Source organism: Ixodes scapularis, unplaced genomic scaffold (genome assembly GCF_016920785.2).
Source record: "Ixodes scapularis isolate PalLabHiFi unplaced genomic scaffold, ASM1692078v2 PGA_scaffold1__304_contigs__length_218370807, whole genome shotgun sequence".
NCBI classification, from domain to species: domain Eukaryota; kingdom Metazoa; phylum Arthropoda; class Arachnida; order Ixodida; family Ixodidae; genus Ixodes; species Ixodes scapularis.
The window spans coordinates 133489210-133561298 of NW_024609846.1; the positions used below are offsets into that span (position 1 = coordinate 133489210).

The 72089-nt window shown below is 43.9% G+C and overlaps 2 protein-coding genes and 3 non-coding genes across 5 annotated transcripts; 3 read left to right on the forward strand and 2 right to left on the reverse strand.

Moving 5' to 3' along the window:
* Positions 1 to 2885: 2885 nt before the first annotated feature.
* On the reverse strand, positions 2886 to 12989 carry LOC120837623. The gene is made up of 5 exons (XM_040207128.1): positions 12782 to 12989; positions 11604 to 12668; positions 11183 to 11452; positions 9331 to 9591; positions 2886 to 3676 (listed from the first exon to the last, which is right to left on the reverse strand). The coding sequence occupies exons 1-5, from the start codon at positions 12987 to 12989 to the stop codon at positions 2886 to 2888; spliced, it is 2595 nt and encodes an 864-aa protein (XP_040063062.1).
* Positions 12990 to 29851: 16862 nt separating this feature from the next.
* On the forward strand, positions 29852 to 30772 carry LOC121835831 (skin secretory protein xP2-like; the record flags this gene model as incomplete). The annotated part of the gene is made up of 1 exon (XM_042290341.1): positions 29852 to 30772. A coding segment is annotated over one exon (921 nt), but the record flags the coding sequence as incomplete, so codon positions are not given.
* Positions 30773 to 36248: 5476 nt separating this feature from the next.
* Positions 36249 to 36321, forward strand: Trnaf-gaa. The gene has a single exon. It is a non-coding gene; the product is annotated as a tRNA-Phe (tRNA).
* A 1059-nt stretch (positions 36322 to 37380) lies between these two features.
* On the reverse strand, positions 37381 to 37453 carry Trnaf-aaa. Its single transcript has one exon. It is a non-coding gene; the product is annotated as a tRNA-Leu (tRNA).
* Positions 37454 to 59006: 21553 nt separating this feature from the next.
* Trnaf-gaa lies at positions 59007 to 59079 on the forward strand. Its single transcript has one exon. It is a non-coding gene; the product is annotated as a tRNA-Phe (tRNA).
* Positions 59080 to 72089: the final 13010 nt, after the last annotated feature.

Below are 72089 nucleotides of genomic sequence, written 5' to 3' on the forward strand. Positions count from 1 at the left end.
AAACGTTGTACCTTCAACCTTTTTACGCATTTAGCACACGGTTTCCTAGGCAGCATGGAATTCGAAACAGTAGCCTAACGCTGTGCCTTTGTCGTGCCGATCAATGTTGCATCAGAAACAGATTGGAAACAGTTAACTACACAACGTTGCGATTTTCACGTCTGTACTACACTGATACTACGTTGCTTAAGCAACATGTCGCGCGCTGCAGTCGCGCAACATTTAAATTATGCCACCTAGAAAACGTTGTACCTTCAACCTTTTTCCGACATTTAGCACACGGTTTCGTAGGCAGCATGGAATTCGAAACAGTAGCCTAACGCTGTGCCTTTGTCGTGCCGATCAGTGTTGCATCAGAAACAGATTGGAAACAGTTAACTACGCAACGTTGCGATTTTCACCTCTGTACTACACTGATACCACGTTGCTTAAGCAACATGTCGCGCGCTGCAGTCACGCAACATTTAAATTATGCCGTCTAGAAAACGTTGTACCTTCAACCTTTTCCCGACTTTTAGAAAACGGTTTCCTAGGCAGCGTGGAATTCGAAACAGTAGTCTAACGCTGCGCCTTTATCGTGCCAATCAATATTGCGTCAGAAACAGATTGGATACAGTTCACTACACAACGTTGCGATGTTTGCGTCTGTACAACAGTAATACCACCTTGCATAATAAACATATTGTGCGCTGTAGTTGCGCAACATTTAAATTATGCCGCCTAGCAAACGTTGTACCTTCAACCTTTTTTTACCTTTAGTACACGGTTTCCTAGGCAGCATGAAATTTGAAACAGTAGCCTAACGCTGTGCCTTGTTGTGCCGATCAATGTTGCTTCAGAAACATATTGGAAGCAGTTTACTACACAACGTTGCGATTTTCGCGTTTGTACTACACTGATACCACGTTGCTTAAGCAACATGTCGCGCGCTGCAGTTGCGCAACATTTAAATTATGCCGCCTAGCAAACGTTGTACCTTCAGCCTTTTCCGACTTTTAATACACAGTTCCCCAGGCAGCATGGCGTTCGAAACAGTAGCGTAACGCTGCGTGTTTGTCGTGCCAATCACTGTTGTGTGAGAAACATATTGGGGACTGTTGCGCAAAATAGCCCAACACTCCCACAACATTCGGAACATTCTCGCAACATATCTACAACATATCAATGTTACTTGGGATATGAGACAAATACATATGCGTACCATTAAATGATGTTCACATGAAAACAGATACGCACATCCTTTATCTTTATCAGTCAACGAACATGCATACCAGGGCCAAACATACATTTTTATTGGCATTATATTATCACTTTGAATTCACCACAATTTGAACATATGCACAACATATTTACAAAACTTAGAGCAACAAATTTTGTGTTCTTTGCTATCAAATAAGCATTTGTTTCGAAAATATGTGCTGTCGTATTGCCAGTGCAATATCAAACAACATAACAAGGGAAACAATTATATAATTCTGAGTAGATGTCACACTTAAAATAGATAAGTAATGAATACAACTGTGACTACATCACACAAAAAATGTGCAGCAATCTTATTTTGCACCGCATTGCCATGTCAAATTGTGCAGTTAACCCTTTCATTGGCAACTTTTCTGAAAACAATAGAAAAAAACTACTTTTTGCTTTCTGCTATACAAACATATTAAAAATCACTGAAAATTTAATACTTTTAGACAATATGTAAAAAACGTTCAAATGATTCTTTAAAAACGCAAAGACACAGCATCAGATTAAGAAATATTTTTCTAGAGCTAAGTATGGAAATGAAAACAAAAATACCGTGAAATATCAAACATCTGCCATTCCACAAGTGCCCACCCCTCTATCTTTAACATTTGGAAAATGCATAAAGGATATATCTTAACATATTCATAACCTAAGAAGTTTTCGAGAACATGATAGCGCTTTTGACAAGGACAAGAGGGAGGAACAGACAACGGAGCATGCAGACTTCAACTGTTTAATTTTCAGAAAACGACATCTATATAAGCTCTGTGCCAACGTGCCAAACAACTAATACCATACGCTGAAGCTGCTCTAAGGAATTGTATTTTGATAATTTGGAGAGGTTCCTGCAAGCAGTTTCGGCATATGGTATTGGTTGAGTGGCGCGTTGGCGCACAGCTTAGATAGATGTCGTTTTCTGAGAATTAAACAACTGAACTTTGTGGACTGTGTTGCCTGTTCTTCCCTCTTGCCCTCGTCGAAAGCGCTACCTTGTTCTCAAAGATTTATCAGCAACTCATCCAACAGTCAACACCGACCTAAGAAGTGCCCATCCCCCAGTTTTACCATGATTATCTCCAAATTCTGAGCAGGCACTTGCTCGGGATTTTTCAGTAGTTAATATTGCTCATTCTCCATGATATTGTACCAAGCAGAGGTTATTGCAGAAGTGCACGTCACTTCCCACTTGGATGAATAACAAAGAATTCTTGAACATGTTCATTATCGTAACATTTGTCATCGCCATTCAGTTTGAAAGTTGCACATATTTTCCAACCCCGCATGAACAGAAAATGGCAGATGTTAGCATCACAAAGTTTGCAGCTAAACATAAAAATGTTTGTGACAACATTCTGGTGGGAATTCCGTTTCCCTTGAGCTCGGTTAAAAATCAAGAAGTTATTTAGGTGGGAAGTATACTTCCAGCAGTCCAAGAAAGGGTTCAAAAATGCAAAATGCAGAAGAGAAAAAAAAATGTAGAGCATAACTTTATGGTTTATCCTCAATAACTAGTTACAACATGAACACACAAGAGGCCACTTTTGCTATGAACAGAAACATGACGCGTGGTCAAGAAAGATCTGGCCATTAGTCCACTTCATTACATTTGAACACACACACACAAAAAAAAAATTGTTCTAGTCTCGCTCCAGCGTGTTTGGGAGGTGGCAGACATACCTCTGTTCTCTACCAAAATCAATTAACAAACAAGCACCGCGCATGTCCTCGGGTAAGACGGCTACTACAGAGTGTCCTGGTCTGCTTGTCTTCACAATATAAAATGGGAAGACTGAGTTCTGCACTTTCAGCTCCTCAAGTGGCGTGCACAGGAGGATGCAGCGCTCCACGTTCACGTCATCTACATGGAGAGCCCTCAAAATCACTACAACACTGCCATCATGGCAAGAAATTACTGTAGAATTGCTTTTTTTTGCCCTCCTGTACTGCGTGGTCTCATACACCTGGGAGTTCACAATGAAGCGCTCGTGCTTCAACGCACCTGAAGGACAAAAGCCAACTCTGGCAGTCATTGCTGCAGTTTCTGCAGGGGAAAACCTTTGCACTGGCGTGCCCCTCCCCAGGAGACATACTCCTTTAACATGTGTGGCTCTCCTGAGGTGCTCGTATCCTAAGACGCGCTGACACTTTAGCCTTACCGCCGCCGGGAGAAAGTCTGCCGCCAGCAGGGTCTCCAATTCCTGCCGCATGACCACCCGCTCTACAATTTGTTCCGGCACTCCTTTTGCAGCAGTTACTTGCTTCAGCAAGCGGCCATTGCCGTCCTCAAACCGGAAGGCCGAGTTGGCCCACAAGGACCCCATGCGCCGCACTGTAGAGGAGAGGTGTGTCAACTGATGCACGTTGAACGTCATGGCAGTCTCCCCATACAGTCCGGGCATCTGGCCAACGAACTGTGTCAGCAAGGTCTCTGAAAATGTATGGTATGGAATGAAACATAAGAGAAACAAGCCCAACAACGATTGCTTATTTCCATTTTCACAACAGCTAGCTATAAACCCGATACGGTTGACTCCCGATAATTTAGGACAGACGGCAGTTTATGGCTTTTTATTGTTTCAAAGCAGCTGTGATAATACTGGCTCGTAAACACGTAATATAGAAGCAGTCTTGGGCAGTGAGTAGTTACTAGTAGCGCGTTACCGGTAACTAGTTATTTTTTAGTAACTTGTAACTGTAACTAGTTACTTTTCAGTTAGAGGAACTTGTAGCTGTAACACTTATTTTTTTGCACAGTAACTGTAACAGCAAATACCTTTTTTTTATATAAAAAAAATGTTGAACAGCAACACTCGTTAAGGTGATTTCTTGAAACTTTTTCTACGTCTTGAGGTTATTAGATTACGTACATGCACCGCAGTCAAACGAAGATAAAAAAAAGAAAGAAAAAGAAACTGGCGATCAGACCTCCGCCGTGGAGGGAGCTGGCCTACCCTCGTAAAAAAAGACCAACACAGAGGGGCATACCGAGAATGGGGCACCCATAGTGACATCGGGAAAGAAAGGAAGCTGGCACCCACAGTGGTTGAGTACAGAAACATGTCTTCTTCATCTATGCCGACTCACTCTCTACGCGTGGGTGAACATCTGGATTGTGCGGCAATCTGGGGTCTTCATGTGGAGTCTTTTACTCTTAGTCATGTCTCGTTTATCCCAAACTTTCTGCTTTCGTGTCTAGAAAAAAACTGTCTTGTTGACAACTTTCGTGTTGTACACTCCACACCCCAAATAGGTCTTCTCTTCTTGACGAAGGAAGTGCACGGCGCTGCCTTTTTTTTTTTTTTTCATTCAGAGGATTAGAGTTTCCTGTCCCCTTAATTTTCAGTGAAAGTCTCCATGTGGTGCAGAAAGCGAACAGTGTTTCAATTAATTTATTCATTTTTGTTGTGTTTTCTTCAGAATGATTGCCTTTTTTTTTACCCTGAGCCATTTTGACTACCCACATGCCTTCCTACGTTTCTATTGAATAAACTCTATCATTTGGTTTGTAATCTATTACTTACTGTTTTAGACAGTAATAGAAAAGTAAAAATGTTACTTTTTCACAGTAACTGTAACAGGTTACTTTTGGAAGCTCAGTAACTGTAAAAAGAGTTACTTTTTGGCAGAGGTAACTGCAACCCTAACAGTTACTTTTTTGGCTTAGGTAACTAAACTAACAGTTAATTTTTACTGGTAACGTGCCCATGACCGTATAGAAGTAACCATTGCACACATTATTTTCTTAAAAAGGTCGAGAATCTCAGACACGATCCTTTCATAATGATACTGCCATTTCTTCCAATAAATATTGCTCGTCAGAATGGGTTCAAGAATTGTTCAGTTGTGGCAAGAGTCCGAGACAAAGAAAGATGACTTATAGCCACCCTTTCCCTGAAAGAGTACTTGCAAGGACCAGTTGCAGAAATTACAAGAAGTCTGCTGCCTATGGTTAACTGCATAATCCAAGCTTTTTGAAACGAGGGCCGTATATGCGATGCTCCACGCAGGGCATGTTCACGTTTAACGAAAGACGAGCAGAACCAGCTTCTTCTTGCTGCTGTGACTGTTAATCCTTTTCAGTCACGCATGAAGTCCCAGAGACAGTGGGCATAACCGTCTCCGACCACGCGGTGAAGCACGGGTTTGCTGTATTGCCGATCCTCTGCCCAGAAGCAGCTTATCAACGAAAACAAAAAGCGCGCCCTCCTTTGCTTCGCAGTCGATCACAGAACGTGGACTGCGGACAGGTGATCTTGACCGACGCATCTATGTTTACGACTCGCTATAACCAGCAGCTTCTAGTGTGGCGAAGCGACTACCACCAGTAATAAACTAGTTCCTTTCAAGACCTCTATTTCTAGCTAAAACGGCACTAGATTTTATTGTTTCTTCAATTAATAAGTAGGCAATTTGGTCTTTTTACAGATACCACCCTCATCTTGTGTGGCAAGTCGCCCCTAGTGGCAGCAGTCAATGTCTGGGGTGCTATTTCTCGAGAGGGGCTTGGGACACTGTTTAATGTTTAGGATTGGGGGAATAATGACGTGTCACAGTTACTGTGACATAGTTGACTACGTCAAGATTCCCTACATGCTCGCGGACCCAATCCCCGACACGAACTTCATGCTTCAACACGATTTGTGTCCCGTTCACACGTCTCACAAAGTCCGCGACCTCCTGGAAGGTCGCTAAATCAACGTGCTCCCACTGCCCTTGAAGGGTGCCGACCTCAACATAAGTGAACTTGTTTGGAGGCGCATAAAGATAGCGATGGTGCGGTGTCCTCTTTACACGGCCACTGCCAACGAACTGTGGCGTGTTGTCCACGAGGAGTGGGAGAAGCTCCGGAACGAACCAGACTATTGGCAAGGTCTGATTCCTTAACATCACTGATAAGAGCAGTGGTCGATGACAATGGGGCGATGACACATTATTAGGGTTGCTGCCAAGATTTTAGCCGCCTTAATAGAATCATTATGTTAATGGATCACCCAAACTAAAAAGGTTAACCTGAACATATTTTCTTCCTCGAGAGCGAGCTTTATTTCTTACTTAAGATATTTCATTCGCAGGAAGTTGGAAATTCAAACACTCCATTAAGTTTTCTACATTATTTGAAGTGTTATTGGTTAGTTTGTGTACAATATATGACTTTCGTGAAAAAATGTGTTTGTATCGATGCTATCGTGCAAATATAATCGTTTCTAATGGTCCAGTTTTTGTATTAAATTCAATGAATACTTTTTTGTAACGACTCAGAGAAGGAGTTGTAAATAAATAAGTAAATGTTTCACCACAGACCATTAACAAATCTAGTCCTAAATGCTTAAAAGCCTTCAACATCTGTCTGTTTGGTTAATAAAAGTAATCTACCAGATATGTAACAACCATCGGCAACGATTTGCTTAGTTGGGTATGTTCCCCTCATTGGTTGTTTGACTGGTTCATTTCCGAGTCAGGGAATCTACGTGCTGAAAGAGGCACCCACAAAAGCTTGTAAAGCAAACATCAGCAAGTGCTGTTGCAGCATCTGCTTTGCACCTAGCAGATGACAGGGAAAGATTTAAATCACACTCTCCTACCCTCTGCAGCCTCACTGCACAGGGTGGGCGGGGGTAGGCGCAGCTTTTATGAGTGCACCTGCCATGTGGAGCTGGGGGTACAGAACGGCCATGGCTTCCATGTTATAGCTAACAGAGTCCGTGATAGTACAGCAATATACTAAACAGTAAAATGGATAGGTGGACTAGTTAGTACATATTTAACTTGTGGAGCGCCTAAAAAACGAGGACACGAGGAAGACGAGACAGGACCGAGTGCTAACTTACAACTGAGCGTTTATTGAAAAACACTATTTGTACACAAATTCAGGATCGCGACACAAAAAGGAAAACTCGTTCTCAGTTAAGTGTACTGACAGTGCACTCACGCAGCCTATCCTCACCCTTTAAAGGGGTACTCCGCCGATTTTTGAGCTACCTCAACTAACTATATTTTCTGACTCCCCGGCCTTTGCCCTTCCTGGTATGCTATTTTGTATCGGTAAATTCATAATAGTTATTTCGAAATCGGCAAATGAAAATGATGCAAAAAACAAACATTCAAATATACCCGCCCTTTTCAGGGCCGTGACGTCAGTGGAAGGTTAGCTTGCCAGTCGGGCGAGCAGTCTAAAAAATAGAATATGCCAATCATTTGTTCCGTGCTGGAGCGCGGGGACTGGAGCGAGCTTCCAAAGCATTCATTTGACACCATGAAACTGCTTCGAATCAGTTGGGAACGAATTCTACAGTCCAAAGAGTGAACCCCTGCACTTCCAATGACGCCACTTTTTCATTGTTGCCAGTAGAGACTTTCAGTTTGAAAAACACGGTGAGGACAAAAATTGTAAATTCAATAACTTCGTGAAAAAAAATTATTTTGACCTAATATTTGGGATACTATTTTGGCGATGTTGTTTGGCGAGTTTAGCAAAATTTCAAGCAAATCGGAGACCATGAAGAAATCGGCGGAGTACCCCTTCAATGCAGTAGACCCAAACAATTCTCTCTCCAGTTTGGTTTTCTAGTTTTCCAACTATTTTTGTTTTGTCAAGATTATGCGCACACGGACACCTATCACAGTGAATTGCTCGATTACCCGACGGGGAACGTCTAACAGATAGGGCGTGCTCGCGTGCCCTATCGTTCAAGCACCTCCCCGTTTGCCCTACATACACTTTTCCGCAAGTCATAGGTATTTCGTAAACAACTGACGTTGCGCAGGCGTGTTTCTTGGCGCAAGCCTCACTTTTCCCTTTTTTGTTGTTGACTCTTCAGCAGAAACTGGACAGTTTTGACGGCGCAGAAAACACCACAAGCACCTCGAAGTTTGCGGCAACTCTTTTTAGGCCGTGGGACAGCCCGTGGACGTAGGGGAATACCACGGGTCTTGTCTTTTTCCTCTGGTCGGCCGCTTCCCCTCCGTTTCTTTTTTTAAGCTTTGAAACCAGGGTTTCCGCAACTTCTCTCAAAAAGTGCTCTGGATGGCCCGCCGTTTTAAAACCACCAAAATATGGTGTCAAAACGGCTGCAGTTCTTGGATTTAAACTTGCACTTCGACAAGGACCACGTATGCTGGAAGCACCAGCCACGCTCGAAGAAAGGCATCTTGCCTTTTTCGTCTGCCTACTCCAAGTTAGTCAAACGAGAAATTGTGTCGTCGTTGATGAGAGCCTCTCTAGACAAGTCGTTCAAGCCTAACATGGGCGAAAGCCTTTTTGATCAGGTGCGACGCCTTAAAACGATGGGCTATCCAGAGCATTTCTTGAAAGAAGTTGCCGAAACCCTGGTTTCAAAGCTTAAAAAAAGAAACGGAGGGAAAGCGTCGGACCAGAGAAAAAAGGCAAGACCCGTGGTAATACCCTACGTCCACAGGCTGTCCCACGACCTAAAAAGAGTCGCGCACACTTCGAGGTGCTTGTGGTGTTTTCGGCGCCGTCAAAACTGTCCAGTCTCTGCTCAAGAGTCAACAAAAAAAAAGGAAAAAGTGAGGCTTGTGCCAAGAAACACGCCGCGCAGCACACTGAATGCGCAACGTCAGTTGTTTACGAAATGCCTATGACTTGCAGAAAAGCGTATATAGGGCAAACGGGGAGGTGCTTGAACGATAGGGCACGCGAGCACGCCCTATTTGTTAGAAGTTTCCCGTCAGGTAATCTAGCAATTCACTGTGATAGGTCTCTGTGTGCGCCTAATCTTGACAAAACAAAAATAGTTAGAAAACTAAAAAACAAAACAGAGAGATTTGTTTCAGGCCTACTGCATTAGAGTAAAGGGCGCATCAGTGCACTTAACTGAGGAAGAGTTTTCCTTTTTGTGTCGGGAGCCTGAATTTGTGTACAAATAGTGTTTTTCAATAAACGTTCTCGTCTTCCTTGTGTCCTCGTTTTTTAGGCACTTCACAAGTTAAGCATATACTAAACAGTTTGTTTTCCAGACATTGTAGTTTAAATAAAACAGGTAGCCAATAATCCCATGCCACTATTTGCTTGCATACGCTCCTTTCAGAACAGATAAACTAAACATTTAAAAATATATTTACCGGCACGTCGGATCTGTGATTCGTTGATCTCTGGCAGCAACAGCAGGAAAATGGCTTCCGCAAGCCGGCAGAGATGTCTCCAATACCTCGGAGGTAGGATGTCCAGCGTGCACAGCAGGACGTAGAAAAGGAGCCAGTGTCTCCACTCACTTGCCTTCCAGAAGGCGTGGTCCTGGAGGGACCTTGGCAATCGTGTGAAACAATGCGGTGGTTTGATGCAAAGCAGGCGCTCGTTGATTGCCGTCAGCTGGTGAGGTTTTCCTGAAAACAGGAATTGTCCAACATTTTTATTTACTATAATTGAAGATCACTCATTGCAATGAAAACATTCATATTTGAATTAGGCCAGCAAATGATATACAAGCAGAGTGGTTGTTTGGGCGAGTTGGTTTGACATCTTATGCAATCTTGTGCACAGCAAGGACAAGGACAAAAGGGGAGAACAAGGACACAATAAGGCGCCTTGTTGTGTCCTTGTTTTCCCCTTTTGTCCTCGTCTTTGCTGCACACAAGATTGCATAAGATATGCAAGTTTTTGGTGGTTAAGCGCAGTTCTTAATGTAGCGAGAAAAAACAAAATTAAAAGAGCCGCCTGCGTAGCAATGGTCTTTTCAACCAGGTGTGATGCTTGTGTCTTTTCTCCCAAGCACTTTATCCAGGTTATAATTTGAATTTCACTCACTAATACCTGATAATGTGCTTGGGAAGCACCTTGGATGTGGGATGGTTAGCAGTGTTGCTGTTATGTTTTGACGCTATTAGTGTGACATACAACAGTAGCAATAAAAGCTGGTTCGCACAGTTGCGACCGCCTACGAGTGCGACCACTTGTGACGGCTTACGAGATGCCGCTACCTAGCTTCAGCCCTTGAACTATACGAAGCACGGAAACATACCGCCATGTTTTTAAAGCGGTAGCTTTATAGGATGACCATGCTCAACGTTGTGTAATACCTTCACTCGTGAGTGAAATAACATTGCGCCCTGCACCTAATGTGTTCGGCGACTGTAATCAGTGGGCATATCCTCCCAAGTTCTCCATCCATTGCGCGGACTATAAAAGCTGGGGGAAGGGGGAGGGGGCTCATGCAACACCACCTCTAAGGAGGCAGGCAAAGTAAAGGCGGGAGAAAGCCGGAAAGGGACAGCGAAATCATGTGGCGTGCAGTCGGCCAGTGAGCGTACAGAGCTCGTCATGTTTTTCTCAGCAGGCCGAAAAATCTTTGCCACATGCCGACGTGACCAGAAGGCTCCTCGCACTGCCCCGGTCCTCCTCACAGTTGTTGACAGTGGTGTAATCAGCAGGTATAGAAAGAGCTCGATGGGTCAAGCAGCAGAGCATGCCGAGGGCAACAAATGCACGAACGGCACCAGCAACAGCAGCTTTTTGTTTTCATTAACAGTGTCTCTGTAAAGCTACCGCATTTCATCGGGTTTGGTCAAATATGCAACGGCGCCGTGTTGTTTGCAGACCGGTGGCGTCGCTGCGTTTCCATAGGAGCTAAGCCTTTCTCATTCTTTACTTTTTCCTCAGGTAAGTTTGCTCTTTGAAAATTTTACAAAAAAAATGCACCATCTGTGGGCAACGCTGCACAAAGTCGTAGCGCGATAGGTTAAGAAACCAAATTTTCCGGTCAATTTAAAGAGCCTGGCGTCTCCTTGTTTCACCCTGTAACATGGTGCTGGAAAAACAAATTTAGTAAATATATAGTGACATTTAATGGGTTCCAATGCCATAGTTACCTCAAAATTTATTTTTACCATGTCCTGAACCCCTTTAACATACTGCAGTGATTGCAAAAAATGCGGAAAGCAACAGAGAGGCATTTAAAATAGTGAGAATGATGCATACCAATGTAGAAAGCCATGGTGGAGTTCGACGATGCAATCAGGGTCTCTGTGACCTGCCTCGTCACACCCAGCAAGGCACAGTGCATGTAATCAACTGTGTATACCCAGACAGGATCGAAATTTGGGACAGTGGCCAGTGATGAAGGTCCCTTCACCCCTTGCACGGCAACCCTGAACTGCCCTGCCAGTTCTGTGTTTCTCAGCACCATGGCAGCTGTTCGTTCAGGAGCTGGTTCCTGATCGTCTTCGTCATGCGCATACCGAATACATCCTGCAAGGAAATACCATTCATGAACAATTTAATAGTAACCTCTGAAACCTTGCATAAGTATGAAATACTATTGCAAGTATGCAAATGTTACTTTACAAAGCACAACACTCATCCCGAAGACAGCCAACTCCTTTAGAAGTGACATACTGACCTCCTTCGTGTTTTCCCTTGATGAGGCACCAGGGGCAACCAAAGTAGCCAGCATAAGTCACGTGGTTCTGGACTGCAGCACGAGCAGGAGCGTCAGCTGTGCAGCCGATGATCTGCACCCTTGAGGAGTAGTCTTTACCCTCGTAGCTCCACTCAATGGGTGGCACAGATACTACACTTTCAGCAAACGTCGACATGAATACCGACATGTTCGGATGGTTCCTTCCGAACCACAGACCTGCTAATGTGGTGCTCGTAAATCTTCTTTGCGGTGGTAGCTCACTGATACCGAATTGGATTAGCCAAATCGACGAACGTGACGACTTGAGCAATGGGCTATCGTCCGTATTGACGATCAGTGTCAGGTCTCCCTTTTTGATCACGCCATCCTGTCTTAGGCACCTGTAGTTCGATGCAGTCGTCACATCCGTTACTTCTGGCAAAGACAAGGACTCTTCGATCTTCTCCATGTTTTCACTCAGCTCTTTCTTCTCCTTCGAAATGACGTGCTTGAGCTGCTCGCTAACGTCTAAAATCGTAAAGTATGATCCAGCCTTCAGGACCATCTCCTGATTATAAGAAAGGTTGCACGCAGCACAGGCCAACCCTGGAGCAGTAGCACTGCTTTCGAGCAGTCTGGTGCAGTTTTCGCAGTACAGGTACTTTCTGGCTACAGCAGACGTCCTCGAGCACCACAGCTTCCGGAACATGTACTTGCTCCGTGGCAGAACATGAGTCGTCGCTCCATACAGCATGTCAACGAACTCTAGGATATGCTCAAGCAGAGTCCAGGTAACTCTGTGGGCGCTTGCTATGGACAACAACATAGCGACGGCGGCCGCTTTGGTTGTTGTAGAGTGCGGCAGAGTGGCGCTGCCAAACTCCGCGAGGCAGCGTTGAAGAAGACCATCGTCATCCAGCAGAAATGAAGCGGAACGGGTGCCTTCTTTCGCGTTACCACTCTCCCCCTCAGTGCTCCCCTCGGTATCACTCACATCATTTACATCCGAAGGCGATTCGTGAGAGTCGCCGCTCAAGTCGGCGGCCCAGCTCGGTTCTTCAGGCTCTTCGTCAGATGCGAACCATACGATGAGCTCCTACTGGAGCTACTCGACGAAACAGGAGGCTCGTCACTCTGTCCGGGACCGGCAGGTAGCGGTGGTGGTTCACTGGAGCTACCCGAGGAAATGAGGGGCTCGTCACTGTGTTCGGGACTCGCAGGTAGCGGTGGTGATTCGCTAGCTGCCTGTCGATTCGACGCCGAGTTTTGCAACTCAGAGTCCCGCTTGTTTTTCTCATGCAGACATTGCGTCGATCGAGAAAGTACAAAGTCTTCATCACAATATAGGTACCGTTTTCTTCGTTTCGGAGTCCTAGGGCTCGCCATGTTCGCCGCCGGCGACCACGGGGGATAGAACCAAAACGATAAGACCCTCTGGTTTATTGTGGACACGTCAGTTGTAGAATAGGTAGTCGCAGAGCGCAACACGTGAATCCCTTCAGCCTTGGCTTCGCTCGGCTACAGATAGAATCGTAAATTAGGATTGTTATTTTCGCACATGAATTAGCTCTACCTAGATTCCTGTTCTAAATATTATTAAAACTAGTAGTCACATCTTGAGCCATGCAAATAATTGTTTCTTTTTCTTTTCTCCTTATTTCATATTAAAACCGAAACTAACAAAGTATTTACTTTTTTTTTTCGGGGTATAGAATTCTACAATTATTGTTTGCTTTATTTTTTTCTTAATAAACCTAAGTACATTTAAAGATAAATTAAAAAAACACTAATGTTGACCAGCCAACGTTGGTTTAGTGTCGGTTTCTATACTTGTTCTTTTATTATTTTTTTTAAGAGAATACTTTTTACTTGCGGGGTTGTTCAACTGTGTTCAGCCTACTGATTATAGTGATTATAAAATTGTGTCCACATTATTAATGTACTAATCGCAGCTTTTGGGTACATATAAAACCGGCTTAAAACCGACTCATTGCCCGAAGCCGTAGGCCCAGAGGCCTACCGCTTTGAGGCAGTTAGAAACCTCGGGATGTAATATTTCGACAACACACACATAGTTTCTAAGTGGAACACAATTGGCGGCCGTAGTTGACGCCTGTTACGCTAGTTCTGCTCAACACTCTCTGAAGTCCGGACTCCGCACTCACGTGCACAGTCCTAACGGCGACTTTGTCTAAGTACCGTGAAGAATTTCTCCAATGACCAAAAACAAGAAGAAAACATACGTATCGGGACACTATGGCCGGCTTGCTCAAAGCAGCGTCTCAGCTCAGACTGCAAGAAAGAAAGCACTGCCAAGACAATCGCGCAAGCTGAGAGGCGCTTCAAATTCAGACTCAAACGTTAGCCTTGGCAATGCTTTCTTTCACCAGTCTCAGCTGAGACGCTGCTGACGCTGCTTCGAGCAAGCCGGCCCAGGGAGTTACGACATTTCGTTGGCCCTCTCAATGCACAGCATAAAACAAATCAGCGAAACGAATGGATTCCAGCGGGGTTCAGCACACAAGTATATATGATGGTGGAAGCTTTTAAGAAAAGGTTATGGAAAGTTTAGTTCACCTGAGTAAAACAAGTAAAATGAAACATCCTAATGTGCTTTGCATGTAAGCCTAAATATTATTTGTGGTCTCTGTGGCGCTCGTTTCGGCCAAATTAGGTCAGTATTATATTAGCCAGTTTATTTCCTTTCCATTCCACCCGTTTTTCAGTCGTAATAAATGAGAGAGTGGCCAAGAATATTCTTGATGACGTCCAGAAAAAAAAAAAAGGCTTAGGAGAAATTTGTTCATAATCAAAAACGTTTGCATTTTTTTTTTTTACTTTTGGGTGTTTTATGTTTCATACTTTCAAATGATTAATCCACCAACTTGGGGCACCCCTGTAGTAAATGTCAGCGCGATACGTTGACGCTCCAAAGACAGTTAAATATCGTGAACACTTAAAATACCTGGTCGGCGGTTTTTTTTTTTTTTTTTTTTTTTTTTGCTTGCGTTAAAGATCCGGCGATTGACAAGGGCGGCGAGTGTTCGCGTTGGACTCAATCAACATGCACGCGATAGCCAATCGAGCACTGGCTCCACATTTTGGCTGATGTTAGGGATAGTTCGAGAGTTAGGCCTAATACTGAAATTCTCGACTCCTTGTTCTCCCGATTTTGAGGCGTTACACGATATTCTGTTGGACGCCAATAGTAATGTCTAATAGAGCGGTAATTAGTTAGGAATAATGCTGTAATACTTAGCTTCTAGTTCTCCCATTTTGGGTGTGCTACACAGGAAATCAATGGTTACAGCATTCAATGTTAGACGCTAACATGCAGTTATCGTATATCTGGTTGAGTGTCTTTCAACTGGTGATCTTTTTTTTTTGTGTGAATTTATTAATTATTAATTTTCTAAAATTTAGGGAATTTAGGGGTTTTTGTGAATTTAAAATGTTCGAAGGGGGGGGGGGGGGGGGTCTCTGCTCTAATGTTCCTGTTAACTGCTCGCCCCTGCACGTGCATATACTGTGGTGCACTCAACGTTACAAATGCACCAGGCTTTGGATGCCAGTGTTGGCATGTCGCGGTGGGGCTTGGTAACCCACAAGGCCTCCTGCGTGTACGCGTTTTCCTGCCGTGAAGCGTGTTTCACATGCAGCGTTTTTGGCCCTAGAGCGGCGCGATTTGTGCCGTTGCGGCGTTCTGGCCAGCACCAGCGGTTGAGCGGCACGAGCGCCGCGACGGCAGAAATCGCACCGCTCTAGGGTCAAAATCGCTGCATGTGAAACTTTCTCTATGTGTTCACGTGCAACATACGTTGCACTTCTAATCGATGTAAACTTTATCTGCAAGTGACCATCATTACCTCGTTACTAAAAAAAAAAAGAGGTGTTTGCGCAGTTTTGCAAAGAAAATGAGTGTGAGTGTGATGTAGTTAGCGAGATTATTGTTACAGATTGCTCAATACTTTATTATTAGGCTCTGCAAGATTGAGTTCTTCGACCCCCCCCCCCCCCCTCCCCCCCCCCCCCCCCCCCCCAACGTGCACAGTTTTCCTACCTATATTTTGAGAAAGGCATTGTAAAGTTTTGTACGCTCCAAAACGAAACTAGTGAATAGCCAGAATAGCCGACGAATCCAAATCCAAGTACAAGCCGGGCTGGTCACTCGTGGGATTGTTTGGATTGTTCCGTAGCTTCGTGAGTCCACGTGGGAGCACCTGCAAGTTGTGTGAACGAGGAAGAATGTACGCTTATATTAGATACGCGGACAAGCAGACGTCTATACTTCCCATCTCATTAATTCAGAGGTTCGAGCCAAAGCATTTAGAGGATTTCGACCCCAAGAAGTCGAAACTTGCCTTCTGGCAGGGCCCTGATGGCGGCGATGGAGGATACTATGACGCTAAGGTTATAATGTTGGGAGGTGAGTAAACAATTCTACCATTTGCTAGAACCACAAATATATATTCAACTTTGGGTTAGGTTTTGTCTCTATTATCTAAAAGAGAACGAGCATTTGGACCAAGAGAAAGGACTAGATGTCATTTCTTTGTTTCACGGCTATCGGGCTTAAATTGAGCGTTCGGAATGGCTCTTTGTGAGGAGAATATGCGATGTTTCTTGATGGAGTGTTAAAAAGAACTGAGTTCAAGCTGGACAAGCGTCCTTCCTCCTCGCTGTGCGAGGACTTTGTCTCGTCGATGGGTGCATGTGCGAAGCGTCGCGATCACAATACAGTTGGCGGTGCAAGGTTTTTCAGGTTCTACAGGTCGGTGCATGTAGGACAGTCATTGCTGTCGCAGGGCTATGAGCACTCACGGTGAAACGTCCCAGCGGATGAGACCTTTCACTTAATTTTCATAGACAAAGTAGGCATCGCAGAAAGGTGTGAATGTGGTACTAACGCTGGCTTCCACGCCAATTGCAACAACAAACCGATGCTGAAGTTTGAGGAGATTGCCTTTTGTGGATCAAAAGATAAAAAAGGAGCACAAAGTTTCTTTATGAGAGCGCGTCCAGTTAGCCCTATTATAATTTTTTTTTATGGTGCCTGTAAGCGAAGATATAAAAGGAAAAAAAAAAGAACTAGAAAAAAAACAATTTTTGGGGGAAATTTAAACAGCGCAAAAGACGAGGGACCAGACAAAGAAGTGACACGGATGCAGCGTTGACTTACAACTGAGTTTATCGATCGCAGTATACCGTGAAATACTGAGTAAGCGCTCACTCAAAATTCGAAGAAAATCGCAAGAATAGGGGATAGGCACCTGTGAGGTCATCAATTTTACATATATATATATACTGTACATATCTTTTCAGGTGTTTCAAATTTTGGAGGTGGGCGCTTAGTGTGGAATGGGCGGATGCACAATATTCTACGGTTTACATGCATTGTCGCGAACAAAGGGAAGAAAAAAGTTGAAGGAGGTAATCAGCTCACATCACCAATAAAAAAAAATAAAAAAAGAGAAGGCTCCTCTACAGAGCCATACAGAGCGTGTGGTAAAAAAAACAAGCGAGTCAAGGAACTAGAAAATTAATTTCTTTGCCAGACAGGGCCACCGAAGGACTGCTGACAGATGTAGTGCCCAACCTCGCTATCTCAACAGCCTCAAGAATTTTTCGTGTCAGCTAGTACCTGTTACGCTTAAAGGGATACTACAACAAAATTTCGGCGCTCATTTTTTGGTCTATATGTGTTCAAAAAAGCAGCATCAGATCGAATATATTAATATCTTGTTAAAAAAGTCACGAAAAGGAATTTTAAAACGAATTAAACGATTAGCAAAGAGCACCTGGTGGATATCGCTAACACCTCGCTTGTAATGCCCGTCTAGGAACCTTGACAGCTAGTGACGGAGGTTGTCTCGTCTCCGGCCACGACGAGAGAAGAGGGGCAGGAGGAACCCCCCTCTTCCCGAGAATGCCTTTTGTGTGTCGCAGAAGTCGCTATTGTCCCCCTACAAGACTATAGAAGATTAACCCGTCACTCAAAATTCGTACAAAAGCAGCCACTTCGGTGGCTGGAACGACTAGGCCATCCTCTCGACGTCAGCCTCGCCGTAGCTTTGCTCGTCTTGAGACGACCTACGTCACGATTGCGTCGGATGTCACGTGGTCTCCGCTGGGCCTTCTCCGAGCGCTTGCCAGAGTGGGCCGTTTATAACGAAAAATACAGCCACCAGGCTCAAAATACGAACGTGCGATTGTCATTTACGGATATTGTGGATCATATTCAACCTATTTTTGAACACGACGGGAATATTTCAAATCTCGTTGAAGTATCCCTTTAACAACCTCACACCGTTGGAAGTCGGGCAGGCAGCCACAGTTGCGGCAATGAATGCCAAGATGACCAGACACGGTAGTGGAGACACTGTAGGCGTGATCTCTTAACCTGTCATTCAGACAGCGACCCGTCTAACCATCATAACGCTTGCCACACGCCAGAGGGAAAGAATAAACCACTCCCTCTTAACACTTGACAAATCAATCTCAATGTCTCGTTTTGCCAGCCGTGGCCTTCCTAGAAAAGGGGTTAACTGCTCTGCACAACCTTGACAACTTGCCAGGAGGAGAGAACAACACGTCCACGTCACACCTGCCTGCGTTCCGTTTTAGGTTATGGGCCAAGCCGTGCATATAGGGAATGACAACAAAATTTCTTCTTTCTCTTCTCTTTTCATTATTGGCCTCTTTTGCGCTCGTCACAGACCTGCTCTTAATATCCTTGAGCAGGATCTCAGTGACTGCTGTTATCACGTGGGAGGGGAATCCGGCATGTGTGAGGTGTATAGCAAGTCCTAGCGGGCGCGAGGACTTGCTATACACATGCTCTGCGGAAGTCTTGTTATCACAACATTCAACTTGGCTCTTATAGGCAAACTGAATGCCTCCCAGATGCCAGACTCCCCTCCCACGTGTTAACAGCGGTCGCCGGGTTCCTGTTCAAAGATATTAAGAGCAGGCCTGTGACGAGCGCAAAGGGGCCAATAACGAAAAGGGAAGAGAAAGAAGAAATTTTGTTGTCATTCCTTATACGCACGGCTTGGCCCACAACCTAAAACGATTACGGGCAGGTGTGACATGGACGTGTTGTTCTCTGCTCCTGATAAATTGTCAAGGTTGTGAAGAGCTGTTAACCCCTCTTCTATGGAGGCTACGGCTGGCAAAACGAGACATTGAGATAGCTTTGTCGCGGGTTAAGAGGGAGTGGTTTATTCTTTCCCTCTGGCGTGTGGCAAGCCTTATGTTGGTCAGACGGGTCGCTGTCTGAATGACAGGTTAAGAGATCACGCCTGCAGTGTCTCCACTACCGTGTCTGGTCATCTTGGCATTCATTGCCGCAACTGTGGCTGCCTGCCCGACTTCCAACGGTGTGAGGCTGTTGAGATAGCGAAGTTGAGCGTTACATCTGTCAGGCAATTCTTCGGTGGCCCTGTCTGGCAAAGAAATTAATTTTCTAGTTCCTTGTCTCGTTTTTTACCACATGCTCTGTTGGCTCTGTAGTGGTGCCTTCTCTTTTCTTTTTTATTAGTGATACATCTTATGGGCTGATTACTTCCTTTAATTTTTTGGTCCTTTTGTTCGTGGCAACGCATGTAAACCATAGAATACTGTGCGTCTTCCCATTCCACACTAAGCGCCCACCCCCAAAATTTGAAACACCTGAAAAGATATGTACAGTACATATATATATATATATATGTAAAATTGATCACCTCACAGGTGCCCATCCCCTATCTTTTCGTGATTTTCTTCAAATTTTGAGTGGGCGCTTGCTCGGTATTTTACGGTGTATTGTGATTTTGCGATCGATAAACTCAGCTGTAAGTCACCGCTGCATCCGTGTCACTTCTTCGTCTGGTCCCTTGTCTTTTGCACTGTTTTAATTTCCCGAAGTATGTCGTACCGACTAACCCAAGCCTCAACTTTAGCGCCGCTAAAAAAAAAAGTAAACCAAAACTTTTTTTTTTCTTGATCAGACTTCTGACGCCAAAGACATGAAAGCTTTCATCTCTTGCAGTCCCATGTAGTTAGTCAGCAGGAAAAGTTTGCGGGACATCGGAGTGGCAGCCGAGATGCATCGCTGTGCCTTCTGACAATGCACCAACTGCTATCAAGACCCATGGTCTGCACGTGCTCATCCCTCTGTGCTCGGCAGTCATGCATGTTTGCTCACTTCCATCCGATGCACTCTTGATACTGGAGACGGGCAAAAGGGGGGGTGCTACTGTTTTGATCTCCCAAACAGCAGCAGACCCACCTGCAGCAGTCATAAAAAGAACAAAATAATCAACCTTCTTTTCTTGATGCGAACTCTATACTACATCTCACAAGTTGTGTGCAGCAGAGGCAAAGGCACGAGCGCGTTGCTTTCAGACATGCCCTTCTTGCACCCATGGCTTTGTTGCACACACCTTGTGAGATGGAGTATAGGTAAAATTTCCTGTGAAGGCAAAGCCTTACTTAACATGGCAAGTTAGATCATTTATGTTTTATTGCATATTGCTGACCACTCGACAGCTTAGGTTACAATGAAAAGATAAGCTAGTCATTGCTGTCAAATATTGAAAATTTGTTTGCACTCTTCACAAATACCAGGCCATGGTACTATAAAAGAAAAAAAATTGTTCAGCTACAGTCGAGCAGGCCATGGTAATATAAAAGAAAAAAAAAGTTGTTCAGCTACAGTTGAGCTTGGAGCAAAACTTTATCGGGACAGTGATTGACTCGGCAAAAGGTGGCATGCAGGCATTGTCTCCCATTGCGGTGGCTGAGGCAGATGCTCGGCATAGCTGCTGACAAAGCAGCTCCTCGCACCTTTTTCGGTATATCGGGAGCTTGTCGAATGGAAGCGAGCGAACATATATAACTTTGAGAACTAAAGAATGTGCTTGTGCATGCAATGGGTCTGAATAGCTGGCCTGCGTCGTCAGATGGCGCAGCGATGTATTTCAGCTGTCTCTTCCATGTTCCGCAAACTTTTAGTGCCGACTGTATATGCTTATACCCCGTTTCACTAGTTGCGTGCATCACAGGCGAGGGTAACGCCGGGCGAGGGGAGAAAGAGAAAGCGCTAGGAAGCCTGAAGAGGAGTATGATGTAAAAATTAAATAGCGCAAAGGTTAGACAAAGGACAAAGGACAGAACATGGAGACAGGACAAGCGCTAACTCACAACTGGTGTTTTAATAGAAAAGAAGAGAAGGAAGCAGCATAGAAATACGCCGAAAAAGGAAGAAAGAAGATTTATAATTTTTCGGCGTATTTCTATGCTGCTTCCTTCTCTTCTTTTCTATTAAAACGCCAGTTGTGAGTTAGCGCTTGTCCTGTCTACATGTTCTGTCCTTTGTCCTTTGTCTAACCTTTGCGCTATTTAATTTTTACATCCTGCATATCCAACTAGCCCACCTCAATATCTTAGTATACAATTCCTGAAGAGGAGACGGAACCTCTTCTTTTCTCCAACGTTCTGAGCGCTCTCCCATTCTCCTCTCGCCCTCCGTTACATTCCTCTTCCATCCTGCCTTCTTAGCGCTCCCCTCTCCTGGCGTTGCCTTCGCCTGCGGTGCACACAAGTGAGACGGAGTATAGAGTAACCACAGAACAGTATACTTCGTTTTACCCTTACGTCTGAGCGCACACGAGGCTACAGTCACTCAAACTCAAGTGCACAGAAAACGCACTTAGGTCGAACACGTTCGCTGTGCTCGATTTGTTAAGCCGATTATAACATGCCCAGAATGACGACAGATGCTGTGATGCTCCGTGTTTGGCCGTGCTTGATTGGCCTCATCGGGAGAGCATGCCACATGGCGATGAGTTAACAGGTGCACCCATGACGACTCTCAGTGCACTCTGATGCATGCACAGATAGAGCACTGTAGAAATGTTTCCTTTACTACACTCAGAGGCATATAAATTGTAAACACAAGGCTGTTAGTTTCAGGCTTCTCTGTAAAAAAAAAAAGAAACATGCCACCAGTGCAGTATGACCCCAGGCTAGCAGTTGTACTGCAAGTTTTTCATCTACAGCGGAAGCATGGCACCCAGTCAAGACAGACCGATAACCCACTCTCTGAACCCCCTCAACTCGCTTATTGTTTCTCCCATAGCCTGACAAGTGAACTTCCAGACGATAGCTATCAAGGGACTCGCAGAGTGCTTCATGCTCAAGACATGGCTGTAGCATCATTGTTTATTTTAGAAAAGTACTACACTATGTCTGCACAAAATTTTAGGCATTGCACCAATTTATTATAGTTAATGTGAAAAAGTTGTTTTTCGCTAAACATGTTAACAGACAGAAAAGTGAGTGCTGTAAGAATGAACAAACGAAGGATCAAATCTTTTTTCATAAGGCGTTTCAAACATATTTTGTCCCGCCTTTCCTTATTCCCTCTCAGTTTGAATTTAATACAATAGTCTAATCTTCTGTCCTGTTGCATGTTTAGTCCAGTGTATATTTCTTTTGTATTTCTAGAAACAAAGACTCAGCTCATGAAGCAAATGGTGAAAGAAAGGGTGCCACTTCCAGCTGTCATTCTGCATGAGGCCATGGAAAGTCGGGAAACACTGAATGTGGTATGTATGTGCATGGTTTCAGCCTTGATCGGTTCCAAAAAAGGAAGCCAATGAGGTCTCCAAGCATCTTGAGTTGGGCGTGTGCATATATTTTATTTATGTTACTAAAGCTGGATGCCTGCTATAGTTTGCCTTGGCCTTACTTCAGACGGGCAACTTTCCCTGCAATTTTGGTTTTGCTGGCGTGTTTCCTTAGATCCTCATGCAACAGCACAAATGTCTGGGATTGGGTGTGGCTGAAAACAAGCGAGTATCTACGATATGTTTCAAGATGGATAAGTGCTTGATTTCTGTCCCATCCTTTTGCATGAACAACTGCCTAATTAAAAGTGATGGGACCAAAACAAATGGTCCTTGTCCTATCCTTTTGAATCAGGTCATTGACGACGACACCAGAGTTTTTTTGTAGCTCTTGCTTGCTTTTATAATAGCTTAATTTATTAAAGAATTTTATTGTTGTAATTTTTTGTTATATCTATGTCCTCCAAATCTGCGCAGGATGTGGCGGGACCGAGTGGTCTTCAAAAATATTTGAGAAAAACATCATCGAAACAGAAAGACCGCAGCTCTGAGACACAAGGTATGTAAATATAAATTCATACCTGTAAGTGTCAGAGAAATAGGTCAATGACCATGGCCAAATTTACTGTACTAGTATGACACCCGAAAACCACAATCGGAGATTCTCTCCTACCAGGAGTTGTAGAACACAGGCTCCTATGCTACTTGTAATCTTGCAAAAAAAATATATATATTTTTTTTTTTACTTTTTTTTTTTATAATCAAGTATTTATCCTGCCTCATTTGATGCTTCAATTTTCTGTCTCTAACCACAATTTCACTTTTTGGATTTGCTGGGGCTTGTGCTCTGTCTCCACTGATTTTCTTTCTGTCTGTAAAAGAAGTTTCTCTGCATTGCATATCTGCAAAACAAATGGAGTGAATGTATGGACCCATAAGAGTCTTCCTAATGAATTACTCTGAATTGATTGATGCCGCACGGAGTGTCTGAAATTTTCCACCTGCAGTAGAGATGCTGTGTAGCCCATGCACTTGTCAACTTGTTCACCTCAAATTGCAAAGGCAAAAATATGGTTGTGCAATTTTTCAAATCTTTTCAGCACTTGATACTTTAGCTCCATGTTGTGGATAAAAAAAATAAAACTTAAAAACATAAACAAAAAAATCTTGCTTGCTGTCTAATGCTTTTAAAACACTAGGCACTCAAGAAAATGAGCCTTTGGTGTCAGGTGTGAGCCATTTTTATTGAACTGTTTTGTTCACACTCATGGAATAGCCTACCAAAAGGGGGCGGAAGAACGCCAGTGGTCTCAGCGCGTCGTGGTATTCTTCCGTAGTTGTGTTTGGTCGCCAAGGCAACCAAGCGTTAGGTGGGTAGATGAACGCCTGAGCATGTTACTTGGTTCCCATAGCGGCGACAATCAATCCAGGCTGCGAAAGGGAACCGCGATGAGCTGAGGTCACAGGTGTGCTTCAGTTGCAATTCGGTTGGCTTTTGTATGGGGGGTACGTGAACAAACAAACCTCTATTTCTACATGTTATTATTATCAATAATGATGAGTCTTGAAAATGCACCATCATATAAATGATAACAAACTCTAGATTCAAAATTGACAAATTGAAGGCCGCTTCTTTCTTTTAAGACAGGCAGCTTTAGAGTCCATCACCGGAATCTGGGCTTGATCAACACCCCATGGACCTAAATGCAGTCTACTTTGATAGGGCATAAGCATCCTTCATATTAAATGTTGTCCAACTGTCTTATTTAATCCAAACACCTTGATCCTACATATAATGTTAGATGAAACAGAATGTGCAGTGTGTCTATGGAGATTTGCTAGGCTTGCAGTCAATTTTATGAGCTTTTAATCACTTGAGTGACACACTGTACATTATATGTCATCAGGCTTTACCCGTAGGATCAAGGTACAGTTAACGTTTTCGGCTCAGGCGATTAAGGCCAGTTTTCTTGTGATGCGCAGTGCTACACAGCTGTGGATTGATATTAGAAGCCAGGAAATTTGCACTCTGTTTAGGCACTCCGACCCACTCAAGGAGCAACTTAAAATGCAGGATATGAGACACGGAAGGGCCGGTGACTCGCAATCTTACGAGCACTGAGGCAGCGCAGCACTGTGTGTGTGAAAAGCCCATGGCATGCCCACCCTCACGGTGTGCATGTCATGAGCTTTATAAAGCCGCATGCCCTAGAGCTGCGGGGGCAGATCGACAGCAGAAAGGACACCAGCAGGGCGGGTAAATAGCGGTACAAATTGGGAATGCCGGTAAATTCCCATTCAATCGCTATGCGAAACAAGTAGCTGTGTAACATACGTATTGCTACGTATATGGCAACCATGTAACTTAACATTGTGTAACGTAAGGTGACGTAGGATCATATGTGATCAAGTATCTGTGTAAGGTAATGTGATCACATTACATGTCCACGGGAAGTGATCAAGTGACCATACGTGATCATGTGACTTTTTTTACCTGCCCACTGCCCGCTATAAGCTATGTATGCTTTCGTTGCCTTGGCCTTTGTATAAGGCAAATGGGCAAATGTGATTGTCGAACGAACATTTTTTTCATGCAAACACGGGTATATTCAAATTATGTGTTAAGGGTTTTAATGTGAAAGAAGCTGCGATGGCTTTTAATTTAATCAAAAACCATTTATTCTCCTTAATTATTCTTCGAAGGTGACGAATATTGTTACTCTTTGAGGATCACAAATTTCATTATTTAAAGTACAGATTAGCCAAAAAGACGCGTTAAAAACAGACTCTAAACCACTACCCTTCGCAGGCCGGTGAACGGGAAAATGGGGGAAGAGAGTGCGGAGTGACGTCACGAAAGGGGCGCCAGGGCGCTTTGCCTCACCGAACTGCATTGTTAAGGACTTGAACGAGTATGGGATCATGTCGAGGGTCCTCGCAACAAATTCTAATTGAGGGTTCATTGTGACTTCATCCTCTATACCCAAGAGAATGCAAGCCAAATCACCCAGATCTCTTCACGAACAGCGGCCGAATTATGACGTCATCAACACGTTTCATGTCAGCATCGGTTCGGTGTTTTTGCCTTTTGCCGTGTTTAGTGAGGATTATGGGATAAACGGTTGTGATATTTGGACTCTCCAGGAAAATCTAAACGGGAATTTGTCATTCACTAATTTTTTTCCTAAAGCTTTGCAGCTTCTCTTAAAGGACAACTCCGTTCAATTAAAAAAAGTTCAGGATTATGTATGATTCGACTTTAAAAAGCACTAATAAACAGCCCCACATACTTTGTTTATCAAAACATGACTTATTTGTGTTACCAATCTTTCTTTAAACTTAGCCGATACCAAAACCGGAACTTTGGCTGCGACAGGCAACATTGGTCTTGTGTTGTCAAAGTGTATAGCTACTAGCCAGGCTAGATCCAGCGCTGCTGAGATCCCCCGATACAAAGGGGTTAGCCCCAAATCGAATCCAATCCAAGTCATGGCAAACCTTTCGGTATGAATGATCACATGATTCTCCACTAGATCATTTAAAACTGCGCTCTCCCGTCTTTAGCGCCGATCAAGGCTATGCATGCGGACTCTTCTATTTTGCAGCTCATGACGGCATCTGTTGACTTCACCTAGAGAAGGAAAAAAGCACAAAAAGGGCATGTCTTTGACAAAGTGGCTCAATGTTGGCTGTGCAAACACTATAGTATTAATAACTGCGCTGTTGAATGCGCTTCACGTTTCCTGCTAGAGTTAGTCGATTTCAGTGACTTGGCTCTTTGCAAAGTTTTCCGCCCCACGTAAAGATATATAAATGGAACTAGATTGTGAGATTTGATGTGTCGTCTTCCTAGATGATACGGAAGAGGACTGCATCGTTTTCTGATTATCAAATGAAGTGGAGTTGCCCTTTAAAGAAATATGTCAAGCTGAGGGTTTTTTTCCCTGGCACCTAATGTTTTAGCAAGCCTTATGCGAATATGAAGTGTTCTTTTCGATTCTGAGTCTGGTTTTTTTACCCACAACAGAGAACTAAGATGTGCCATCTTTTCATCTTGTAGAGTGTAGTTTGCTCAGCTTTATGCTGTGATTTTCTAAAGAAATGCAACAGACATATGAGGAATATTTACATGATGTCACCATTCTGTGCGGTCCTATAGCCTTGTGGTTGATGGCATCTCGGTGCGCACATGGAAGTGCCAGATTGCATTTCTCCTTGTCATTCTCTCTCTTTCTTCTACGGTCAGTTCTTGTGTTTTTGATGTTGTGTTTATATACTACCGATAGTCATTGGGCTTTTTGCCGTAACGGGTTAAACGCATTTGCACACAATACCAGTGAACTGAACTTGAAGATCAATGATGTGCGAAAGATTGCAATTAAGGATGACCTCATGCGCAGGGCAAGTAAGGTTATGTGCTGGCCGTAGAGACCAGTAGCTGGTTTCATTTGAGATGTAAGCTGTGAACAACAAATGTCAGCGTTCAATCACGTTCGCATGACTATTGGAGGGAAACATTTCGCGCGAAATAAATATTACTGCATACTGGACATATCCAACTATTATTTTTATCCTACAATAAGTGTTCATCTGCTTGTGTATCTTTCCCATGACGGGCAGTAGCAATTATGCAAACAGTGGAATTGAAGCCCGAAATGTTACGCTCAGATTTTATGATGTGCTAACAACAGTTTCGAAAAAGTGTGCACTGCGAAATTTAGGCATCATACTATAGCTTCAACTGCTTATCCTGGACATATTAAAGTAAAACAAATAAACTTATGATAGAAGACAGTAGCCAACATGTTTTGGAGTAATTTGATTATTGTTCAAATCATTTTCTATGATTTCAAGTTTGTCAAGCTCTTGAACTTTACATGTTTCATAATTTGTAAATTTTGAAACTACTTTCTTGGATCTTTGAACCTCAAATTTGAAAAAAATATTAGCTCAATTCAACTCACAGAACACAAAACTAAGTGGCAGGTTTGTTTTTTTATCAAATGCTTTCAAATCTGGGTAAGTCGAAGGCTTGTGTGCATATGTACTAAGCATTTCTGAAAAAGGTGGGGTGCTTATGAATACATTTGGCAGTTAAATGCAGTGAGGTCCACAATGTTTCTCAAGCCTTAAAGTTTTCATGCTTTCAAACTTGTAACTTTTTGTTTACACAGAGGACCTCGTTCCGGCTGCAGACCTCAGAGACGCTAAAAAGAAAATTAGGGCCCTGACGAAGGAGTTGGAAGAAGAGAGGGCTCTGTGCCGACAAGTGCAGTATGCACTTTTACATAGACTTGGTAAGTGCAAGTTTTCTAATGTGAAATTATTTTTCAAGATCATATTTGAAAGGTTTTCAAGGCTCGGACAAACTCCCAATATTGGTGGTCTAATGTAGCCCTCTTTGTCATCACAGACGCACATGAAACAGGTCTAGCAGGTCTCAGCTGACCAGCTCAGAGATTGTCATCTACACTGTGTCGCAGGATTCAAACAAAGTGCATTTTCCAGGGGCATCACATGTGCAGCATGACTCTCTGATTGAAAACGATACACCCTCTCACAGATGTTGTGACACATGCGAAAATAGTTGTTTTCATGACTTCATTTGTTTCTGCAATAAGTCATAGTAGGGTGCATTGCAGTACAGATGCCTGACCTGGTGTGATTGGCCTCAGGTCCATGTATTTAAAAGGATACTGATCCAAGGAATTTAGTGTCCATAATAAGTCGCGCACGTTCTTTCCACGAGCCAGTAGCCACCGGTGTGCGCGAGCACACGCAAGAAAAATTACGTCAGAGACCTCCATTTGCGGTTAAGATGACAGTGAAATGTATGGGCTTGGGGCCGAAGGAGAATAAAGACAAGTTTTTCATCTACATAGTGGTGTCTGGTGTAAAAGGTAAGCGATTAATTGGTCTAACAAGCACGTAGCTTTCACTTATAGAGATGAAAAGCCTGTCTTTATTCTCCTTTGGCCCGAAACCCATGCATTTCACTGTCCTCTTAAGCACGAATGGAGTTTTTTTACGTCATTTTTGTTGCGTTTGCTCGCGCACACCGGCGGCTGCTGGCTCGTGGAAAGAATGTGCGCCACTTATTATAGATACTAAATTTTTTTTGGTTCGGTATCCCTTTAAGTGCAAAGAAATGTAAAGCGTGGAACATCTTCCCTCAGCTGGAAATAGCAGCTGTTTTCATCCTGGATGTGAAGCCTAGAAACAGTTACCTCCCGTACCTGCTGTCAGAGAGGATATAGTCATTTATGAGGAGCCTATTTAGCTATTAAGAGGGGTACCTTTTTCGGCCACAATGTGTGAAGAAGTAAAAGCGATAGGCTGTAGGGCGATTTCAGATAAGATCAAACAGAGGGTGGCTGGTCGACCTTTTTAATTTGCTTCATAATTTTATATGGTATTCCCAATGCCAAAAGTAAACAAATTAAAATTATTTTCATCTAAAAAAGACTATTGGGCGTAAAAAATCATAGTCACGAAGAGGTGGCAAGTCACATTTATGTGCGCACCTGGGGTGGTCACTTTTGGGGATAAATAACGGAAGTTATACTGCCTGAGTGGGTTTCATAATTTTTGGACGCAACAATAAAAACAATTTTGTTCTTGGAAAAAAAAATTATAATCAAAACATCAATTTTGACTATTCGATTGTTTTCTCTTAACTTCGCAGGCCTATGTCTTAGAACAAAATTAAGTCACAGACATATTTTGACACAATATTCTAGTCATAAGTGGAAGTAACTTAACACAAAAATAAAATTTATTTATGAAAAGATTGTTGCGATATTGACAAGCAAACACGAGAAAAGCACCAAACAAAAAACCTTCCCTGGACAATTAAAAAAAAATGCTCGATTTTCTTTTTTTTTAATTTTGGCCAGTCATTCTATATATGAGAAAGCAAACATTTTTATGTTTGTTTGTTCAGCTGGTTTCTCCTAATTATGTTTTACCAACGTGCTCAACTCTTTCCCGTAGCCAGTTTCTACTTTATTTGGAGGTTAATATCTATTAAAAACATGTTGCATCATTAGGATGGTGTAATAGAGACAGCTCCTCTACCGAGCACCTTCTCCGAGGCTCGGCATGAGCTGTCCCTATAGTGCAACACAGCAATTGTGACTCGTTTTTTTTTTTTAAGTTAACTTTTTATTTTTTTATTTGAGTAAGGAAAGTAATAGTTTCTCGTGTCAGCCTCAGATTTTGAGGGTTTTGTTGAGGCATAGTTTCGGTCGTATGAGCCATTAAAAAATATTAAATTTTTGGGATGCCAGTGTTTCTCTAAGGGTGTTCATGCCCATCTTGCAGCATCTGCAGTGGCGGGCAAGGGCGGCTGCGTAGTGCATTGCTTTCACTCGTTCGGGTGTTCAGATCTGTGGTCTCCTGCACAGCACTATGTGACTTATTATTTAAAGAGGACATTTTTTGCAAGTTCACAAATTTCTTATGAAGGTGCTTGTTTTGTGTTTTGGTATTTCAGGTGTGGTGCTCCCAGCATCCCCTGTAGAGAGCAATGACATCAAGGCATTTCCAGAGCAGTCTCACTCCCGAAGACTACGGCAGCTCAGAGCAGAGCAGCCCGCCAACATCAGACAAACCAGCCCTGCCCCTTCCCCAGCCCCTACCCAGGCTCCTGCTGTGGTACCTGCCTTCTCCCCAGCCCCTGCCTCGGCCTCTGCCTCGACCTCTGCCCCGGCCTCTGCCCCGGCCTCTGCCCCGGCCTCTGCCCCGGACTCTGCCCCGGACTCTGCCCCGGCCTCTGCCCCGGCCTCTGCCCCGGACTCTGCCCCGGACTCTGCCCCGGCCTCTGCCCCAGCCTCTGCCCCGGCCTCTGCCCCGGCCTCTGCCCCGGCCTCTGCCCCTGCCTCTGCCCCGGACTCTGCCCCGGCCTCTGCCCCGGCCTCTGCCCCGGACTCTGCCCCGGACTCTGCCCCGGCCTCTGCCTCGACCTCTGCCCCGGCCTCTGCCCCGGCCTCTGCCCCGGCCTCTGCCCCGGCCTTTGCCCCGGCCTCTGCCTCGCCCTCTGCCCCGGCCTCTGCCCCGGCCTCTGCCCCGGCCTCTGCCCCGGCCTCTGCCCCGGCCTCTGCCCCGGCCTCTGCCCCGGACTCTGCCCCGGACTCTGCCCCGGCCTCTGCCTCGACCTCTGCCCCGGACTCTGCCCCGGCCTCTGCCCCGGCCTCTGCCCCGGCCTCTGCCCCGGCCTCTGCCCCGGCCTCTGCCCCGGACTCTGCCCCGGACTCTGCCCCGGCCTCTGCCTCGACCTCTGCCCCGGCCTCTGCCCCGGCCTCTGCCCCGGCCTCTGCCCCGGCCTCTGCCCCGGCCTCTGCCCCGGCCTCTGCCCCGGCCTCTGCCCCGGCCTCTGCCCCGGCCTCTGCCCCGGCCTTTGCCCCGGCCTCTGCCTCAGCCCCGGCCACTGCCCCGGCCTCTGCCCCCGCCTATGCCCCGGTCTACGCCCCTTTGCCCGCTCCGGACCCTGTCCCAGTCCCTGTCCCAGTCCCTGTCCCAGTCCCTGTCATGATTCATGCCCAACACACTGACGATTGAACCAGGGTCCCGCCGCATAAGAGACGGGCACCTTGCCAGGGAGTTACTCTACAGCTTAAAATAGTTGTTTTCACGACCCAATAGGACGCAACTGCCGGAGTTTGTTTTTCAGGGCTATTGCGCCGGCGGCAAAATATTTACTTCTTTTTTTTTTCGCGGGAGTGTCACCGGCCGGCAGACCCGTCCACGCGGCGACGCTCTGCGACGGCTCATTACAAGTATGTTAACCCAAGCGTCTCCCCCTACATGCCATTTGCGGCGACGATTTTGGGTAACTTGTTACCAGGAAAAAGAAAAAAAAAAGATAATCATAATATTTTGTAAAACAATCTGCTGATGAAACAGCGTGTCTATAAAACGATCTGTCAATGAAACGTCATTCGATGAACTGATTGCCACCGTCAATGAGAGGCGTCTGTCAGAATTACGGGAAAAATATTTTTCCAGCTGCCGGGAGAACAGACAACGTGGCCTAGAATTACCCCGTACCTCCTTCCATTTCGCAGATCGCTTGCACGTTTGTACTTCTCTAAGGAACATGCTGTGTGTAATAAACTTCTGGGAAACTTTAAGAGAATATTTTGTGTCTGTTTTGCTACCTGTTTACAAACTCATGTGCGAGTACTTTTTCTTTACGCGTTCCCTTACTGTATTAAATAGGTTAATTCAGTTCGTGACGTTTTAAATAAGTTTGAGATATCCAAACTTCCAGACGATACCCATTCAGAGATAACGAATAATTCGCATGGGTGCCAGATGCTAGCTCGAGAGTGATTCATTTCAGCAAGCCTTTGTCAGTGGAGGGACGCCGCGGCTAGGCTTCTGCTAGAGCAAGTGAGCCAGCACTGCGTTTCGTGACTTGATCGCGTCTGTTCCTTTGCTTCTGCATCATAGATTCAGTTACATAGTTCAGAAAGAGGTAATGGTAGCCAGTCATCCTTGACTTCACGACGACTTTGTTGAGGTTGCGGAAGAACTTTTAGTCTATTGTGAGCAAAGCTCTTCAGAACATCGCGATGCCACTGAAACAAGTGAACTTATGTTGAGCCTTGACCCATTCACAACGTGCTGCTTGGGAGTGTGCTTTACTAAGACCAATATGGGTTTGAAAGCGTTGATCTTCGACCTTTGGATATTTTCGTAGATGCCATCAGTGCGAAGCTAAACATTGAAGAATTGGCAGCTTAAAAATGGTGTTGAAGTGGCTGCCAGGGTTTTGCGACAGGGGAGGCCGCAGGAAGAGGCGTTCGGAAGCCGTAATGGCTCCTCAGCCCCAGGACTGGCCCCAAGACTCTCCCCAAGACCCTCCCCACGACCAGGCATAGGCTTCCCGCTGAGCCTCTTCCCTGACCCCTTTCAATAAAGATTCCGAAAAAAGTATTAATTGATCTTGAATTACTCATTTGCTCGCCAGATAAAATAGTGCATAGACAAAGCATAGGAGGACCTTGCCATTTGTGCCCAGAATGTTTTTTTTTTTTTTTGCAGTGGGCTGCTAATACAAAACAGGCCAGGGGTTCTTAAAACCCAATGTTGGAATAACCAGGATTTAAACGCATTGCAATCATTGGATAGCCAGCATTAAAGATATGGCTTTAGCATTGGGACATGCCAATGAATTAGCTTGACTGCCAATAACGGCCTATTCAATGAATGAACTTGTATGCCAATGATGGCGTAGCCATTTAATTAGCCTGAAAGCCAAAATTGACATAGCCAATGACATAGTGTGGATGCCAACGATGGCTGAAATATTGGTTTAACGACGGCCTAACAAAGGTGCCAATGATGGCTGAAAAGTTGGTTAAAGGATGGCCTTACATTGGTGCCAATGATGGCTGGAACATTGGTTGAACGATGGCCCAACTTTGGTGCCAATGATGGCTGGATCATTGGTTGAACGATGGCCCAACGTTGGTGCCAATGATGGCTGGAACGGTGGTTGAACGATGGCCCAACGTTGGTGCCAATGATGGCTGGAACATTGGTTGAACGATGGCCCAACGTTGGTGTCAATTGCTGGGCCAACATTGGAAGACGTTGCGCTCCGCCAGAAAACCGATGTTGGACCAACCTCTGGAGCCAGCGTTTGCCATTGTTGGCCCAATGTAGGTCCAACATTGGTGTGCTACCTGGGTGCATGCGGATGACGTGGCAATTTTTCGTAGCGACAAAGACAGTGTAAAGAAAGCCGTAGAGTTGACAGAAATGTTTTGCGACCATACCTGCAGTTCTGTTAACTTTGAAAAGTGTTTGGGTGTTTGGCGTGGTGATTGGCCTTTCACGCCGACTGTGTATGAACGCATTACGTGGGCGGATTCACCGTCTCGGTATCTTGGGGTATTATTGAATCACTATCGCAACATTGACGAATACTGGCGCGACCAGGGCCGGTTTGCTCATCTTGCGGCTGCGGCTGCGGCCGCGGGAAAGAGGGATTTTTACGTCACGTGACGAGCTCCATGGGGCCAAGGAAGTACCTAGCGTCCCTGCCTAATGGCGGAGAGATCCGCATCGCTTCAAGCACAAAAGCCTAATGTCGCTCGCAGGAACTGATTGCAGGGACTTTCAACTGGAGTCCAATTGACCGCCCCGTTATACTGTAGGAGCGGCATGTAAAGTTACGGCCAGGGAGGGTAAATAGGAGCCAAAATAAAAAAAAAACCACACGAGATAAGAGCGGTAACAGCATATTTATCTACCTCCGCCGGCGCCGGCGCCTCGCGCGTCGACAATAAAGAAGAAAAAAAAAGTTCTGCTATGGTCGAGAGGTTAAACCGCCGGTACTTGTCGTCGCGGCGTGAAAGTTCCGGGTTCAAATCGCACTAAGGACTTCTTTTTTTTTCTTTTTTTTTGTATTTTGCGCGTGTCTTACTTTTTAACTGTGATCCCTTTTAGGAAATCATCCACTTGCACTACTGCGCCTTACACGGTTTTTACTGTTAGTCCCACCTGTTCAATCGAAACACCGGGAAGAAAAAAAAAAGGATCAAAGCAAGTTAACGCGCTAATACAATCATTTCATAATGTTCATTAACAGGAAACCAAGATAACAGCATCGCTATGGCTTTCACACTAACGGAGCCGAAGCAAACATCCTTTCCCCAGCAACTAGTTTTATGTGTTTTTAAACATACAACGCTCTTGCTACGAGTTTTTTTCAATGACAAGAGACGCCTATTTAGGACTAATAAAAACTGCAGTTGTGACAATTAAAAAAAACAAGCAAAAAGAAAAAAAAAGACTAGCAACTGTGGCTACACTGATTGAGCGAAATCCTACAGGCAAGGCAGCAAGTCAAACGTCTGAGAAAGTAGTAAAACCGAAATAAAAGCGATCCTACTTTTACTTGCATGGAATGTGATAAAAAGTATATTTGTACTCTTTACATTTTGTTGTGGCAATCGTTTTGTAATATTACCACATTACTTGTTGAATTTTAGTTACATTAGCGGACGATCACGACCGAATGCAAAAATGAATCAGGCGTCGACATCGCAAAGCCTCTCTCTAATGCAAACTCCTAAAATGACTTTGGATCAACAAATGGAATGAAATGATTGTATTAGCGCGTTAACTTGCGTTCATCTTTTTTTTTTCTTCCCGATGTTTCGATTGAACAGGTAAGACTAACAGAAAAAACCGTTAAGGCGCAGTAGTGCAAGTGGATGATTTCCTAAAAAGGATCACAGCTAAAAAGTAAGACGCTCACAAAATACAAAAAAAAAGAAAAAAAAAAGAATTCCCTAGCGCAGTTTGAACCCGGAACTTTCACGCCGCGACGACAAGTACCGGCGCTTAAACCTCTCGACCATAGCAGCAGGGGCGAGGCGTCGGTGCCGGCGGAAGTAGATAAATATACTGCTACCGCTTTTATCTCCTGTGGTTTCTTCTTTACTTTGGCTCCTATTTACCCTCCCTGGCCGTAACTTTACCTGCCGCTCCTACAGTATAAAGGGGCGGTCAATTAGATTCCAGATGAAAGTCCCTGCAATCAGTTTCTGCGAGCGACATTAGGCTTTTGTGCTTGAAGCGATGCGGATCACTCCGCCATTAGGCAGGGACGCTAGGTACTTCCTTGTCCCCATGGAGCTGGTCACGTGACGTAAAAATCCCTCCTGGCCGCAGCCGCGACCGCAGCCGCAAGATGAGCAAACCGGCCCTGTTGCCCTAATCTGGACACTTGGCAGAAAAGTCGGCGAGAAATTCGGCGGCTGTGATTGGCCGGCGCCAAGGTCAAGTGTGGCGTTGGCCAATCGCGGCCGCCAGATTTCTCGCCGTCGTTTTCGCCAAGCGTCCAGTTTAGGGCCCCTGACTGAGGCTTTGTGCGCGAAAGCGAACAAGTGGGGAGGTCATGGTTTATCAATTTTCGCGCTGCACCTGTGTGTAACATATTTCTTGCTGCGAAGATTTGGTATGTGTTGCAGGTATTTCATTGTTTACGTATTAACCTTCACCGCATTCATCGTGTATCTGCCGTTTTCATTTGGAGCATGGTATGGGAGAGGACGAGCCGAACGAATCTTTTCCGAAGGGTCAGTGTTGGCGGTCTGGGGCTTTCCAATTTGTTTGTAAGGCAGCTGGGTAATAGATTTTTATTTCTTCGAGACCAGAAAGATCCTTTTTTTGCATGGTCATTCAAGCATGGCTGCGCAGCGCTCTTCCTGAATTCATAGTTTCGTCTGGCATAGATGTCAGTGGTTCTGTAGGCGGTTATCTAAAAGAAGTCGTTGGTGCTTATCAGTTTTTAACAACGCGCTTTTCTTTGGAATACTTGTGCGGTGTCTCGCGGAAACGGTTGACAAAAGACATTATGAAATTAATCTTTCCCACTGCTTTATATCGTATGTTTTTCAGTGAAGGCCCAGGGCAGGACGTGTTAAAACGTGTCAAAAGAATGGCCATTCCCGCCTCAACAAAACTTTTTTTTTTTTTAAAGTTGCGCAGCCAAACCTTATCTGTCAAAGCTCGACTAGCCGAGAAAGGAGTGCCTATTGCGTGGACCGATAACTACATATTACGCAAAAAGCAAGGAACAATCGAACATGTTTTTCTAGACTGCTGGGATGCACGTTTTTCTAGGACGTCCTGCAAAGAACGCTCAAAAAGGACCTGCCTCTTACGCCACACGAAATTCGTTTTTTACCTGTTAAAGGCGAAGACGGTGTACCTGTAGACATGGTCATGCTGCTGGGCTTTCACAGTCTGTGGCGGTGTCGCATGGCCGTGCGCCATGCAGACGTCGATCTGCGCCGTGTGCACAGGTATTTTGCAGAGTAAATGTGCTTTATGAAGGAATTGTATGAGGTCCAGTAACCTTGGCCTGAATGGTTGCCACTTTTTGAGGGGCTTGCTAACCTCAAAGAATTTTAACATTTTTGCGTCAGCCAGGTGAGCTGATGGTTTTTAACCTCTTACTTTGAGTGAATCTTATTGCCTTCTCACTGTCAAAATCAAGCAATACGGAAACAAATAAGCCGAAATAGCTCAGTTGGGAGAGCGTTAGACTGAAGATCTAAAGGTCCCTGGTTCGATCCCGGGTTTCGGCAGATCATACTTTTGTTTTGTGTTTGTCTACCCGTGATGTGCAACAATCTTGTAAATCTAGTAAAGTCCTGCAAACACTGGTTAGATAGATGTGGATGTTTTAAATATTGCGTTATATAATGATTGAAATCCTCATTTTTTTAATACCACCGGTTTCGCCATACTGGTTTAACCCGAACCTTTTGCACAAAAAGGTCACGCTAATATTTTTTTTTTCGTTTGCTTTGCATTTGGTGTTTACTATGATATTTTTTTTGTATAATAATAAGTTGCACTCTTCTGAGGAAATTGCAGTGAGCGTTCTTTCTATCTTGAACTTCATTCCTTAATTTCTGAATCAGAAATAAAACAAAAAAAGTAAGGTACCTCTAAAAGCAAATGAGAACGCTAAAAAGGTAAAGCTTGTTTTCCTAAATGATTAAATTCTTATTTTTTTATGGTGCGGATCAATAAAAAAGTGGTTAGTTTAACAATGTTTAAGCAGGTTTAATTTGCAATTTTTTCATTGCATTGTTTTCGTAATAAAAAAAGACTGATTTATATATATATTTTTTTAATTTTCCTTGACTATATTTATTTAAATAACACCAAACTAACACCAGTTAAATAAAGTTGAGGCCTACGGATCCCCATGTGGCGGGTTCGAATCCCGGCCGAAGTGCTCGCAATCTGACGGAGGCTTATTGCGGAGGAGGCGCCGTGTAACCGAGATTTCCGTTGCACGTCAAAAGATCCCCAGGTGGTCGAAATTAATCATCTGTCCTCCGCTGGGGCGTGCCAGATGTCCGTCGTTGGTTTGGCACGTAAAACTCCCAAATTTGATTGACTTCAAGTAAATTTGATTTAAATAATATAAAAATGATATATTTTAAAATAACTTGAAGCTTCCACTGTACTCGTAGCCCTGGACAGAATGCGCTCCGACGCATCGGCAATTTAAACATAATAAAGGAGGAAAAAGACAAAAAGATGCTTATCTGCGTGCATTTCACAGTTGCCACCCACCAAACAGGATTTTGGGCCAACCTCCCAGGTAATCTGGTGCAAAACGAAGTCAGCGATGCCGAAACCCGGGATCGAACCAGGGTCCTTTAGATCTTAAGTTAAACGCTCTCCCAACTAAGCTAGTTCTGCCACGTGTTATCCTAAAGGTGACATAACTTTCAAGGTTAGAAATCACCACTACACGCAAATGAACATCTTATGCCGAAACTCCAGATCGCACCAATTTTTGTTTTGTTTTATATTTAGTCGTTTCTTTTAGGAAATCTCTTTTAGACATACCTTCATATGTTAATTCAAACGTTGAAGGATATCCGATAATAAAATTATTATTGCGTGTTCAGCTACTGTCGTTGAGTCAATGTTTCCTCGTAGTAAAAAAAAAACAAAACAAAACAAAAACGTGATCAGACAAGTGAATGTAGGTGTGCAAATGAGCTGGTGTATACGAAACATGAGATCAAAAACCGAGACTGTACGTTAAAAAACGAGAAAAGGAAAGAATGGTCTAATAAAGATACCTTTCCGTGTTTGTTTCGTTTTTTGACCTGAAGTCTTGGTGTTTTTGTCATTTTCCATGAGTTGATACGTGTGTGTCTGTCCCCCTTTTTTCGTCCGTTTGCCTTCGATTTTCAGTATGGGTAACCTAAATCAGCTCCCTTGTGTGTGAACTTCGTGAAAAGTGTCTGAACATGAAGGTTAGTCCAGCTAAAATATACAAGGATTTGTGCCAAAATCTACGACAGCAACGGTAGGTCTCTTTGGCCACTACTAGCTATCACCGTTATTTTGATCTGACAAGGTAACCCTGGAGCGAAAGGACAAAAGGAGAAGGCCGAAAAAGGACGCACTTCCACCTCCTCTTTTCGTCCTCACGCTTCAGTTCGTCATTCTGCTTCAACAGTAAATTTAATGACGTGAATTTAGTAATGCGGAGAGCATATTGTCTGTGCAGAACCACAAGTTATATTTTATTTTAGCATGACCTGGCATAGAGAAAAACACCATATATCGTGATGCAATAAAGCGACGTAGTGAGGCGCGTGACTTCTCTCCACAAGAGCGTTGCGTTTTGATTTATCTTGTCGCAAGCCTCACTCCGTCAACGTGATATATGGGAGTGTGATTGGTTGACTGTTTGATTAACTGGTTCTTGCCGCCCATGTGGTACACGTGTGGTACGCTTTTTTTAAAATCGTGTTTTGAAGCAGACTGATGAAAATATTGCAGCACTGCCCTAGCACTTTTTACGTAGTTTTTAGCTTGATTCGGCTAACGATCTCGGGTACAAAGCTGTTTTGGCGGCGTTGCAAACGCATCAGACAGAAAGAAGGAGACATAAAATTGCAAGCAGAATCGCGTATTTGAAACCTGCATAAGGTGGTACCATTCCTACAATGTCGCTGGAAAGACGGCAATAACACAGATTGCATTATGTGCAAGCGTTTATACAGAAGTCTCCGAAGACTCGCCACTAATCCAATTATGTTTTAAAAATTAGTTTAAGTATATTCTTTTTTACATTGCAAAGAACGACCTATCCTTTATAAACAATCTTGGGACAAATTGAGTCACTGGGTATCATGCAGTGGTGTATTTTCGCGCAATTTGAAAGCCGTACGGGCAGCAACAGTAAGTAGCTATCGCCGTCCAGAATCGTTTTTTTGCGATCGAGAAATTGACGAATTCGTTTGATACGACCTGTTAATTTTAGAGAAGAGTGGTGATCAATTTTACTGGAGTGCGTTAGGGGAAGGTGAGTGCGATATTGACAGAGTGGGCTGACGTTTAGTCGTGATGCAGATGAATTCTCCTGACCCAGGACGAATTGTTGGGTGCGAATAAATGTTTACTCTCTCTCTCTCTCCTGGTCGGATTTTGGGCGCCTCCGCTCACTAGGCTTGAAAACCGCTGGCAGAAAACTGTTATGTACTTCGGGCAGCAACTTTGGTTTGATTTTCGAGAGTAGCCATGGCCACAGGTATGTTCTTTGAGAAAAACGTTGCCACCTTTTGAGAGCTCAGCTCTTACCGCTCATTCACACCGGAAGCGGATCCGCGTTCGCAAAGCGGTTGCGAACCCGGTTGTATAAAGATCCAGTTCAATTGCACGCGCACTTGATGTCATCGAGTGCGCGTGCAATTGTACTGGATCTTTAAACAACCACATTCGCAACCGCTTTGCGAACGCGGATCCGCTTCCAGTGTGAATGAGCGGTTAGGCGCCCGTTTCCGGCTTGAGCGGCGTCGCCGTCGCCGTCGGCGTAACCGCGTGTTGCATTATGGGAAACGTCCCATAATGCAACACGAGGGTTCACCCGTGACCCGCGCGTTTCATTATAGAATCTTTCCCAAACTGACGTCACAGTGACGTAACGAGTGACGTCACGAGGGTCTCGCGTGTTGCATTATGGAAACATCCCATTATGCAACGCACGGGTCCCACTCGTGACCCGCGCGTTGCATTACGGGACGTTTCCCATAATGACGTAAGCGTGCGGTCACGAGTGACGTCACGAGGGGCCCGCGCGTTGCATTATGGGACGAGAGAAGAGGAGCGAGGTGGAGGAATAGGAGGGAGAAGAAGGGGAGGAGGAGGAGAAGCATATCCTTCCCTCACTACCCGCCCCTCCTTCATCTTAAGAGCTGCGCCCTAATCCGGCGTTACAAGGAGTTGTGAATGTCTTTCAGTTTTTTTAGGCATTTATTTGCCTTTTAACGAAGAGAAGTTGAAGTCTCGCAGAGAAAAACCCAAACCACTAACTGACGCTTTGTTGTCGGGATTCTACGGAAGATCCAGTTTAATCGCCAATCGTCGCAACTTCAGTATCTGTGCGGCACCTTTTGGCGCGATTTCACCAGTTCCCACTTACGAGTTACCGCGCATTTTGTGGCATGTAGCTAGATTAAACGTTTCTCAAACGAAGGCGTATGTGAAGAATCGCCGAACTACCCCGCAAAGTAATCCTCGTGGCCCTCTCAACAAAGCAGTAACTCATCAGAGCGTCCTCTCTCAAAAGTCCCGGCTCCACAGGCAGCGGGGTGTTCTGTTATTCACGGCCGTCAGCGGTCTGCCCGTGAGTCAGAAAGGAGTACACCAAGCCGAAAAAGACCCTTGACAACCCCAGCAGCGATAGCGACTGAAAATCATTCCTAGGGATAATCTTAAATATTTTTATATTATTGGCGCATTTGCAGAGAAATAAAATATCTTCATTAAGGCTCAATTGAAACTCCCTCCGAATCTATGACGCAGATAGTGAATTGGTGCTTTTTTTGTTTTTTGAATGACTTGAAACATCAAAGTGTGGTTAACTTTCTCTACTTTAATGAATCAAGGCAATCACGAGCGCTCTTGTCCACCAAACGGCCAATGAGCACCTACCATAGACTTATTACAATAAACGCTAGAGGTTCAGGTGGCGCCAGTGTGCTGTTGCATTTTTGAAGCTCACAGCAAGCAGTCGGAAATTGACTTCCGGTAATACATTTCTATGGGAAAAAGCGAGTGCATTTTCCCTCTGCGGTCGGTTATAACAGCAAATATCACGAATAATGTGTCCGTACTAGGCACAATGGAACATTTCTCAGTCACGCAGACAAAGTAATTGGTCCCACAGGGTGGTTTCATTTGAAATCGAACATGCTTGTCAGAGTGGGTCTTTCGATATTTTTTTTTTAAATATATGTAAATGCCCCATTTCTGGAAAGAACAAAACCGCTTTTCGAAATTTTTTAAATAATATTTCGCTTCACAAAAAATTATTGAGTGGAGCAGGGTGCAAATCTGTTTTTTACTCCGTGATTTTTCTACCCAGTTCTGTACGCTGGTATGAAAGCGGGAAGCCTACAAAATTCACAGTAATCTTTAGTGCTTTTGTATGTTATTTTGACTATTTTTTAGTTCGAAGGGAAATACTTTTGTATTTTTGTTTATTGAGGTAAAAAGTGTCAAACATCGTCCCTTTAACAATCCGGTGACATCTTCAGCGCCTTGTAACTCATGAGTTATTATATTTGTCACTTTTAAATACTATGCAGGTGTAGCCCTATGCATGGAATATCAACGGGCATAAGTTTAGTTTATTTTATTTTCACTGAATTTTTATATGAAATTTGAAATATCGTCGAAAATGAAATTAACTGATATTTTGAACCCACTTTATCGAAAAAGGCCATTTATTATTTTGTTCAATTTTCTTTATTATTGCTGCCGACCATATGAAACTTCAATTGGCTAGATGATATTTCCCCCTTTTTTGTTGTATCTTCTCTAGAAGTGATCGAAATCGCTCCCACGTTCTCGGAAAGGCCAAACGCAGTTTCCGCAGGTCGGCTTCGCTTCAACAACTATACTGCTTACTTGTGTGTTCAGATGCAGCGGTTAAATTCATTTTGATCGAGAACACTCGTGGTTGGCTATATATTGTATTTTCTTGATTTTTATTGACAGCAACTGACATTCCTTAGTCTGATATTTAGCGGTGCAGCGGATGTTCCATTATCCGATGTCTAAAGCCAGGGCACAAAGGGCGGAGAAAACGGAACGAGCTCTTCATGTAGCCAGGCCGGGGTCATATATCTGTTTGTGCTATACGCAGCTTGTAAGGCACGTACAGCACGCCCAGCCCTTCGCGCTATAGGCCCATCTCCGTTACACCCAGGAAGCATCCGGCACGGGCGCCAATCCATGATGCGTCTTCGCGCGTGTGATCAAATAACCATGTAATTGCCTGTTCTTTATTGTCAGCGTGTATGTCAAAAATATGTAATATCACATGCCCCTCTTTAAGAAGGAAAACCAGTTTGCAGAAAAAAAAGTGAGGAAAATGGTCTAAGTTTACATGAAGTGAAGACATTTTTTTACAGAACACAAACACCAATTGGCGATAAATAGTCCCTTTTACTAATTAACGCTAATATATTTAGGATTCACTTGTAAAACAATATGTTGTTGTGCTTTAAATAGTCCAGTTCACGAGCAATGAAGTACTGGAACTTTTTGACAACGGCTTCGGCTTGTATGTGCAGTAAAAAATAGAAACGTTCGTTTTTTTCAAGACTGATCGATATCTCTGGTGCCAAGAAGCAACGATTCCCACATGCACAGAAGGTTGCGAAAACAGCCACTTAATGTCTCTGTAGACTTTTAGTTTCTCCACTTTGTCGCACCGAGATTAAGGCAAAGATTGTACAGCCTTCGGGAATATGGAAAAGCGATTTGACGAATTTATTTTAGGTGGCTACGGTAGATTTGCTTTGGCTAGGCACACATTGCTTTGGTTTGGGAATAAATAAAGGTTTGTTCTATTTTATCCTTCAAAATAAAGCGCGTCCGGCCAAGGCGGACTTGGCACCGCTGCATAAACAGCATCGGCGAACGTGTCTTTCATATTGCCGGAGACTGTACATCTCGTGCTAATGTCCCCTTAGGCTCCTGGTCCGGCTCGCGAACTGTGCACCACAGATGTGAGGAGCGTAAACCTGTGTGAGCGCCTACTGAGGCCCATTCTTCTTTTTTGTGCTTCCCTAACTATATCGATTTCTTTCTCCAGTAAGTCGAAAAGCTAAACGCTCCTCGTCATTGTTTTAATTTTTTTTAACGAAGTCCTTTGACCTCCGCATCAAGGAGCCGTCCTGCGAACGAAAATTGTGTACTGTGGCGAGGTGCTTCAAGCCTTACAACCTGTGTATAACACAAACAGATATATGACCCCGGTCTGCCTACATGAAGAGCTCGTTTCGTTTTCACCGCCCTTTGTGCCCTGGCTTTAGACGTCGGATAATGGAACATCCGCTGCACCGCTAACTATCGGACTAAGGAATGTCAGTTGCCATCATTAAAACATTAAGAAAATGGAATATGTAGCCAAGCATGAGTGTTCTCAATCGAAATGAATTTATCCGCTCCATTTGAACACACAAATAAGCAGTATAGTCTTTGCAGCGAAGCCGACCTGCGGAAACTGCGTTTGGCCGTTCTGAGAACGTGGGAGCGATTTCGATCACTTCTTGAGAAGATGCAACAAGAAAAGGGGAAAATCGCATCAAGTCAATTGAAAGTTAATTAGATCGCCAGAAATGCTAAAAAAATTGAACGAAATAATAAATGGCCTTTTTCGATCAAGTGGGTTTAAAATACCAGTTAATTTCATTTTCGACGATATTTCAAATTTTATATAAAAAGTTCAGTGAAAATAAAATGAACTAAACTTATGCCCGCCGATATTTAATGTATAGGGCTACACCCGCATAGTATTTAATAAGTGTCAAATATAATAACTCATGAGTTACAAGGCTCTGAAGTTGTCACCGGATTGTCAAAAAGACAATGTTTGACATTTTTTATCTCAATAAAAAAAAAATTCAAAAGTATTTTCCATTGGACTAAAAAATATTCAAAATAAAATACAAGAGCACAAGAAATTACTGTGAGTTTTGTATGCTTCCCGTTTTCATAATAGTGTACAGAACTGGGTAGAAAAATCACGGAGTAAAAAACAGATTTTCACCCTGCTCCACTCAATAATTTTTTGTGAAGCGAAATATTTTTTAAAATTTTAGAAAAGCACTTTTGTTTTTTCCAGACATGAGGCAATTACATATATTGCCGCGAGCGCAGCTGGCCGAGAAGGCAGCGCGCTCGTGGTCTAACGGTTATCGCGCGTGCTTTCCACGCTGAAAGCCAGGGTTCGATTCCTGGCCGCGGAGGCGCATTTTTGTTGACTCCGTAAAGTAATGTTCTGGTAAATTCGAGAACCATGTTGCTTGTCCGAGGCCAGAATGTTCTACGCGCCGAACCTTCTACGCCGAACGATCCAGAAACCCACGAGGGTACATAAGGGATTCCGCAAGGCGAGCGGAGTCAGTTTCGCCCCAGCGTTCGACTGTGCCGCTACGCCGACTTCGACGCCCGCGACGCTCTGTTATTATCTTTGTACCCTTTTAGTTTTGGCACAAGTTCGCCACATTAAACGTTTATTTCTTTCTGTTTATTTATCGTTCTTTTCGTCACCACCCGTGACAATATTTAAAAAAAATCGAAAGACCCACCCCGACAAGCGTGTTCGATATCAAATGAAACCACCCAGCTTTTTTATTTGAAATTTGTGGCATGAAAGACGCTGCTAAAACCTCTTCGCACCTGTATATATGGCACTGTCGGTCACTGTTAGCGCGAAAATGGCATCGACGCTTTCCAGCATGGGAGATATACGTGCCAATGGTACGAAGGACTTGAGGAAACTCAAGAAAGACGGCAAGAACTACGCAGTAACACTAGCTAAGTAACTCTTTGTGCATGCAGATGATCAAAATTAATTGAAAGCCACGACATATTGTGAGACTTGGAATAAATAAGTACTGCTTTATTCTTTCTGCTCATGGATACGTGCGAAGATGCTTGTTCTGGGTTGAAATCATCACCCGCAGGCTCGAAATCTTTGCAAATAGGGGGAGCCTAGATCTAATAGGTGCCCTATAAAAACTGCCCCAGATAGGAAATAATAAAAAGACACACCTTTCGTAGCTCACATGCTTTATTTTTTGCGTTCTAATGTTTTTTTTTAACCGATCGTAAAGATGCACGACGGAGTCATTTTCATCCAATGACAGGACGGGCATATTACCAATATATAAGCACCACCGAAATGCTAGCAAAACTTGAACACACTCTACATTTCTTTCGATCATTAGTTTGCTTAGAGTCGTCGCTCGCTTTTACATGCCTTTCTTGCAACAGAGGTTTGGGCCTGAAATAGAGCGAAGTTTAACATCGTTCAGTAGTAAAGAAAAATGCTGTAACTAAAGCCATTACACTTTCACAATACCAATAAAGGTACATACTATCTGGTACAACCGAAATGAGAAAAGTTATTCATTTTATTTTTCGGCGAAGAGACAAAATTCACGCGCGTTTTCCCATAGGAATACACAGGAAGGCTGGAAATGTAGACTGCATGCTGTCTGCTTCAATTTTCAACCGGAAGTCCCGTAGACACTAGCGCCAGCTGAGCCTCTAGCGTTTATTGTAATAACTCTAAGGCACCTACTTCGCTGTGCGCTTGGCACACAGGATCACCTGCGTGAAGAATATGCGTCACTTTAATTTAATTTTTAGCAGTAATCTGCTTAGCGGGTCTGAAACGTTGTTAAAAAAGGCAGAGATAAAAATGAAGTGTTGCTGACTTAAATGAGCGTCGCGGTGGATAACCCCAAACTTTATCTCTCAACTAACGCAAAATTTAAAATTTACCGACAATAAAAATAACATAAAAAAAACTCGTTATAGCTTTCGCTAACTTTTTTATAGTTCTAATTCTTTTCAATGCTGTGAACATAAACCGCAAACGCCCCCATGTTAAAAAAGCAGCTATCTGCTAATGTTTTGTCACTTAAACTTCCAAGCTCCTAGATATTTTTTCAAACTTAAAGGCATAGTGCGTTTACAGATGTAAAAAGATAATTGCTCATGGGCCTCATCAATTGCTAAATGCATTTATTTTACAACGTCTCTATCTTTTTGACAAAATGCATTCGCCAATTGCATTGCAAAACAAAGCCTAAAATCCAAGTTCCGACCGCGGCATATCCTCTTTTATCTTAATTTTATTATTTTTTGAGAATCGTGCATTATGAAATTTGTATTATGTCACACTCATTACTTTGCAGAAGAGGATTCTACCCATGTGCGAAAATTATGAATGAGATAGAAACAGAAGACCCCAACCACTATTCGTTAAATCTATTATGCATAGGGCAGACCAAGTGTACGATTTTAAGATCTTACAATGTATTCATAAACACAGAATATACTTTATACCAAAAGCGAGTTTCGGTTCGTACCAATTACGAGACCCCATGCGAAAGATGCCTTTAAAAATAAGCAATTATATCCACCAAACTTTGTCATTTTAGATAATCAAGATGCTAAACAGAACAGATGTGACTGTAGATTACAGTAAAACAATTTACGCTTTCAAGAAACGGTGCCGAAGCTTTGTAGTGGGCAGTGGTATCTGCTTTTCAGTTGTGTAATATATGCTAAATTATTTTTCTTACATCACATACATATCGTTAAGTTCCATTGAGGTTCTTGTCATACATTCCATCCTCCTTCATTGCTAAACCAAATTGCGGCCATCAGTCTTATATATTTCTGTGGCCTTTTCTCTTTTTTTTGCAAGAGGTGTTTTTGCTTTTTTGGGTCCATATTAGCCATATGTCGCTTGTCTGTCATACGCGGTTACATTTGTTATACGCGACGACTCATGCTTGTTATGAAACATGCATGTGATTTTGCTGGTTGTTTTATTGTGCCCTTATTGCGATATTACGACGAATTCGTATGTGTGGCGTAGCAACGCTATACATGACTCAACAATTTGAGACCATCAAGAAAAGAAAGCTGAACCCTGATTAGGATTTCCCCGACCAAAGATGTTAAATATGCAAAGGGGACGGAACACTCCCGAAGCTTTACCACCTGATTTGGCAATGTGAGGTTCTCACCACACACAGGACAGATTCTAGGGCCCAGCTTGGCAAAGACACTCCTAGCTCCTACGAGGAGTGCGGATCAACCCTGCTGGCGACTCTGAACGACGAGTCCGAATCTCACGGACCCTAATCGATTACACGACGTCGGACGACCTCTGTCAGAACATCTAGAAAGGAGGCTTTCTAATGGGAAAGTCCCGTGAAAGAGGTCACGCGCGTGTGCGACCAATACTTCTTTTCTTATTAAACGTTTTACACATACACACATATTGTGCCCTTTATTTCATTTTTTTTTCCTTTTACTGAGTCTATCCTTCACAGTGTTGAACGCTGAACTAGCTGCTTCATTGCGCATTCTTTTGTTTTTCTTTTTTACTGATTTTGCCACATTTTTTTAATGCATTCTTAGCACTGTTGCTTTTTGAACTGTTGCGGGGCAGATAGTCTGTAAGGCTTTACGCTTTTACCTCTACTCCTGGGCGAAAATCACCCACTAAACATATAAAAATATACACGATACACACGAAATTTATTTTTCATACCGGTACACTGATACTTTTATTTCTGGCGAGCAATACCTAGAGCCGATACAAAAAAAAAAAAGTGTATCAAAAGATATTCTCGCAAATACATGTATCTCTCACACTGCCTATGCCTTGCCCCGACAAAGGAAGTGTGACGCTAGGAATAGCAAATATAAGTCGTGAAGTGCGCGAACTGAGTGGGGTTTCGGTAAGCTCCTTGGGACATGGAAGTACTGACAACCTGAAGACTGCATAACTGAGTTCGGCAGCGGTGCAACACAGGCACTGTTATAAGCATTTCTACTCTGCTCGCAGATACGCCCACACTGAAGCTAGGATCGGCAACGTCATCGCTTGACCGTCAACAGCGTGATCGACGACGCACGTGCTGGGAGAAGACAGCGTACCCAAGAGGACACGGGCCACAACATCTGCCATCGTCTACTAAAGGAGCGACGGTCGCCGCTTCGTGCTCAGTTCGGCAGCGGTGCAACACAGGCACTGTTATAAGCATTTCTACTCTGCTCGCAGATACGCCCACACTGAAGCTAGGATCGGCAACGTCATCGCTTGACCGTCAACAGCGTGATCGACGACGCACGTGCTGGGAGAAGACAGCGTACCCAAGAGGACACGGGCCACAACATCTGCCATCGTCTACTAAAGGAGCGACGGTCGCCGCTTCGTGCTCAGTTCGGCAGCGGTGCAACACAGGCACTGTTATAAGCATTTCTACTCTGCTCGCAGATACGCCCACACTGAAGCTAGGATCGGCAACGTCATCGCTTGACCGTCAACAGCGTGATCGACGACGCACGTGCTGGGAGAAGACAGCGTACCCAAGAGGACACGGGCCACAACATCTGCCATCGTCTACTAAAGGAGCGACGGTCGCCGCTTCGTGCTTAGTTCGGCAGCGGTGCAACACAGGCACTGTTATAAGCATTTCTACTCTGCTCGCAGGTGAGAGACTTTTCGCACCCCGAATAGTTTGTTTGTATGCACTGCTGCCGAACACAGCTTACCGTGTATTTCTTGTGTCTGTCTGGCCGTCATGACTAAGGACGGCAAGGAAGCTAGGGAATCTAGGGAGTTTGCAAAGGCGCTCGACGGCCTTCGTCGCGAATTGAGAGCCGACCTACGTAGTTTAAAGGAAAGTACGAAGTTTTGCAGCGACACTTGCGACAAAGTTGAGTCGATTGGAAGCGACGTAAAACAGCTAAGGAAGGAAATCCAGGAACTGACTAAGAGAAACTGTGAGCTGCAAGATGAAAATAAAATACTGAGTCAGCGGATTGAGGAATTAGAGCAGTACCAACGCTCAAATAACCTCGAGATAAAAGGAGTGCCTGAGGGGGGCAATCCCTATGACGTCATCAAAATGATTGGTGACGTACTGGAAGAGCCAATTTCAAATTCAGACATAGATATCTGCCATAGGGTACCAACACCAAAACCAGGCGAGCAAAACATCGTCGTGCGCTTCATACAACGCACGAAGAGAAATGCTGTACTTATGAAGGCAAAAAAGAAGAAGCTCACTGCTGCAGCCCTTGGTTACACTTTGGCTAGGACGACGACGCCTGTGTTCGTCAATGAGCACCTAACACGTCAAAGCAAACAACTGCTGGGGGCAGCTATTGCTAAAACGAAAGAGGTTAGGTGGAAGTACGTCTGGACTACGGGTGGGAAAGTGTTTGCGCGTAAGGATGATGGCTTGAATGTTTTAAGGATTCTGTGTACGGCTGATTTGGAAAGAATGGCATAGACTTTTAGCTTTTGCACTCGTCATTTGATACCGTTTCCTCACCTTTATGTATGCTGAGTCATGTAAATACTTTAATAGTGAGCAATTCAATGATAAATACAGAAATTACAAGGCATGTTTTTCTGCAATTCATCTAAATACCAGAAGTATAAGAAGGAAACAAGACGCCCTTGATTTCTTTTTTGATTCCCTTCGCTTGCGCTTTGATGCCTTGTTGTTCACGGAAACATGGTTGCGAAAAGACGAGATACCGCCGAGTTTTGCGAATTACAACTGCGTAAATTTAAACCGAGATAAAAAACGAGGAGGTGGAATTTTGATATATCTAGAGTCTTCTATTTCTTTTACTGTTGTGGACGAATATTCTGTAATCAATGCAGATATTGAGTGTCTAGTTGTTCGCATGGAAACAATGTTTGTTGTTGCTGCATATAGACCACCCACGGGAAACAAATCTGTGTTTCTTGATTTCTTTGACAACTTGCTTAATTTTCTTTGTTTAACGAAGCACTCTTTCATGGTTATGGGTGATATAAACATCGACACACTTGCAAATGAGTCTCACGCGACCGATTTAAATGACCTCATTCTGTCCTATGGATGTTCAAACGTGATATCGCTACCAACCAGAATAACAAGTGAGAGTGCCACATCAATAGACGTATGCATAACAAACATTAACCAAACTGAACTATACCCTGGAATTTGCACACAGGACATTAGCGACCACCTGCCCATTTTCTGCCTAAGCCGCCGTCCGAAAAAAGGCAAAAAAATTGACCCAGTTAATTACTGCTACCGAAAAATAAACGAAACAACACTTAGCATATTTCATGAACTCGTTAAGAGTTTTGATTGGACAGACGTTTACTTAGAAGAAAGCGCGGACACTGCTTATAGCAAGTTTTTAGGTGAATTTAAGAAGTTATATGATTGTGCATTCCCTATAGTACAGGGAAAAACGTCAAAACCCAAACTCCGTAAGCCATGGGTGGATGACGACCTATACAAGAGAATTAGAATAAAAAATAACATGTACCATTGTTTCGTGAGGTCGCGTGATAAAGCGCTGCTGAGTGAATTTAAAAAAATCAGGAATAAGCTTAGTTCCGACCTTAAAAGGGCAAAATCTGAATACTTTTTGAGCAAGTTTGATAGTATTTACAATAACCCGAAGAAACAGTGGGAAACGGTTAATAGCTTAACAAATAAAGACTACGTCCGGTGTGGTGTGGATAACATAACCATAAACGGTAGAAATATAGGTGGTGAAGAACTTGCAAATACACTGAATGAGCATTTTATAAACGTTGGTGCTCCGCGAGAAAGCGAAACTGACAGCAAAATCACTTCCACAAATAGAACTTCAAATATCTCAAGCTCTATAATGCTTGAGCCAACTTCCCCATGCGAAGTTAGTAATTTGATAAAAAATATAAAGACGAGTGTAGCGGCTGGGGCTGACGAAATAAAACCTTTGCCAGTTAAAATGGTGTCAAATATAATAAGCCCAGTCCTGGCACATATTATAAACAACATGTTGCAAACAGGAATATATCCAGACGAACTCAAAGTCGCAAGGGTTAGTGCGGTGCATAAAGGGGGAAACAAAAATGACCTAGAAAAATACCGACCAATATCTGTTTTGCCAATTTTCTCAAAAATATTTGAAAGCGTGATAAACGTTAGATTACAAAGGTTTTTTTTAAAATACAACGTAATCACTAGGTCCCAATATGGCTTTCAAAAGGACAAATTGACTGAGCTTGCTCTTACGAATATTAAAGACATAATTATAACCAACATCGAAAATAAACTATATACACTCGGGTTATTTCTAGATTTGAGCAAGGCCTTTGATTCGATACAACACAATATTTTACTGTCAAAACTGCAGACTTGTGGTGTACGTGGCGTAGCGTCTGACCTAATCAAGTCCTACCTCCGAAATCGTAAACAGTTTGTACATGTCAATAACGCAGCTTCTCGGCAATTAGAAATAAAACATGGAGTGCCACAGGGCTCCATACTGGGGCCACTACTTTTTCTAATATATATAAATGATATAACAGACATCCCAAATTCCCCACATATGGTGATGTACGCTGACGATACAAATGTTTTCTTCTGCAGCAATACAAAAGTGTCCTTAGAACAACAGGCAAATGATTATCTTCAGGAACTTTCAGACTGGCTGGAAACAAACACGCTTAAACTAAATGTGGACAAAACAAAGTACATTATATTTGGACCTATCAATAAGCACGACAATAGTGTAATACATCTGATATATAATAGCATTCCCATATCTCAGGTTATAGAACAAAAGTTTCTTGGCGTCTGGTTTCATGAAACACTTACTTGGAACACTCACGTGAGCAAATTAAAAGGGGACCTATCGAGAACACTAGGCTGTATATATAAAATAGCAAATTTATTACCAAAATGGCTTATTAAAAACTTATATTACTCTTTGTTTTACTCAAAACTCTGTTACGGAATTATGGCATGGGGGACAACCACTTCCACAAATTATAGCAAATTAATCATTCTCCAGAAAAAGGTTCTGCGCATTTTAGAAAACTATCAAGGAAATGTTCGTGATTTTTATAGCAGTCTATATTTTGCAAAACATAACATGCTTAAAGCAAACCAGATTTATTACTTTAAACTTATGCAGACAATATACAAAGAGAAACTCTATCGAATGGATGAAGTGCCATCGCAACCCTATCTTCTCAGAAACGCCAAACACAAGGCTCCTAAGGTCAGGACAAATTATGGAAAACAAAAACTAAATTATCAGGTTCCTACATTACTAAACATTTTTGAAGGGCGTACTGATTTTGCAGTATCATTTAATAAATATAAAAGTAACATCAGACACACCCTTGTACACAACGATATATATTACGCGTAGTAGAAATTGTTTTGTTTTTGCGCCTACCAGTGTTGCAATGACGAATGTGTTTGTTACATGGCTGTAACCTTTTGTGTACATATCTTTTGTGATTTTCTTTCTTTTTTTTTTGCTCTTGCTCCTTCGATAATTTTGGATTATACGTCAGTGATTACGAATCAATGTCGTACAAATGATAGTCATCTTTGTGTGACATTATCTAGCTGGGTTTAGAATTTTAAAACGTTTTCTGAATTGTTTCCTATTTATTTTGCTTCTTTTCTTTCTTTTTTTGCTCCTTTGTTTATTTTGTGATTATACGTCAGTGATTACGAATGAATGTCGTACGAATGATAGTCAACTTTGTGTGGCATTATCTAGCTAGGTTTAGAATTTCAGAGCGATTTGTAAACTGTTTTCTTATTTCTTGAAAATATTATACTCATCTGAGGACAGATTTTGTGTAACAAGTGTGCATGTTTGTAGCTATGTAGATGTATGTATTTTGTTTACTTTTTTTACGTATATGGCAACTAATGCAAGTTGTGCTGTAATGAACTGTGGGGGGTAGAGGCCCAGTCAGGCAGAAATGCCTTTTGTCTCTACCTCCCTACCGGGCCTAACCCGTAAGAAACCAAAAAAAAAAAAAAAAAAAAACGTAAATATATCCACCTGCGCGAGATGGATGCTTCGGCAATACATACGGCCTATGAAACGCACGTGCTACGTTCTTATTTACTGCTCATCGTGCACCGAAGGCACCAACTTGGTTCGACGGGTGCGAAACGACTGACCGCTTTTCTAGCGAGTTCTGCTAAAAAGGCACTGGGGATAGCCAGTGGTGCGAGGTATTTGCCTGTTTGAAAAAGATGCTGACTCCAAAGATTTGACCCGCGGCAGCATTCCACGTGGATACCAATATAGGCGTAGAGTCTCGGTGTCATCGTTATGTCTTTGGTTGAGCTAAATTTGCTCAATCCGGAGCCGCCCTATTCCGACGCAAACGAGAAAACTTTGCTCCCTCCGTATGCATACGCACATATGTTGGTCCGTTCCTTGAGAAACATAAGGGACAAGAGCTTTCCTCCATATATCGAGTAATATATGCCCTTTTTCTAAGGGAATGTGGTGAATGATTGTTACTTTTAATACAATGATTTTACAGTTAGAAAAGAATATATGCACTTACACCTCTACGCAGCACATAGCAGGAAATGAGAGCGTGGTTTCACATTCTCGTATGAGGTCCTGAATTATAATAAGGTGTCTCGTGTTGATTGGTAAAATCTACTCAAGTATTCAATGGAGAGACTGTGCGATGGCCTTCCCTGTTGTTTTTTTTCCTACCTTTATCGGGAGGGTGTGACAATGCAGCGAATAAATTATGGCTCTCAAATGATAAGTTCTGCACTCCCGCATTTGCTAATCACTCTTAGGAGCAATAACACTGATACAGAAAGTCTAACTTTTATTAACTTGCGCTTATTATATTCTTGTATGGGATCATTTTTCTTCTGAACATTTGCACAGGTTACTCTAAGTTTTGAGCACTAATTTGTTACATCGTTGCCTCTAGCACGCTAGTATGCATGCTTTCTGAATGTCTTCCCGCACGCTTGCTGCTGGCCATCGTAGGGGCCAGGGGACTCGTGCATCTGATTACTGCAGCGTTTTTTCTTTCACTCCACCATCGTAAAGAATGGAAATCAAGTATTATTATTATTACTATTATTATTATTATTATTATTACTATGGGGGGCCACGCAACTCCGCCTTTGCAGCTAGTTAGCAGCGCCACCAGTGAAAGTGTTAATTAATTTGACGTCGTATAGTGTGGCGCTGCCTTCTAAGACCTGCTCTAACAACCTCGCCTCGCTCCGGAGCAAGAGGTTGCCACTTCGACATTTTAAACGTACCTGCGTCAACCGTTGCTCGGATCGTGTTTTCCATCATTCGACCCACCGGAGTTGGAGCTCGAGTTCAGTCGTGTGTACCGCTGTTGTAAGTGGCAAAGGAGGCAGCATACCACCATGCGTCTCGTTTATGAGCGCTTGGAAACATATCTGCGAAGCGTTTGTGGCCTCTACGAAACGTTTGAGTGTTTGGCGGTTCTAAGATCACTACGGGACGACATTCTAAAGTGCCAGTAACTGATCAAATCTGCATGAGAAGTCTTTTTTACGTACCTCTAATTATCAGTTTCATCCTCGCTCGCTGGAGAATCGAATCGACGTACTGAAATTTCGATGATTGCGGCGCGTTTTCGCAGCGCATGGAGAGAATCTGCAGAATTTACTATTGTGCAAGGTAATATAAGATCATTGCGAAAAAAACAGCGCGATAGGACAAGGACAAAAAAAGGATTAATACACAGGACGAGCGCTGCGTGCACGTAGGACACAGGTTTACAAAGGACAGCGCTTTTTCTCCGTAGTTCTCCCCTTTTGTCGTTCTGTCTTTAGTGTGGTTTTCTTTTTTTCATGACGTAGGAATCTGACTCCTCAATTACCGGGTTTTTGTGAAAAGAATTAGCGCCGACTGTAGCCCGAAACGTTTTGTATAGTACTGGGTTCATGTAAGTTGACATTGATTAGAAAGGTTGCCTGCTGAACAGAATGTCTATGCCTGTGTGGCCGTTGCTTACGCGAAACGTTCTTGGAGAAACCGCACAACGGTTCCACCGTCTTGTCGCTTGCTTAAAATAATGCAACGCACATGACACATTAAAATCAAGATAGGATTTTTGCAATGAAAATTGTGGCGAGGGTTAAAGTATTTTTAGTGATAAACGTACGGGTCGAACGTGTGTTGATGCTATTATATTGTACTTTGTTTTCTTAACTCTTCAATAGTGCACAAAAATTAAATAGATGAATGCAACAATAAATGCATGTTTCATGCTTTTAGGCGCAACAAGCCTACAGTACACACAGGGTACTAGTCGTAATTTGTGTGTACATATTAGCAAGTCGTTAGCTTCTACAGAAGCTTCGATAGAAAAAAAAAGAGAAAATTAAACGAAGAAAGTTAACACTGCTTACGTGTAGGAATGCGTAAGCATTTTTACGCGCAGCGCATTCCTGCAAGCAACGCGCCACCTCTTTTATTTTCAAACGGCTTCCGTGGTGATGCATCTGCGTAGCTGTGCTCTTCTTTGCGTTTTATTTCTGAGCTGCGTCCGCTTTGACTTTGAGCGCCCCGACGGCTTCCGTAACCAAGCATCTGCGACGCTCTGCTTTTGGCCAATCGGAATTCACGTGCAGTTTTCGCTGCTACAGGCAACGGTTACCGACAACGCCGGCTTCGCTCCATGCGACAGATGAGAAAAAAAAAAAGTAAGAACTCTGCAGCCAACGTACTACTTTCGCCGTTCACGTGAGGGTATAAAGGTGGCATTATAAGTTCAAAAGAAAAATGTTGAAAATAATTTTATTATCTAAATTCTACAAGTTTCTGCAAAAAGTACTGTAGGTCGGAGCTTTTAGGAATCCCAAAAACGAGGCAACGAGCTAAATTTGAGCAGCTAAAACTTCCGAAAGCAAACATCCTGTACAGGAGTGACAGCGTGACGTCACGCGCTGCACGGAGCAATCAGGGTTGGCCGGAACTTTGAATATCCTTGGAGCATCTACAGTCACACACAACTTAAAGGAACACACACACAAAAAAAAAAATGTTTTCATGGGGCTAGATGGAAACCATGTTTCATTTTTCTTTTTAAATATTTGTTTGGGAAATATTTACTTGGTTAGACGAAATTTATGGGGAAGGGGGAGGGGGGCGGGGGTAGCTCTGCACTATGTCCACCAATACCCAAAGGTGCTTAGCTAACTAAGCACCGTTTCTCGGCTTTTATTGATTGGAGAGATGATTGACCTGTGAAATGTTCGTTTTAATATTATGTCTCCTTTTCGTAATAGTATTTCATCGAAATTTTTATTTGGAAAGCAAATGACCTAGATAGCCGACATTGTGTTCAAAATTATCCTTAGATTTACTTTTCCGTTTTGGTTTTAAACGATAAGGAATATAGCTGCCAGGGTTTGCGGTGTGCTCAATGACCTACGCTAGTTGACCTCGTTTATTCTTATGAGTGCGACTCGTTTTGCGTTCGCCGAAGTCTTTAGAGGACGATCTCCTCAACCGACCTGTTCGTAGAACATACCTGTCGCAAATACACGTCTCCGGAAGCTCTGTGCGGGTGCATATTTGTGTAGCGGAACCGGCCTAGGCTTATCCATCAACATCATCCATGTTGATTGATCTTGCTTGATTTGTTCGTTTGCGCGTGTTGATGCTGCATAAGCATAGAGGTTACCGTAAAGGCGGCCCCACTGCCTTGTCGATTGTGCAGCCATCGTGATTGCAACCCTGCTTTCCATACCGAGATGTGAGCCTTTTGGCTAGAGGCAATCGCGTGCTCGGGTCGAGTCAAGTTTGTCCACGTATGCTAACGTCGTTTTGCTTCGAAAGGAAAGTAGCTCTCCAGTTATACAGTGAACCTGACCTACTAAAGCGACTGTGTTTAGGCCGCGTTTTAATTGTGTGCCATGACGCTCGCCTACCCTAATCAAGCATGCCGCGCAAAAAAAAAAGAAAAAAAAACAGGAAACTTGGAAGAACTGTTTGTTTATATTATTTAGGATTGTTTTACTCCCCTCTGTCGCTTTACACCGGCCATCGACAGACGCTGACATACGCTTGTCTTGTAGCGTGCCTCGGGCACGATGAAACGCTGGAACGCCGCTTTTACAGTCTCGTCTTGCGAGTGTTCTAAATCCTTTTAGACCGAGACAGAATAGTTGATGGACGAAGACGAAAACGGACGCCGACGCGCCGCTTTCATGTGCTTTTGTTACATGCATTGCAGACGGTCAAAGGGCGGTAATATATCAGCAGACGATGCCGGAGGGTGCCACGCGTCTGCTTGCACGACTACACCCCTTTCACCCTTAAGCTAGTCGGAGGCGGAGTCTAGAAGCTCCGCCTTCAGCACGAGCTTTCTGTCCTTGATAACGCAAGTGTGAAGGCGCAGGCACGCGCAACCAACGCACCGCGGAAGCCTAGGGAGCCTTCACGTGCGCTTTGCTAGGGTGATGCCACCCTTTGTAATACCACTCGCCGACAAACCAGCAGCCATTTTGGTCCTCGGCGATAATCCGTGGGCTTATAACCCTTCCGGAAACAAGCACCTTATCTCAGAAGTTCGGAGCAGCGTTGTGGAACCCACGGAGGGAGGATTAGCATTTCCCCCCTCGGATGGGAGGACCGATGGACCCAAAGGCCACTTTCCGGCGCGCGGGGAAACAATGAAGAACAAAATGGCGGTGGACGAGGGTGTGGGAAAGGGAAACAGGCAGTTGGCATCACCCTACGCGAAGCGCACATGAAGGCACCCTACGGAAGCCAACGCGCTCGCGCTGAAGGCGGAGCTTCTAAGATCAGCTCTAGGGTGAACGGAGTATAGCAGGCGGTGTCAGACGCCTGACTAGACGCACTGGATGTCGCGAAATAGAGACGCTAGGCTTGCGAGTGTGTTCGGCCGAGCCACAAAGCCAATCCATTCGTGATGGGCGGGGCTACTGATTTGTCGTGGAGGCGTGGAGTGGGCCATGACCTCCACTTAAATTGCGTTTAAAGGCGTAAACAATGAGCAATTTTTGTTTTCGTGAAAGAATTACAAAAGACGAGAAGGGCAGGAGGAGGATGAGGGTGCAGCAGAGGAGGAGAAGGAGAAGAGATCTGGAGGTACCTATATGGGCCAGTTGGTACACATCTACGGTGGAAAAGCGCCGAAAGATACACGGACAGATATAACGACAGCAGGAGATGGCGCACTCTCAAATAAAGTTTATTTGAAAAGTACACACATATATGTCCGACAGGCATACTGATCGTCACTCATCTTTGCCCAACCCCCGTTTCAAAAACTCATATTCATCTGTGGAACTGAGGAAATTTTGATAGTGCAATCACTTCCCCTATATATACTTTTAATCTCAAAAACCTTGCGTAGTTCACTCGACACTTTGCTTTTATATTTGGTTAGGATCAAAGTGTTGTGGAATGACGGCGCGCAAGGGCACCTGCTGCAGAACCGCAAGATGCCCGGACGATGTCGTCCTTGTTGTCGGAGCGTGCTCTCGTGCGCGGTCATTCACGCATCTGCCAGATTGCCCCGCATAACTCGACCCACATGTCACCGGAATTTCAAAAACTACGCCAGTCGTACGTTCCACGTACCTATTTCTGTGCTCGGTATCACACGCATATGCGATCGGGCGTGGGTTGCTGATTTTACTGGGTTACACGCCATCTATTTAGGTGCACAAAACACTATCGGAACATTGTAACGCTGTGCCACTTTGTTCAGATTATGTGCGACTGAATGCAGGTAAGGAATAACAACCGGCCTTAGTTCCCTGTTTTCGCGGCGCGGCCTCAGCGCTCGTGTATTTTTCGGTGCCTTTCCACCGCAGAGGAGTGGAGGGTACGGAGGAGGAGGGGAATACCCTCCCTTCCGTAGCTTCCCCTCCTCCAGAACTGTGCTCTGGTTCCGCTTGCAGAGATTCGAAAACGTCTTTCATTCTTTAAAAGAAACGCAGTTAGAAGCTTATGATATTCATAATTGTTGTTTTGTAGTTGTCTCTTCGACCTTATTATTGTCCAACGCCTCAATCTCATTGGAAGAGATAATAGGATGCTTGTAACCCGCCACGTCCCGCGTTTATGAAGCCGTCAGTGAGAATACGGAAGTTAGTGGTGTCTCAGATGGGGTCATCACAAAATACGTATAGATGTAAGGAAGCTAAAGTCCATTAGCCACAACTTACCGAGGCAGATGTCAGTACCTGAGGAGAGCTCCCGAATATTTCACAGGTTGAACTGGCCAAGCAATGCCGGACAACGAGAAGATCTCGTAAACAGTGGCACATGCAGATCTCCGCGTTTATATCACCTCGCTGATAAAATTCTGCGGGATATACTATACATCGTGGCCGAAATAGCTCAGTTGGGAGAGCGTTAGACTGAAGATCTAAAGGTCCCTGGTTCGATCCCGGGTTTCGGCAAATTTGTTTTTGCTTTTGTTTACTCGCGGTATGCAACAATCTTGTACATATACTGGAGTCGTGCGAATATTGTTTCAAATGAAGGCAGATGATTTAAATCTTGCTCTACATAATTATTTAAATCCTCATATAAATCGCACCGGTTTCAGTATAATGATTTAAATCAAACATTTTCCGCAAAATAAACCTCAATATATGTTTGCCGTCTGTTTAGTATTTGGTGCTCAGTATAATTATTTATGTATGAATTAAGTAATCATCAGACAAGAAAAATTCATAACAAACTGTACAGGAACACAAAGTGGCGACCTTCTGAGCAGATCACAGTGAGCTTTCTTTCTATATTGCACTCAATTCCTCAGTTACAGAATGTTCTGAAGCAAGCGAATCAGAATGGGAAAGAAAACAAGAGAAGTAAGGACCTATTGCAAGCAAAGGAAAACGCTATCAAAGTAAAAGATATTTTTCCCAAATAAATATTATATGATATTTTTATGGTGCGGTATATGATATTTTTATGGTGCGGTATAAACAAATGGTTAATTTAACATTTTAGCAGGTCAAGTTTGCTGTAAGTCTTTCCCCTGTATTGCTTTTATTGATAAGAGATATTGTTGTTTTTTTCCGGATTTTTTTTAAATTAGTGGTAAAGGAAAGGAATTTGGATTCAATGAATTAAATCTGATCTATACAATATAAACATTATGTGTCCAACCTTCAAAAGAAATAAGCGCAACTTTTCACTCTACTCATAGCCCTCCACTTCATGAACTCCGACCCATCGAGAAGTAAAAAATAATAAGGAAAAACACACCTTAATTATGGAAATTGCTTATCTTCTTTATTGTGAAGTCGTGACCAACCACGCTCCTCGGCAACCTTCCGGGTACTGTGTGTAAAAAAAGTATGTCCTGCCGAAACCCGGGATCGAACCAGGGACCTTTAGATCTTCAGTCTAACGCTCTCGCAACTGAGGTATTTCGTTTTTTTTTTTGTTTTTTTTTTTTCTTTTTTTACTGAGGTATTTTGGCCACCTTTTACGTTGAGCGTCACTTAACTTCCTCGGTAAAGGCTAGCTCACATGACGCGTTTTTCTACGCGTCTGCGTCGCGTCTGCGCCTGCGCTTTGGCGTCACTTCCGCTGCCGGGACGAAACGCAGCGTTTTTAGGCGCATTCCGGCGTATCTCGAGGAGCCAGATACTTTGCGTCCAGGCGTCGCATCTCCCGCTGCGTCCAGAAGGCAAGAACCAGTTAACGGCCGTGTTCACCAGTTGCAAGGAGTATTTGAGTTTTCGCCACAGTAGGACTGCAGTTTTCGCCACAGACCTGGCGACAATGGCGATAATAATAATAATATTAATAATTTTTATTTGCACAGATGCGATACCCACTTGGCAGGGTGCAAGGCTAGGCAGAAAGGTTGATGAGACCCTTACACAGGTGCGCTGCTAACCCGCCGCCAAGTAGGGAAAGGGATACGTACGGGAGAGGAAAATAAATACAAACACTCAAAACAGAAAGATACACGTACAAAAACAGGTAACAAACCTGTGCCATTCCAAGGCAGAGCGCGCGGACATCCGTTTACCGTCCCTTTTGCACAAGTCCAGGGACTCCTCCCTGCTCCGCGGGAGAGGCTGACGCTCCATCAGCGGAACAGAGAGGAGTTAGCGAAGTACAAAAACGTCCTGCACTCTGGCAGGTGAAATGTAAAGAATACAAGGACACCGAGAGGCAAAGGTAAAAAAAAAAAATTAATATTATCGGCGAAAGCGCACCCTCTGCAGCGGCCATCTGCAAAAATGTTTCGGTGCGGGAGATGGTGATGCCGATGGCATGCCGAAAGGTGGATGAGGCGTACGCACTAAAAATAATGAAAATGAGTGAAATTGAGCTTCATTGCAATTGCTGTAAAGAAAATGCGTGGTTACTATTAACAAAATTAAATACTATGGCATGTAGCCATCATTAACGCGCGATTTCTATTTAAAATTTGCTTTTGTTTCTTAAGCGCGTCTGGCTACGTTGGGCAGACGCTTTAGAAACGCAGACGCGAAGCGCTGCCCGGTAGCGCTGCCTGCGGTTTGACCCGGAGCGCGCGTCTGGCTTAGCGCGCGCGCCAAGCCGAAAGGCGCAACTAGACGCCAGGAAAGACGCGCCATGTGGGCTAGCTTTAAGGGATCATCACTACACGGAAACAGACACCTTGTGCCAAAACTCCAGATCGCATTAATTTTTCTTTTTGAATAGTTTTTCGTTTTCTGAAGTTAGGTATTTTAGGCACACCATCATATGTTAATGGGATACTACAACAAAATTTCGGCGCTCATTTTTTGGTCTATGTGTGTTCAAAAGAGGAAGTATCACATGGAACATACCAATATCTTGTTAAAAAAAGTCTCAAAAAGTAATTTTAAAACGAATTGAACGATTAGCAAAGCCCACCTGGTGGATGTCGCTAACGCCTCGTGTGTAATGCTCGTCTAGGAACCTTGACAGCTAGTGACGGAGGTTGTCTCGTCTCCGGCCACGACGAGAGAAGGGGGATGGAGGAACTCCCCTCTTCCCGAGAATTCCTTTTGTGCGTCGCAGAAGTCGGTCGCTATTGTCCCCCTAGAAGATTATAGAAGATTAACCCGTCACTCAAAATTCATACAAAAGCAGCCGCTTCGGTGGCTGGAACGACTAGGCCATCCTTTCGACGTCAGCCTCGCCGTAGCTTTGCTCGTCTTGAGACGACCTACGTCACGATTGCGTTGGATGTCACGTGCTCTAAGCAGGGCCTTCTCCGAGCGCTTGCAGAGTGGGCCGTTTATAACGAAAAATACAGCCACCGGGCTGAAAATACAAACGTGCGATTGTCATTTACGGATATTGTGGATCATATTCAACCTATTTTTGAACACGACGGGAATATTTCAAATTTCGTTGAAGTATCCCTTTAATGCATTCAGTAAAGAATATACGACGATAAAATTATCATTCCGTCTTGAGCTACTATCGTTGACTCAAGGTTTTCCCGTTGCAAACAAAGAAAAAAAAAACATTGTTCAGACTGCTGAATGTAAGTGTCCAAACGAGCACATGTATACTGAACATGACAAGAAGCCAATACTGTAGGTTAAAAAATACAAAAGCAGTGGAAGGTCTGATAGAGAGACCTTCTAGTGTTTGTTTCGTTTTTTAACCCATAGTCTTTGGGTTTTTGTCATTTTCCATAAGTGGATACGTGTGTGTCTGTCGCCATTTTGCCGTCCGTTTGCCTTCGGTTTTTTGTATAGGTAACCTGAACCAGCTCCCTTGTCTGTGAATTTCCGATAAGGAAAGCGGGACATTCAAGACAAACTGACAACACAGGCTTTCGACTTTCAACAGAATATTTACTGGTTTGACTTCGCCCCCCGAAGCTCGACGGGGGCGCCTGCGAGGTAGAGAGGGCGAGAGAAACGTGAGTTATGCGGCCCTGCCCCTGGCATAGAGAAAATCACCTCCCCGACGCCTCGTGGAGTTTTGGGAGGTGATAGGCGAAGTCAAACCAGTAAACGTCCCGTTGAAAGTCGCAAGCCTGTGTTGTCTGTTTGTCTTAAATGTCCCTCTCATCGTAAATTAGAAACCAACACTCTCAATCAGCTACACTGTATCTGAACTTCATGAAAAGTGTCAATATGAAGGTTATTCTAGTTAAAATCTACCACGAAATTTGCCGAAATCCACAATAGAAACTGTGTGTTTGTATGGTCACTCCTCGCTACCACCGTAATTCTAAATTGAAAAGGTAACCCTGCAGCGAAGGGACAAAACGAGAAGGAAGAAAATTACGGAACTTTCTCTCCTCCCCTTCCTGTCCTCACGCTTGAGTACGTGCTTCAACGAAAACAGTAATTTCAATGGCATGAATTTAGTAATGCGACGAGAAAATTTCCTGTGAAGAACCACAAGCTTTACTTTGTTTCTATATCACTCGGCATAGAAAAAAGCACCAGATATTGTGATCCAAATGAATCGATGTAGTGAGGCGCGTGACTTCTCTCCACAACAGCGGTGCGTTTTGATTGTGGTTGTCGAAGCCTCAGTGCGTGAACGTGATTTATGGGGCTGTGATTTGATGACTGTATAATCAACTTGTTCTTGCGGCGTGCTGCACTTTTTTTTCCGTCGTGTTTTGAAGCAGAGTGATGCAAATATCGCAGCGCTTCCCTAGAACCTTTTACTTAGCTTATAGTTTGGTTCGGCTTGCAATCTCAGTTGCAACGCCGTTCGCGCGGCGTTGCAACCGCATGAGGCACAAAGCAGGACACAAACAATAGCAACCAGAATCGCGTACGTTAGACCTGCAAAAAAACGTCCCATTCCTAGTCACGGCAAAAGCAGTGGTAACTCAGATTGCAATGTGTGCAAGCGTCAATAAAAAGGTTTTGGGACACTCGTCACTAATCAGATTCTTTTTTTAAATAATATTTTTAGACAATTCTTGATATTGTAAAAAACAACCAATCCTCCATAAACAGTCCTGGAACCAGTTACGCCACTGGGCATCATGCACTATATTTTCGCGCTCTTGGAAGGCATTACAGGCATTATCAGTAAATAGATATCCCCGTCCGGAACTTGCTGTGTTCGCGATTGAGAAAATGTCGAGATATTTTGATTCGACGCGTTAGTTTTAAAGCAGAGGCAGTACCCGGTCACTGCCATAGACCCAATGGAGTCGATTTCTGGGAAAACTGGGCGCTCAGCAGCGCTTCCGTGGTCGGAGGCGCTCATTACTGCAGCGAATCGAAGCCTCATTGCTCTATTAATAGATTGAGAAACTTAAATAAGCAGCGATAATTATGTTCATAAAATGAAGCGCTAACGTTTTAATAATTACTTTTGACGCCGTCGAGCTAGCTGGAGCGGCTTCCTAGCCGTTTGCAAAGACGAAGCCGCTCAAAATCCAACATGGCGCAGCCCTTCCGCCGTGCCCTGCCGCTGCTCCCTACCGTGGTACCGCCGGTACCGCGGTAGGTTTTGTTTGGAAATTTACGGTTCACGCGTGCCATACCATGTGTTATGGCAAAGAATTGTAAGTTCTGCTTGCCTACCTTGTGTCCAGCAGTTGACAGTCCGTTACTTGTCGTCAGCGTCTTCCAGGGAATCGAAACAGATGCAGCATTTTTGGCACTCGTTGACGCATTTATTCAGTCATTTGCATGACAAGGAAAAACAATTTACACTGTCACTTTATACAAGCGTTGCTATGCGGAAAAAAGTATTAATAATGAGCGCAGTATCTACGTTAGCAAGACGTGCTACAGTGAAGATACAATATGCGACACTGTTAGCGCGAACATGACATAGCTTTTTCACTTTGAAAGGCTATCGGCGCGCACCAACTATTACTGCCTTAGTTCGCTAAGTGACTGCTTATAGTTTCGGAAACCTCAGACGCAACTATGGCGCGAGAATATCGGTCTTCGCGATTGAAAAACACAATAGTCATGTCTCGCTAACATGGTCGATCGTTTCGGTCACGCCGCTATAAATCTCATATTTTCGGGGACTGACATGTGTCCCCATACAATTCTAACTCGTCACGTTAAATAAAGAGACCCGAAGTACGTACTATGGACAGCTAGCTTGGGAACGAAATGGATAAATACATGTTTTTTTTTAATCTTTTTATTGTGGTCTGTAAGGAAAAACGAAAAAAAAAATGGGGGGTAAATATATTAGTGAGGCAAAAAAGAATGACGAAGGTAGAAAGTTGGGCGAGTTGGTGATTCATAATGATTAAAAAGCGCGACAGGACAACGGACACAGAATGAGACACAGCACTGTGTCTGTGTCTCCTTCTGTGTCCGTTGTCCTGTTGCGCTTTTTAATCATCATAATCATTTTCAAAAAAGAATAGTAAAGCTCTTTGGTTACGGAATTTACCCAGAGCTGCGCAATTGTTAGATATGACAATGGTGACTCAATGCTTACAATTTTCAGGGGTTTCCAGCCTGAATCACTTGCAGTTCTTTCCCTTTCCCAGTTTCAGATGACAAAAATAAACAACATACCACCTTCATTGTTTATTCTTTGTGATCTTGGCAGTGATTCAAGATTATGGATGACCAACATTATGGAGAATCGTTTTGGAAACTGCAGATGTCCATATTAAAGAGAAAATACTGTAACAGCAAACAGAAATGTCTGTTTCCGTTACATTAAAACACAATAATCATAATTTCTGATATCTGTTACATAGAAGCAAACCCAGTGTGAAGTAAATATGCAGCCTTGCCGTAGAATTGTATGCAAACAGCCCTATTGGTGAGGCAGGCATGTAGCCAGGGGGGAGGCCCATGGGGCGTGCCCCCCTCCCCCCCGAAATCTTCCATTTTGCTAGGACCTCCTCTCCCCCCTCCCCCCCATACAGCATTCTGTCATGAGCGCCCCCCCCCCCCCCCCCCCCCCGAAACAAAATCCTGGCTACGTGCCTGCAGTGAGGTATGTCTAAGAAGATATTTAAATGGTTATAGGTTGTGGAATCTCAAATACCAACTTGAACGTGTATTACGGTAAAACATCAATTCTTCAACCTGTGTAATAAGACAATAATGCAAAATTTTAGTGGCTCAAATATTGTCCACCAAAACTTGAGATCTTAGAGAGTGAAACTCTCCAAATACGTAGTTTGAATTCTGGCTGCCAAAGGTCCTGGAATCACTGGTTCGAAGCAACAGATATTTCCCCCCTCGCCCTCCCACCCTAAAAAGAAAACTGCCTAGATGTTGTTGGCCACCAGCAGGCTAACAACGTGTCTAAACAAAGTGGATGCTCAGAGGCTTCTGTTAGTCTATGATCTTGCTCCATAAAAATCGTGCAAGGAGTAACCTGCTGACGCAGTGGACAACATTGTCTCTCAAGGGTCTCAAGAAGCAGCGCCAAAAGATTTCATGCTTAGTTGAAAGCTTGTGTCATTCTGACTGGTTCATGCAAATAAACAGTTAACACAATGAATTGTAATTTGGGCAAACTTATTCGTTGCTTACTTACAGACTTGAACCAAAATCTTTAGCGACTTAATAATGTGTAGACCTAGCTCTCTGTAGACCACTTTGGTATTTCTCTTGGCTTCTTGATGAGCTTCCGATACCTGTCGCTTGCACCGTAAAGTTGAACCACGAGTTGATCCAGGTTTTCTTGGTGTGGCCACCGAGATCCTATGATGCCCATGGGATGGACCAACCACTTCATTGCTCTTTCTCATTTTTGCTGTATGTGTGTTCTCTACCCTCTCAGGATCTGCACAGGACAATGTAAGAACACATTAGTTTGTCTCGTCACAACACATACACTTGCAGAAGAGAAACAGGGCTATGAAGTATTGCAGAGGGCTGCTCCTACTATCCTTTTGTTTTTGTTGCAATTCTCTTTGCCCCAGCCACTCTCGTTTTACATTACAGTTGATCGTAGATTAGACTGCATAGATCACTACGGCGGAACCTAGCATGCTGATGGTTACATATTCAGGAAGCTTGATAGGTAGGCCAACAATCAAGCGCACTTCACGAAAAAGTTACCACGGACATACCTTTTGTCTATTGGGGTTCCCTGTCCATGAGGCTTGTTGGAGTGATTTTCATGCCTTGAGAATCTATGAATACACCAAAAAGAAAACAAACAAACAATGCAAATGATGCTATTTTATGTGCAACAAACGAAAAAAAATGCCTAACGCGAGTTTTAATTGTTTTGAGGGGAGTGCGTTGGGAGGTGTAAAAACTTTCGAAATAATTACACATGGAAGAACTGATAGCATATCTCGCGATCAAGCTCTGCTGTCTGCATTCCGCCATTCTATGCGTAAATCTTTCAAGATTTTAAAAGTGTCTTTAAAAATGATTTTACTATCCAGCTTTCTATTTATTTCTGTAAGAAATAAAACGTGGCAAAACTAGTCGCAGGGCTGTAAAATAATCTACACGAGATACATTAATAAAAACGGGCAGATATTATAAGATGTGAACTCCGAAATATTATAAAACTGGGAGAAGAATATTTATATAGAGACCACAATTTACTCGACGGGGATGGACACTGCTGTGAACGAGATCGACGAGAGGTAGAGGAGGTGATATTTCGCCAAGAGTCTACAGATCATAAAATATATGCAGGACGGTCTTAATCCACAAAACCGTGCTAAGAACGCTCGCCGCGAAATGCGTACATCGCAATGAAATCACGGTGACATTTTGTAAATTTCAAAAATGAAACGATATATTCAATTACCTTAAAGAGTACAAAACCCTCAAATGGTGCAATTTGTGGCTGGAAGATCAGCTTAGGAAAAGTTTCAATTGGGGTGAAAACTTTCAAACTCACCGTCGTCAGTTGGGATCCGAACGAGCGGGTGCTTCTTGTCCCCGACGCTGCTCGGGCACGACTTTGCGTAACCGCACAAATGAGGTGGTTCAAAGACACGAAAAGCTTTCCACTTGCCCGAAAGTGCGAGGCTCGCGCAATGCGATGATCGAGGCGCCAAAGCTTGACGCTCCGAAGGCGAGCGAAAGCGCGAAAGCGCCGAGCGACCCAGCAGACCCACGGACGCCTCCACAACGGTCCACCGGTTTCAGAACGCGCAGAGCGCAAGCGCGCATGCGCACAGGCAGCGGTTTCGTTTTAGAAACGCAAAAAACAAAAAAAAGCAAAATTTTGAGAGTGTGATGTTGACATGAACTTTTAAAAAAATATATTATATTTTTAGGAATACGTAATTTGTATTTAGTAAAATAATATGCAGGCATAACTAAAGTTGAATGATGTTTGATTCATTATTGTTTTGTTTAGTTTTTAGTAATGAGCGCCTCCGACCACGCGAGCGCTGCTGTACACCTCTATGGTGGCGCCATCCGTGTTCGAGCCGCGCAACTCGCTCTGTGTCCGGAGGTTGGCAGAGGGGTGATCAATTTTACTGGAGTGCGTTTGAGGAAGGCGAGTGTGATGTTGGCAGAGTGGGCTGATGTTTTGTCGTAGTGGAGATTAATCTTCCTAGTGGGATCTTGGCCACCACTGCTGATTATCTTCAAAACTGCTGGCCGAAAACTGTTGTGTACTTTGGCCAGTGACTTTTGATTGGTATTGGGGAATAGCCATGGCCACGTGACAATTGTTTGAGAAGAAGGTTGCCACCATTTGTTTTTCAGACGTTTCTTGTCCTCTTGACATAAATACGTGAAGTCTCGCCAAGAAAGGCCAACATCAGAAACTGGCGATTTGTTTCGGGATCTAGGGAAGATCCAGGTTTAATCGCCAATCATCGTAATGTCAGTCCCTTTACGGCACATTTTGGCACTATTTCACCAGTTCCTGCTTATGAGCTTCCGTCGCATTGTGTGGCGTGAAGCCTCTCAGGCTGCATAGCAGCGGGGTGCTTTTTATTCACGGTCATCGACTGTCCCCCCGTGCGTCCTCTCTTTTTCAGAAAGGAGTAGACCAAACCAAAACGACCCTTGACAACCCCAGCTTTGTTAGCGGCTTAAAATAAATAATTCCTAGAGATCGCCTTAAATATTTTAAGCTTGGGAACTGCGTATTTGCAGAGCAATAAGTTATTTTCAATGTGGCTCATTTGAAACTCTGGGCGAATATATGACGTGGATAGTGAATCGGTGCTTTCCTTGCATTTTTGTGTGACTTGAAAGAGAAAAACGAGGTTAACTTTCTCTACTTTGCTTTCATGAATCACCATAATTACGAGCGCAGTTGTCCACCAAACGGCCAATGGGCTCCTACTTCGTTTTGCGCTTGACACACGAGATCATCCTCTGCGTGCAGACTCAATACTTTAATTTTATTTTATTTTTCAGCAGTATTCTGCATAGTGGGTCAGATAAAAATAAACTATTGCTGACTTTGATGAGCGTCGCGGAGGGTAATTCCAAACTTCTTCATTTCTTAACTAACGCTCTAGATCGTTAGAGGTAGAAGCTTCGCGTTCAAGCTCCCACGCTCGCTATAACGCGAAGGTCACGACTTTTGCCATCGCACGTCCCAGCTTTGGCCCTGCGATTTCTCGACTCCCCGTTTCCTTCGTTAGAGGTACTTGCAGATACTTTACCAGGGAATACATCTTCCTCTGCAGAAATCTAATGACCTTGCCGCAGACGGCTATTACCCAATAGGAACAGCTGGACGCGTGCAGACTCGTTGTTTTTATCTTTGAATTGGGCGAAGTGGCTGCTATCGCCTATCGTCGTGCAGACGACAGTCTTAGAGACGAAGAAATACAGCAATCTCTGGAGTATCGGTGAATCTGGTAGATCGGTGCGTCGGCTGCAGCCCTCTCCCATGGCGCGCAGTGAATGCACTGAGCGCGACGCGCTTGCATCCTCTCGGAAGGGGTCTGTCCCCCCCGCTAGGGAATGTTAATGGCGATGCGCGCTGTCTAAAGCCAATGATCGGAGTATAATGTATTCTTCTAGTAAAGGTACTGGCTCGTTCTCGTCCTCGCCTCCTTCATTATCTGCTTCCGCTATGCGCGATGGCACTCGCTCAACGGCACCCAGACAAATGCTCTTCTATGCAGAATACCGTCTGAGTATACGTTTGAGTGTTAAATAATGATATATTATTACTGTCGACGCTCACATGCATAAAATTCAAACTTGTCATGTTTGTAAAAAATTGGGGTTATGGGGATATTTATACAGCGTGTAGTTGGTCAGCCATTAAGGTTGCGACGAGTCACAGGCTGTAGATGAGCAATCTAGCCATTGCAGTACAACCGCTAGCCTGAGGTCTTTAACGTGCACCACGCAGCAGTGATACACGATCGCACGCCGGTACGACGCTCATCCAGATTGAAACGGGCAGGGGTGGGGCTCGAACCCAGGATACCTGGGTTCTGCAGCGCGAGCTTTCGCCCCACGCGCGTTGAGTTGGGTGTGCGCTTTAGCCCACTCGGCCACCGAACCTTATATTTTTCTTTGTTTGTTGTTTATTTCCGGCTTAGACATCGACAAAATGTTACAATAATGATAAAACACTCACATCAGTCATTCTGCAACTAACGCGACATGGTTAAAAGTACTTCAGTTGGATAACACCTTCTAGTGCAGATACCCAATCAGGAACCTCAGGCTGAGCCTTCCACACTTCTACCATCCGTCGAACAAATTCTCCAAAGTACTCATGAACCGGACGGACATCCATAGCGGCATGACGGACAGCCATGCGAGACATCCTAATGCTATGTAGGCCCAGAAGCATGACGAGATCATAGGTACACCGTTTTCATTATCTATGGCTAAGTACCTAATACCATGGGAATCCAGAGGTAGATATTTTTTCAGTGTTCGTTAAAGCACATCCCAAAAAAAAAAACCCGTCCCAACATTCTAGGAATACGTGCTCAACTGTCTCTATTTTTTTCACACAAAAAACAATTTACACCCCAGGCTACAAACATACCCTTGTCTTCCATCCAAGTTTTAACCGGCAAGACTCCCATGTGCAATATTAAAAAAAAACGCTTTAAGACACGCCGCTACTGACATTCTCTTAACGCGCTGAAGGACGTTCTGCCACGGGCCCACAGAATATAGGAATCTGTACAGCGGGACGGGGAAGACAGCATCAACAAGGGCTCTATACAATTGCTTCCGAGTTACACCACCCAATTACTCTAAAGAAAAACGTGTGCACAGAAAACTTTTCGCTTGAACAACCTCGCGAAAATACCCATGAATCCCTCCAGTCAAGAAACACTGAGGAGACACAACAATATCTGGTAAGGCTCTACCTAGGCGTACCTGACACAGTGTACCTGACACAGTGTGACACGAATAAAAATAAAACGATTTACAACCTGTCTCAAAAAGAGGTGTGCCAGTGATAGGCCTCCCACACGCACGCGTCGAAAGAGGTTCGTCCGGCTTGATCATTCCCAGGACGATCCTTAAATAAATACAGCAAAAATCCGGTGCATTGTTTGTACGTTGATACGCGAACAATGCAGTACCTGCATTACGTACCACAGCTTGCAGACAAAGAACAGATTGCACACTGTGGCACGCGCGAGCATCGACAAATCTCTGCCTTTCCACTTTTCCGCCTTTTCAAGTAACTCAACAACCTGCCTCTGCCAGTACGGATCACTGTCACGATAGTTTTCTAAGGGGACCCCTAAGTACTTGACCGGCGTGGTTACCCAGCTGAAGTTTTCATACAGTCCAGGCGTAAACTCCCACTCACCATGCTAAAACCCTAAACACTTCTGCCAATTCACGGCGCTTCCACTGTACTCGCAAAAGCGTTTGATAATTCGCACTGTTTCACTAATGCTTTTCCTATCTACACAGAATATAGCAATATCGTCTGCATACGATAAAACGCGCACCTCACACAAATTCAGTGCAAATCCGTGAATGATTTGGTTTTTTATTAATACTCTGACAAAAGGACTCAGTGTATATGCAAAAGAGAAGAGGCGACAGAGGACACCCTTGACGGACAGAACGAAGAACATGAATGCGCTCGCTAACAGCCTTATTAATAATTAAATTCGTCGAACGCCCTTTGTAGGCCATACGGACCCCTTCCAAAAGAATAGAACCTGCATCAATATGTTCTAGTATTGCTGAAAGGAGTTCATGTGATACCCGGTCAAACGCTTTTTCCAGATCAATCTGGAGCATTGCAGGTGCATACTGTCGCAGCACTCGAGTACACACCGAGCTATATGAATGTTGGTTACTATTGTTCTTCCTTTGATTCCACAAGTCTGGTGGGGCCCAAATATGTCCGTGATTACCAACTGCAACCGCCTGGCTAGTATTTTCATTAGTATTTTATAATCTACATTGGTCAAACTGATAGGTCGGTACGACGCTACCTGTCGCCGTTTTTACGTGTCATCGGTTTTAGGAATGAGAACAGTATGCGAGCGGGAAAAGGACGGGGGCAGCCTTTTTAGCTTATAAGCTTCACGGTATACACCACATAGCACAGGACTGATTTCGCGCTTAAGCCCTTTATA

Bases quoted from the DNA above. Each gene is read 5' to 3' on its own strand.
- LOC120837623 (XM_040207128.1), bottom strand. From the start codon at position 12,989: ATGGCGAGCCCTAGGACTCCGAAACGAAGAAAACGGTACCTATATTGT. The intron at 9,592-11,182 runs GTATGCATCATT...TCCTGTTTTCAG, and splicing joins CACCATGGCTTTCTACATTG to GAAAACCTCACCAGCTGACG. The intron at 3,677-9,330 runs GTAAATATATTT...ATACATTTTCAG, and splicing joins ATCACAGATCCGACGTGCCG to AGACCTTGCTGACACAGTTC.